The 57,780-nt window shown below is 42.7% G+C and overlaps 1 protein-coding gene across 2 annotated transcripts; it reads left to right on the forward strand.

Annotated features, from left to right (window-relative positions):
- The first annotated feature begins 19,293 nt into the window (after positions 1-19,293).
- Positions 19,294-46,217, forward strand: SLC16A14 (solute carrier family 16 member 14). 2 transcript variants are annotated; one of them, XM_082631057.1, is made up of 5 exons: positions 19,294-19,735; positions 26,462-26,733; positions 31,873-32,016; positions 38,621-39,598; positions 46,029-46,217. In XM_082631057.1, the coding sequence occupies exons 2-5, from the start codon at positions 26,475-26,477 to the stop codon at positions 46,178-46,180; spliced, it is 1,533 nt and encodes a 510-aa protein (XP_082487183.1). In that variant the 5' UTR covers positions 19,294-19,735; positions 26,462-26,474; the 3' UTR covers positions 46,181-46,217. The 2 variants fall into 2 exon arrangements, with proteins under 2 accessions (XP_082487183.1, XP_082487184.1); XM_082631058.1 differs by having other exon boundaries at positions 19,294-19,439.
- The last annotated feature ends 11,563 nt before the right edge of the window (positions 46,218-57,780 follow it).

Below are 57,780 nucleotides of genomic sequence, written 5' to 3' on the forward strand. Positions count from 1 at the left end.
TAAATAAATACCCAGGGACAAAATGTGGATGAGTTGGATAATATGTGGTTCCACAGGCAGGCTATAGGAGAATCATCTCCAGAAGTTTCCAAAGCATCCCAGGATTTAGGAATTTAGTGGGGTTCTTGAGACAAAGGTATATTTGTGGGCTGAAAAGCTTATGAAATTCCTGCCACCTCCTGCAACTACTGAAAGGCAATGATCTGCAAGATGTCTTTGAGCTGTGGGCAAGGGGAGCTGGGGCCACGCACACACGGGTGAGGCTATATAGGGTTCAGCTCTGTCTGACAGCAGGAAGCCAAGGTGCATTTCAGACCATTTCAAAAATTTTAAAAAGGATTCTGGTGGCAACTAGCAATGGATAGTTGTTGGTGGGCAGACTGGTGTGCCTTTAGGCTCTGTCAGGAGATTACTTTGTTAGACCACGTCACAGAGTACATAGAGCTATTCATCAATCTAGTCCATGGGACAGCTCCACGAAGCAATGACCTGATAAGGTGTCAAGGTTATGAGGCTAAAAGAAGTCCTCTCTTCTGTGCTCCCCTGACACTCTTTAAAACTACTGCTAGGGCTTGCCTGGTGGGGCAGTGGTTGAGAGTCGGCCTGCCAATGCAGGGGACATGGGTTCGTGCCCCAGTCCGGGAAGCTCCCACATGCCGGGGAGTGGCTGGGCCCGTGAGCCATGGCCGCTGAGCCTGCGCGTCCGGAGCCTGTGCTCCGCAACGGGAGAGGCCACAACAGTGAGAGGCCCGCATACCGCAAAAAACAAAAACAAAAACAAAAAAAACTATTGCTAGAACACTTATTTCTCCCCTTCATTTCATTCAACAAATATTCACTGAGTGCAAATATGTGCTTATTTTAACCTGTTTCCACCCTTGGCCAGATGCCCTTCAGGCTAAAAAGTCAGGTTTATGCTCAACTACATGAAGGCAGAAGGGTTTATATCTTTGCCCCTCAGGTGTCTCTGTCTGTCTCTGTCTCTCTCAAGCTTTCTTTATTATTTTTTTAATGTTTTTTTTTTTTTATGTCGACCATTTTCAAAGTTTTTACTGAATTTGTTACAATATTGCTTCTGTTTCATGTTTTGGTTTTTTGGCCCTGAGCCATGTGGGATCTTAGCTCCCCAAACAGGGATTGAACCCACACCCCCTGCATTGGAAGGGGACCACCAGGGAAGTTCCTGGACCACCAGGGAAGTTCCCTCAAGCTTTCTTTAAAACACTCAGGACATAACCCAGCAGAAAGTAGAAGCTCACTTGAGGGTCACTGTAGCAGAAGATACAGAAGCTGAAATGGGCAAAATGCTTGGCAAAGTGGGGTTTGCAGTTGATGGTGAGTGATCCCTGCCCCACCACAGACCTACCAAATCAGACTCTTCAGGGATGAGGCTCAGGAAGCTGTGTTTTAACACCTGCAGTGATTTTAATGCAAATAAAGTTTGGGTGCCTTTGTAGCATAAGAAAATGGCTCTAACTCTAGGATGGAAAAATTAGATATTGGGCATGACAGGTCCCCAGTTACATCTTCCACCTGCTGCCCCGATTGTCTGAAGGACAAGGACCGGCCAGGACTAGCACACAGCTGCGAGGGAAGGGGTCCCACCGTATGAAAACCAAATAGAAGTGGACTCGGTGACATAGCAACACACATGATAACTCACAATGAGTTCCTGACAGCAAGGGGGATGGAAATTGTTCAGCATCAATCACACACACACACACACACACACACACACACACACACACACTTGACTAGTACCTTTGTTTAATACTGCAAAAATTTTTTTTGGCCGTGTAGCGTGGCATGCAGGATCACAGTTCCCCGACCAGGGATCGAACCCGTGCCCCCTGCAGTGGAAGCGTGGAGTCTTAACCACTGGACCACCAGGAAGTCCCAATACTGCAAATTTTATTTCTCTTTGATAAGTTCTCCCTTTGATACAGACTTGAATTATGTCAAGTTATAAAATGGTTCAGTCATATACAAATGATAAATAAGACACTTAGTAGATAATCCACTTTTTCTCCCACAAGTTCTTACCTTCTTCTCGTAAACAGCTTGCCGAGCCCTCAGACTGCTGGTACTAGTTAGGAATATTTAAAAGTGATGGTTCCCATGTTTATATATTTCACATAATAAGTTTTTTATTCCCAAAGCAACTACTCAACAACTCTCAGAGCCAATAGGATATTTGTTGGCCAGGGAAAAGCAAGAGAGAGGAGGAAAGGCAGGTGTAGGGCTCATGGCCCGTATCAGGGGCCATGCAGAGCAAGAGGCCACCATGGCTGTGCTCTCCTGATTCCCAGGGACAGACAGCCTTCCTGAAGCAGATGGACAATCTCCTACAGAAGGGTAGTGAGGACAGAGGTGGAAAATGGATCCTCTCACCCTGCTGGAAATTTTCCAAAAGACCTTCCAGAAAAGATCAAATATCCTCTATCGTCATATAACACTGATTCAACATCGGGAAAGCAAAGCTGTTAAGCACCATGCAATAGAGAAAATGACTGTGCAAAGCCATAAATTTAGTGTCAAAGCACAGAGGAACCAAATGACACGGCCATCAATGTCCAAACTGAAATCAATCCAGGGTGTGCCAGATAGTTCACCTGCACCATTGTTGTGCAGAGGCCAGGAAGCAACTGAGAGAGGCGGAGCTACAGAGTCAAAAGTGGAGAAAACTTCTTCTTAAAGCTCCTCCCACATGGATCATCTTTTGGATGTGGCTCCTGGAAAAGCAGGGGATACAATTTCAGGACAATATCCCTGGCAGATTACATTTTCCAAGGATAGTTAGGGCAATATCTTCCACCACCACCACCCCCCGCTCCTCTACAATGTAACTTTGCCACTTCTACCCTTGAGAGGCGGGGTCCCTGTCCCCCCACCTCAAATCAGGGTGGGCTTGTGACTGTGTCAACCGAGAAAGAAACTTCTGAGTGTTCTGGAACACTGGCACTCAGAGCCCTGAGCCACCACGTACATCGTCCAATTAAGCCAAGGCTGCCATGCTGGAGAAGCCACACGCAGGAGCACCAGTCCACGTCCCAGCTGAGTGGCAGCTATCAGCACCGTGACAGCTCAGGTGTCAGAAGGACTGAGCCACAGGGCACGTCCAGCCCGGCCGACATCTGACTGTGTCCACATGAGAAGCCTCAAACCATAACTGCTGGGCTTCCCTGGTGGTGCAGTGGTTGGGAGTCCGCCTGCCGATGCAGGGGACACGGGTTCGTGCCCCGGTACGGGAAGATCCCACATGCCGCGGAGCGGCTGGGCCCGTGAGCCATGGCCGCTGAGCTTGCGCGTCCGGAGCCTGTGCTCCACAGCGGAAGAGGCCACAACAGTGAGAGGCCCGCGTACAGAAAAAAAAAAAAAAAAAAAAAGAACTGCTCAACTGAGCCCTTTCCGAGTTCCTGATCCACCAAATCGTGGGCAAAATTGAAGGACTCTTTTAAGCCGCTAAGTTTGGGGGTGATTTATTACACAGCGATAGTAAAGAGAATATATGTGTATGCAAGTGAAATCCTCAAGTTGCACAATCTCAGACTTTTCATCCTTGGCATAATTATTTCTCTTCTGCTATTTCATACGCCGTGCATGTGGAGGACAGACCACGAGGTCATGAGCTGACCGCCTTCAGGAGGCTGAAAAGGGAGCATTGGTGGGAACTCCATCTCCCAAGGCTGATTTGGCTCAGCCTGCAACACGACTGAATGCCCTGATTTTCGAGGGTGGACCTCATAAGTGAGCAGAAAAGAGGCAAGTACCCAGGTCATGTGGTTTGAAAGGTAATTACCTCTAAAGCCCTTTACCTCCACACCAACTATCTCTTCCACCAAACTATAAAAGTGTGTGGGATTCTACCATCAGAAATTAGGTCCTTGGGGTTATCTGAATTTTTAGTTTTCCGATAAAGTGGTAGACAAAAGAAAACCAAGAAAGCGAATGCAACTTAACATAAAAAGGAACATTCTAGAATTAAAGAGCTGGTGAGTATTAGGAAGCGAGCTCTCTGTCATACAAGATGTTCAAGAACTGGTCACCTACAGGGGACGTAAACAGGGTTAGGTTGGATCAGGAATTGGCAAGCTTCATCTGTAAAGGAGTAAATAGTAAATATTTTTGGTTTTGTGGGTCATATGGTCTCTGTCACAACTGGTCAGCTCTGCCGTTCTTGCTTTTTTGTAGCGCGTGCACACACACACACACACAGACATACACAATGTACAAACGAATGGGTGTTGTAGTCTAACAAAACTTGATTTCCCAAAAATGGGTGTCAAGCTGGATTTTGCCCCGTTTGCTGACCCCTGGGTTTTTTTTTTTTCATTTTTGGGCCATGCCACACAGCATGTTCCCTGACCAGGGATCGAACCCACGCCCCCTGCATTGGAAGCATGGAGTCATAACCACTGGATTGCCAGGGAAGTCCTGACCCCTGGCTTAGATTAATCTCCAACATCTTTTTCAACCCTGAGAGTCTCTGATACATTAACTTTCAAAACGCCAACACCCCCAGTAGTGGTCTCTTAACACTCTGAACTTGACCCTGGAATTAGTTCTCGATCTAGGCCCATGAGAATGGACACGGGTGGGCCCCAGGGATGGTCGGGGAGAGGTCAGTATGCAGAGGAGGGGAAAGGGCAAAGAAAACTCTGGTCCTGCTTGACCTGCAGAGTACAGATGATGTAAAATCAGAGAGGGTCCCTACATGGCCAGCTTCTGTTGGAGCCCGTCTGCCCACAACCTCACCCCCGCCAGCAGACGGAGATCAGGGACAAGCAGGGGGCTACTTGCTTTAATCACTCACATGTTGAAATGAATGACATTGATGTGTGCTCATAGCAGGAGTGGAAAAAAGGCCAATTTCATCACTCCAGTGGGAAGCCAGGTTGAAAGCAGAAGCCCAGTCCCCAGAGTCGGGCCTCCACTCAACCAAGAGAACCTGCTCTCTAAGAGCAACCGAGAGGGAAGAGTAAAACAAGCCCTCAAAGCCTTAACAACAAGGAAAAAAATGAAGAGACTTTCAGAATTTTTTCCTTTGCCTTTTTTTATTCTTTCCATCTACTGCCTGCATTTTATGCCATTCTGAACTGAGTACATTTCATAGAAATTATCCAAGGAGAACTTGTACCTTTTAAGAAAAACAGAGCGTTCAGGATAACTACAAGGGTATTATTCACTTGTTAGAAATTAGAGGCAAAACCCCGTTCCCGGATGCCCAGGTGTCGGGAGGCTCCTCCTGAGCTGTGCTGGCCCCTCTCCTGCTGCCACTTCAGGCGCCATCTGAAGATGCTAACACGCATCGCAAAGGCTTGGCCGCACAGCCACCCACCCACCAAAGGCTCCGTCGTCACTCAGACCCCAAGAAATCAGTCCCAGTGGCCTCTCCCGTGGGTTCCCGCCTTTGACGGTTTTATTCTTCCAACTGCAGTGGCTCCGGACTTCCAGATCTCCACATGGGGGGGACCGCCCGGCGTCTGCTCCCAGCTCCCTGCCTCGTGGCCCTGTGAGACCAGGGCCCTGCGTGGGCCCCCGAGAGGGAGGGGCGCAGAAGAGAGCTTGTCTGGGCTTGGTTAATCATCACATTCACTTTTTTGCCTTCCCCTTTCTTGCTTGTCCTCACTGAGGGATGCAGAAGACTGAGGCATGCAAGCAGCCGGGCTTTTGTGGGGTGCAGGGTGTCCATGTGAGGGTACATGGGCCTCTCCTGCCTTGTCTAGTCCAGCATGCAGATCTCACCAGGACCTTAACACACAGCAGATGCTCAAAACTTGTGGATTTGTAGCAAATGGTCTAACTCAGTACTTTTAAATGTCTAAATGCAGGATAATGAATAATAGCTAATTTGTGTAGCAAGCTTAGGTATCCCAGGAGTGCTCTTCAAAATATGTCATATCTGATAAGACAAGGTTACCTGCCTTGAGGGGGGGTGGGGGGAGGAATGTTGTAGTGAAGGGCCAGGAAGCAGCTGGTTTTCCTATTTGTCAACCATGATAGAAATATGCCAGCATTTTAATTCCCTATATGGCCATAGTGGGATTATTAGCTGAATACTAGCCTTGCTATCCCCAAAATGAACTAGAAGGCAGTCTGGGACAGATGTGCCCTTGAGACTCATAATTTAGTATTATCTTCCCAATGTATGAAGAACTATTTCAGAAGGGCAAACGGTACCAAGTTCTCAGTCTCAGGACCTGGCTCACTCTGGAGCTTCTGATCGCAGGAACCTCAGGCTGAGTGCTTCCGGCACGGCAGCCCCTTTATCTCACCCACTCCCTGCAGCTCAGGCTTTCCTGGCCTTGAGGCTTCCCTAGCTGTGAGTCCTCCATGGCTCCCAGCAGCATTCCATGCTCCTGGTACACTCATCTGATATCAAAACAACTGCCCTGGGCCTCATCCCCTCAGTTCTCTGTTCTGGAGGGGAAAAGGGGGAAGGGAGAGCTGGGCCACTGCACTGAGAACCGGTGGGCTCCAAAGACATTTGCTTGGTAACTTTGCCCTGGACTGTCCCTGTTCACAGGTGTCATTTCAATTCTGAACCTCAGGTCTTGGTGCTGAGACTTCCTTTCCTTTCTTCTTCTCCACAGTTCAGGAAACTTTCCCTGCAAGTCTCATCCCCTCCACGCTTCTCACACCTTTGGGTTCTCTGTTAAATTTAAACAGAACATAGAGAGGACCTTTTGCTGATCTGTGATGCTGTTTAAAATGCCCTGAGGCAAACTTCCTGACAGGAGTACACCCTTCTAATCCCCAAGACAGAGTTTTTCAAAGAAAAGGGGAGCAGAGAAGCCATGATTCTGGACTGAACAAGTAAAAAATGTTTTCCCTCGGCAACTGTTTTGCTGTCGGCAATTAGAGGAAGTTTGACTTCCACAGAAGAAGCAGGACAAGATCAGCAAAGAGAAGAGGACTTCTGACTCATCCAAGCTTTCCTCGTGCCTTAGAAAGGCCCACTCTGTGACTGGGGCCACCTGGAATCCACCACACAGGAGAACCACGGAATCAATCACAGCAAGGCACACGGGCCACGTGTGAGTCAGGATCCTCGAACTTGCAAGGCATGGGTCTCAACTCAAACTGGCTCAAGAGCACAAGTGGTTCATGTAATAGAAAAACACAGAAGATTCTGGAAAGCATGCTGGGCCCAGCTGCTCAAATGAGGGCATCTTTTCTTTGTTTCTCAACTCTTGACTCTGTTCTCTTCATGCAGACTTTAACCTTAAATCATATACACACGCATTCCCCAATAATTCCACGAGGTAGGAAAAGTTTCCCCGAGTAGTGTGAGGCTTGGGTCCTACCAGCTCCGTGAGTCCAGCAGAGACCACCTCTTTCTAAACAAAGTGCTGGGATTGGGGGTGATTGGCTTGGTTTGGGTCACAAGTTCATTCCTAAACCAATTTCTATGGTCAGAGAGAAAGAATGCCCCAATAGGCTGGGCCTGGATCCTGGAAGTGCAGCAGAACTCTCACCGGCAACAGCTCCCCAAGGGAACACCAGGCTGCTGATGGCAGGAGAAGGAAGAACAGACGCTGGGCAGGTGGCAACGGCAGAGGTGCCCTCCAGAGGACCAGAGGTGTACAAACCCGTGGGCACACAGAACAGGTCCTAGTCATTTGGATCTGAAGGAACTAGGTTGAGTGGAGTCAGGAAAAAGAGTAAAGAATTAGGGCTTCCCTGGTGGCGCAGTGGTTGAGAGTCCGCCTGCCGATGCAGGGGACACGCGTTCGTGCCCCGGTCCAGGAAGATCCCACATGCCGCGGAGCGGCTGGGCCAGTGAGCCATGGCCGCTGAGCCTGAGTGTCCAGAGCGTGTGCTCCGTAACGGGAGAGGCCACAACAGTGAGAGGCCCGCGTACCGCAAAAAAATAAATAAATAAAATAAAGAATTAGAAGGGATTCCAGGCTAAGGAAGGAAAAAGCACATGGAAACACGGAGGCATGAACTGAGGAAAATCCACTTTGCCTGGATCACTGATGGCACAGAGATGTAGTAGGAGATGACACCAGAAAAGTGAGCTGGGCTCAGATCAAGGTCTTTAAACAGCCAGTTAGGGAGTTGGAATGCCTGTTCTTCAAGGCAGCTGTAGCCTGCAGGAACCAGGGGGTGCATCCCTGAGTCTTGTTTTGTTTTGTTTTTGTCTAGAAATATATACGCAACCAGAGGCTGCGTGACGTAGTGGTGAAGTGCAGGGACTCTGGAGCCAAACTCCCTTGATCCAAATCCCAAGCTGTGTGTACCTGGCAAGTTCCTTAACTTGTTCGTGCCCCTGTTTACTCACCTATAATTGGGGGAATAAAAGCATCTCCATTATGCAGGTGGTGTGAGGATTGTGTTAACAGAGTACGTAGCGTGGTGATTACCCTCACTACCCAGCACACACCAGGGGTCGACCAGTTGAGTGGCACCACCTACCAGCCACACTGCCGTGTGACCTACTTGATTCATGATGGGACCGTCCCTCCAGTTCCACTGCTGTAACCAACTTCTTCAAACTCAGTTAACTTAGTGTGCGTAGATTTCACTTCCTTCCTATAGCCCTTTGTTGGAAAGCTGATTAGAAGCTCTGCGTTCGTGGGCAGGAAAGGATGTGCCAAAGGGTATGTTTTACCGGTCGTGATTGGGTAGAAAGCCAACTTCTTCATCGGGTACCCCCAAAACATCATTTTTTGCAAATTATTCTTCTTGGGCCCATTCAGTTTCTCCAAAGGAAGTTTCGTCCTGTCTCCTGTTTGAGAAATAAGATCCAGACCGCTGGTGTCTGGGGGGCAGAGCCGGTGAAAGGTGCTGGGGCGTCTCACCGTTCAGTGGGCAGAATGCACCCCTTCCCGCTCTCTGCCGCAGCCCCACTTTCTGTCCTGCCTGCACCCACATCTAGTTCAATTTCTCCAGAAAATAACCTCACTGTGGGTTGGGTGATGGGCAGTTCCCTGGCTAATTGTCTGATCCAATTAGTCTGGAGTGTGGTTTGACCATCTGGAATTTTTTAAAACTCCCAGGTGATTCTAACATTCAGCCAATGCTTGAAACCACTGCCTTAAAGTAACACGTTCCAAATGTCAGTTATTTGCCTACCATCTTGCTGAACGATGATCTACTTACAATTTTCTTTAAATGCATTTGTCTTTTAACTTAAATTTTATTTTCAAAGGAAGTGTCATAGCACTGGTGCAAATGGAAAACGTCTACCCCTTGCCAAGACCAACCTAAACGTATAAAAGAACAATGCAACCCTCTCCTCGCTCCCCTCAGCCGCCTTTGTTTTACTTTATAACACTTGTCACCACCTGAAATATTGCATATTGTATTCTCCCCTAGAATATAGGCTCCATGAGCGCAGAGGCTCCTGTTGACTTTGCCCAGGGTAGCATTCTACATCACCTGAAACTAAACTGGCACCGTGTAAGTTCTCAGTAACTCTTGTTAAATAAGTGCATAAATAAAGGAAGCCATAAATAAATAAATGAAAACAAACAAGGTTATTAATTCCAGCTTGATAGGGCTACTGCAGGATGACTACTAAGCCTGCAGCCTGCTCTCGCCCTTAATAAATTAGAGAGAGGTGTTAAAGACCTTTTTACTCCTAACTGAGACTTTCTCCTTGGCTATTCAAAGGACTAAACAAGAATTGGTCATGCATGTGTTTATTACTGATTTGTCAGCACCTAGAAACAGTGTCAGGCACCTTGTAGGAGCTCAATAATATTTTGTAATGCATGAAAGAGACTCAGTGTTAGCCATTGCTAGTCACTGCACAGCTGAAAATCACCAGCGTTCCCATCTCGATCTCTGGAAGGTATTGCCTCAAGTCATCCTGACAGACAGTCCTGATACCCAGGAAGAACATCCTCCTATTTTTGCAGCCAACACAACCTCTAGGAACAATGTCCCCCTCACTCCTCTCAGATATATCCAAATTGAGGTGGGCCAGACCATTGTTTCATCCTTCACGTTGACAAACCTCTCTCCATGTGTTACCGAAAATGGGGTCTGGCTGCTCACCACTCAAAAACTAATACTCGGGAGCAAGCCTGATGGAAAGGAAAGTTTGCTTTATTTCAGAGTCTGGCAACTAGGGGAGAGGGCGGACTCATGTCCAAAGGCCGACTCCCTCAGTTGTCGGCCTCCGAAATGAAGCAAACTTTCCTTTCCACCAACCTCTTCTCCCGAGTATTGGCTTTTAAGTGGTAAGCAGCCGGACCCCACTTTTGGTAACACATGGAGGTTTGAAACCACGTGAAGCGCGTTTGATGGTGTGGGGTTTTATTTTTCCTTTTTTTTTTTTTTTTAAACCCCATGTATCCTAAAGACCCCACTCTCATTCAAGTGAGTATGACCCCAGGCTAGTTACACATCCAATACGATGCTGACCTCAAATACAGTGAAGCCCAGCTAACCACGTTTCATGTAAGAGCAGCTAAGTAGCCAAGGTAACCCCTGTCATTCAGTCTACTCACCCCAAGGCAAAAGCCATTGAGAGCTGGGTTCGGGATTGAACCAACCATTCATGACAAGAGTTTTGAAAGACAGCTCCCTCGTCTGGCCATCTTTGTACCCATGGAACTATTCACACAATGAATTGGAAACAAGCACATGGCTTAGGTTGACATCTTTATTTAAACAGTCTCCCCCATATTCCACCTGATTATCTCACCCCACAAGGGGAGAGGAGACCACAGTAAAGTACTTAAAGAACAATTCTGGGGGATGCTTTTTTCTGCAAATGTTCACCCCTCTCCGCTGAGCAGGTTGCTCTCCTGCTCTGATTCACCCCATCCTGCTCCAGGGGCACAGGTGGGCTCACCTTCCACAATCTGAATGTACAATGAGGCTCGTAAAAGAGGCATGAGAGAGGTAGAGAGGGCAGGAGGAACCCAGGGGAACTGAGAGATATTACATCTGAGCAAAGGAGACTCCTTGTAGCTTTCCTGTATTTTCCAGGACTGCCTAAGATCTGAAACCAAAGGCTGGGAAACAGGAAAAGAAAAAGCAGTGAGATTAGCCACAGTTTCCTGCAACACTGTTAATGAAGGTCACAAGAGCACTGTTTGATACTACATGGAATTCGGCACCAAAAAAATTCAGTTAGAAAATAACATGCTACGTGCTACGTGCCAGGCATTGTTCTAAGGACTTACATACTTTCTAAATTCTTCTTTACTCCTAAATACTTCAGGGAGCATTTCCTAAAAACAAGGACATTCTCTTACATTACCACAGTAAATTTTTTCAAAATAAAAAGTTTAACAAAGTTATAATACAGTTCCCTAATCTCTGGCCCTGAATCAAATTTGGCCCGCTGTCCCACTCCAATTGGTAAAAGCAATCCAAGCATCACATGCTGCATTAAGTTGTCATGGTCTCTCTCATCTCTTTTACCCTGGACCGTTCCTGAATCTTCATTTATCTTTCATGACGCTGAAGAGTACAGGCCCTGTTATTTTTTAGAATATCCCTTAATTCAGGTTTGTCTGATGCATCCTCACAATTAGATGTAGGTTATGGGTCTTCTTTGTCAAGAGTCTCACAGAAGGGATGCTGTGTGCTTAGTGTATCACACTGGGAGGCATGGTGATTGACTTCATCTAGTCTGTCATTTAATACCTCACCACAATTCAAAAGGTTAATCTCTTCCTCCTCCTCTTTTTCTTCATGTTCCCATTTTACGGAAGGTCACACTGAGATGTAGAGATGCTAAGTAACCTCATTAAAGGTGAAATAAGTGATGAAAGTTGGGATTTGAATCCAGGCAATGAGGCTCCAGGGTGTATGCTCTGAACCACTAATTTATGCTGCCTCTCCAAAGGCCTCTGCTGGAAGGCAGTTTTCTCTCAGAGATGGCATGGGTTTCAATGACACCATTAACACAACGTTAGAAACAAGTCTCCTAATTATATGCCAAGCACTGTGCCAACACGGTGCTTTCCATGCATTGTCTTATTTAATGCTTTCAGTATCCCTTTGATGTAGTTCTGCCAGCATACCCACTCGAGGGTGAACGCACAGGCTCCACAGAACAGAGGGGAGGATCGGGGTTTCCAGCTCGGGTCTGACCTCACCACCTGGTTGCCTAAGCTCTGGATGCTCTCAGCTTCTGCCACACATGCTCTGCTGCTTTGCAACCAGGAAGAGGACATCTCCTGGGTTTTCATAACCACTGGTTACACTGTCCTAAGAGTTTCCTAACGCTGGCCTTTGGCCTTCACAATACAGTGAAATCATCTGATCCTCTCTGGCAGAGGATCCAGGATAGGTCCAGCTGGGGGACTGGTCTGGGGCTGGAAGATCCACCAGTGTCTCCGAAAGAGCCCCGGAAGTTCAATGTGTTCTCAAGGTGAAGAGAAAACTGGAGACTTGAGACCCAAGGCCAGGTCAACATGAGCAAGAGTCAGCAGGAAAGTCCAAGTCAAGGGCAAGATGGAGCAAAGAGGTCCAAGATCATTGCCACAATAGCTGCAGCCCATTCTGATTCATCTCTGGCTAATGGGTTTCCTAGGTTTATCTGTCCAGCTTAAAGGTACAGGGTAGAAGTATAAGAAATCCACCAAAAATTATCATAGAAAAGAGAACCATCTTCCTCCTATGTAAAATAGAAGAACCTGCTTACTGATTCTCCCTTAAACTATCCATACTTTGTTCTTCAATAGCTTGTACTAATTTTACTAGGTAACACATTTGTCCCACAAATGAGACACGGTTCAAGTACTTCTCCCAAACTCCTTTCCTCTTAAATTTAGGGCATTCACATCTCATGTCTTCAACTGCTTTCATCACAACCATTTGCTCCTGCAAATAAAGGTACAGTGAGGTCGTGACTGACAAGAAAAAATGTTAGGTCTTTCTCATCCAGACTCAGTCCTATTTATTGATGACCTTCTCAAAGATTATGATGTGGAGTTGACTTCTGAATGTTAAGCATGCTTGTTTAATGCCAATGATCTATTTTTGAACACTCAAAATATTTAAAAAATAGTATAAGTTGCAAGTGTGCTCTGTTTCATGGCAAATAAAATTTAACTCCTCTTTATATACTGATATATAAACATATCAGTATATGAGGATTCTTCTAGCCTCGGAAGGATTCATTGCATTTCCATTAGTGAATACTCTGACAGCATTTAAAATTAGATTTGATCTACATGACACTTTTCAGGAAAATGGGTACTAAATAAAAGAAGAAAAGCCTATAGGTGCAAGAAAAAGCCATAATCACCTGCTAGTATCACTGATTTCATTTAAAAATTTTTAAATAATTTATAATATTAGCCAACAAAACTATAATACAACCCCCATGAACTAAGCATTACTTCTTTTAGGACATGTGTGAGAAAATGTTTAATTTCCAAGTTAGTGGCAGAACTGGAGTTTTAGACCTTGTACTTTTATGAAAGCATATGCTACTACATGAGGATATTGGTTATTTTTATCAGAAAGAAAAATGTAACAAACTTGGAAGACTAATGTAAGGACAGGAACATGTTGCTAATCTTGCTATGTATCGCTTCACCCTTGACGGGTTCTTTGAATTCGAAGCCAAGGTAAATGTAAGCTTGTAATTACCCCTGCAGGCAGGAGAAGTTTTGTAGGTGCTTTGGGATGAAGTCTGGGGAAGTCCTAGACCAGGAAGAAAATCCTGAAGTGCCTGGGATTTCTCTTACATCCTGCTTGTTATAAACACCCCTTTAGAAAAGCAAATGGGCTCCTCACGCAACCTCATGAACTAGACCTGCAGGAAACACAAGGGCTCTGTTGCAGCATGTCCATCAGACAGGTATGTGCGGGCAGCGAGACCAAGGGTGAGGGTACAGGAACCCGAAGCAGAACATAGGCTGATGAGCTTAAAACTAATACGCTTTTCTATTGATATGCATTAGACAAATGTATAACTGGAACATCACAACCACGATTTTATGGACAATATTGCTTAAGATGAGGCCAAGGAAGGTATTTATTTATTTATTATAAAATATTGGCTATATTCCCTGTGCTCTACAATATATCTTTGTAGCTTATTTTATACATAGTAGTTTGTACCTCTTAATCCCCTGCCCCTATTGTGCCCCTCCACCCCCCACTAGTAATCACTAGTTTGTTCTCTATATCTATGAGTCTGTTTCTGTTTTGCTATGTGCATTCGTTTTATTTTTTAGATTCCACATATAAGTGATAACATACAGTATTTGTCTTTCTCTGTCTGACTTATTTTACTAAGCATAATACTCTCCAGATTCATCCATTTTGTTGCAAATGGCAAAATCTCATTCATTTTTATGCCTGAGTAGTATTCCATTGTATATATATATACCACATCTTCTTTATCCATTCACCTGTTGATAGACACTTAGCTTGTTTCCATATCTTGGTTTTTTTAAATAACGCTGCTATGAACATTGGAGTGCATGTATCTTTTAGAATTGGGGTTTTCATTTTCTTCGGATATATACATGGGAATGGAATTGCTGGATCATATGGTAATTCTATTTTTAGTTTTTTGAGGAGCCTACATGCTGTTTTCCACAGTGGCTTCCCCAATTTGCATTCTCCCCAACAGTGTACAAGGATTCCCCTTTCTCCACATCCTTGCCAACATCTGTTATTTGTGGTCTTTTTGATGATAGCCATTCTTACATGTGTGAAGTGACATCTCATTGGGTTTTGATTTGCATTTCTCTGATGATTAATGATGTTGAGCATCTTTTCATGTGTCTGTTGGCTATCTATATGTCTTCTTTGGAAATATATCTATTCATGTCTTCTGCCCATTTGTTGAGTTGTTCATTTTTTGATATTGAGTTGTATGAGCTGTTTATATATTAATATACTGATATTAGCTGTTAATATACTGATATTAACCCCTTATCAGTCGTATCATTTGCAAATATTTTCTCCCATTCAGTAGGTTGTCTTTTCATTTTGTCCATGGTTTCCTTTGCTGTGCAAAAAGCTTTTAAGTTTAATTAAGTAGAAGGTACTTAAAGAACAGAGTTAATTAATTCATTGTATCTTGGACTTCAGGTACATAGAAGTGGATTCATTATGCTTAGATTATAACCCATTCTCAGTACTGGTTCATATATAGTCCACTCCAGTAATTTTGGTGAAGGTGGGGTAGGGGGACTTTTCATTTTTTATTTTTTGCAATTCAATGATTTTTTATAGATTTGCACAACCATCACCAAAATCACTTCTAGAACATTCCATCACCCCAAACAAGCCCTGTACCCATTAGTAGTCACTGTCTATTTCCTCCCCTACATCCCCAACCTAGGTTCCAGTAACCCACTTTCTGTCTGTTGGTACCTATTCTGGACATTTTGTATAATTGAATCATACAGTATGTGGTATTTTGTGACTGACCTCGTTTACTTAGCATAATGTTTTCAAGACTCATCCATGTTGTAGCATGTATCAGTACTGCATTTATTTTTATTGCTGAATAAAGTTCTATTATATGGATATATCTCATCTTATTTATCCATTCATTAGTTGCCAGACATTTGGGTTGTTTCCATTTTTTGACTATTATGAAGAATGCTGCTGTGAACATTCATGTACAAGATTTTGAGTGGACGTATGTTTTCATTACTCTTGGGCATGTACCTTGGAATGGAAATGCTGTGCCATATGGTAATTCTATATTTAAACTTTTGAGGAATTGCCAAACTGTTTTCCAAAGCAAAGTATATGAGGGTTCCAGTTTCCCCACATCCTCACCAGCACATATTGGTCAAGTTTACACATAAAATTAACCATCACAGTCTACTGCATTAAGTTTGCAGGGGTGGGGGTGGGCTGCCTTCTATACTGAGAGATGGATGGAATGATGGTCTGGGGTAACCATGTGGTTCTAGGTCATGTTTGTATCTGAATTGGCTATAAAAATAGGACAGTCAAGGTGGCCCTTTAGTGTATTACTCTAACACCTTCAATATTCTGTGCTAGAACTTCCTCAAAAGCTGATTTTCTCCCACTCTCTGCTTAATCCACACCATTAAGGCAACAAATTTAAGGCAAAGATTGTCCACATCCTTAGTTGCACCCCAACTCCAGCATGGAGTTATGAAATCAGTTGAATGCATGATAAAAAACTAAGAGGAAAGGATTTTAGAAGCATCACTTGAATCTTTTTATCTTCTTCTTTTTTTTTTTTTTTTTTTTTTTTTTTGCGCGGTACGCGGGCCTCTCACTGTTGTGGCCTCTCCCGTTGCGGAGCACAGGCTCCGGACGCACAGGCTCAGCGGCCATGGCTCATGGGCCCAGCCGCTCTGCGGCATGTGGGATCTTCCCAGACTGGGGCACGAACCCGTGTCCCCTGCATCGGCAGGCGGATTCTCAACCACTGCGCCACCAGGGAAGCCCAATCTTTTTATCTTCTTAAGGGACAAGGTTATTACCTGATACAATTAAGTTAAAAGTGAGATTACTATTGTGGAACAATATGTAATTTGCCTAGAAATCAAGAGATGATGTCAGGGTCTTGTACCTCAGATACCTAAAAAATGTTCAGTGCTTGTCTTTTACATTCTAATGTACAATGGCTTTCTATTCATTTAACCCAGACACACCAACCAGTGACTCACAGACAGGAGGTTCCTTTGCTCCAGGTCTGCTCTCAACCTACCTGTGTCAACAAGAGAGTGCCAGGCAGGTAAGAGCAATGAAACTTGTGAAGACAAAATGATTTCTTAGAAAAGCCTTCTATGGGAAATGAAATCAGTGTCTTGAAGAGACATCTGCACTCCCATGTTCATTGCAGCATTATTTACAAAAGCCAGAATATGGAAACAGCCTAAGTGTCCACTGATGGACGAATGGATAAAAAAAATGTGATACATACACAATAGAATATTATTCAGCTATAAAAAAAGAAAGAAATTCTGCCACTTGTGACGACGCAGATGAACCTGGAGGATCTTATGGTAAGTGAATTAAGCCAGGCAGAGAAAGACAAATACTCTATGATCTCACTCATATGTAGAATCTAAAAAAAAAAAAAAAAAAAAAAGTTGAACTCATTGAAACAGAGTAGAATGGTGGTTGTCAGGGTCTACAGGGTGGGAGAAATGGGGAGATGTTGGTCAAAGGGTACAAACTTTCAGTTATGAGATGAGTAAGTTCTGGAGACCTAATATAAGGCAGCATGGTGACTACAGTTAACAAAACTGTAAGGTATACTTGAAATCTGCTGAGACAGTAGATCTTAAGTGTTCTCACGACCAAAAAGAAAAAAGAAAAGATAAAGAAAAGGTAACTACATGAAGTGATGTGTTCATTAACTTGATTGTGATGTGATAGTCATTTCACAATGTACCTGTGTATCATCACATAGCACACTTTAAATATATACAATTTTATTTGTCGATTATACCTCAGTAAAGCTGGAAGGGAAAAAAAGAAAAGGCTTTTGTGGGCATTCTAGTTGTGAAGTACCCATGGTCCAGAGGAGAAGCTTCACAGAGAGCAGATGAGAGGTTGCCTGGGGTGGTGTGCAGTGGGGTGAGGACTGGCTTTCAAAGGGCGCAGAAAAATTCTGGAGTTATTTGATGGAGGTGATGGTTCCACAGACTTATCTGAAACTCATTAAGTTGTACATTTAAATATATACAGTCCATACTTCATCAATCATACCTCAATAAATCTAAAAGGTTTCAGAGGGGGAAAAATGATTTAGAAATCTTACAGACCTCTTTTCAAACAAGATGGATCATCTGCACTTAAGGTATTTGCCAGGAACCGCCTGGTTGAAATGGGTGATATCTGAGAAGGTCAGGCCATGGGAATACTAACCATCCATTTGCTCATGTTCCCATCAGCAAAAGTAAAACGTTTGGACCACATAAGCCTGGTGCTTCATAGAAATGTCCTCACTTTCTCATAATGTTCTCAATTATTTTTAGTCAAAATTTGATAATGTGAATATGATTTTTGTGCAAAAAAAAAAAAACAGAAACAAGAAAGGAAGGGGAAAAGGAAGAAAGAAGGAAATTTATGATAGCTAGCATAATGGTCCTTCAAAGATGTCCACATCCTAATCTCTGGACCCTGTGAATATGTTACCTTACATGGCAAAGGGGAATTAAGGTTGCAGATGGCATTAAGATTGTTGATCAGCTGACCTTAAAACAGGCAGATTATTTGGATTATCCAATAATCCAATTACCACTGCTAGGCCAAATGTAATCCCAAGAGCCCTTAAAAGTGGAAGCAGGCGGGACTTCCCTGGTGGTGCAGTGGTTAAGTATCCGCCAAAGCAGGGGACACAAGTTCGGGCCCTAGTCTGGGAAGATCCCACATGCCGCGGAGCAACTATGCTGGTGCACCACACTACTGAGCCTGTGCTCTAGGGTCTGCGAGCCACAACTACTGAGCCCATGTGCCACAACTACTGAAGTGTGCACACCTAGAGCCCGTGCTCTGCAACAAGAGAAGCCACTGCAGTGAGAAGCCCGCGCACCGCAATGAAGAGTAGCCCCCGCTCACCGCAACTAGAGAAAGCCCGTGCACAGCAACAAAGACCCAACGCAGCCAAATAAATAAATTTATTTTAAAAAAAAAACAGTGGAAGCAGGAGACAGATGTGAGTATGCAGAAAGGCACAGAATGGTGCAATGTTGCTGGCTTTGAAGACAGAGGACATGGCCAGGAGTCGGGGGATGTGGGCACCCTCTAGAAGCATGAGCGCCCCCCTAGAGCTGCCAGAAGGAACACAACCCTGCCAGCTCCTTGATTTTAACCCAGTAAAATCCATTTCGGACTTCTGGCCCCCAGAACTATGAGATAATAAACCTGTGTTGTTTTCAGTCACTAAGTTTGTGGTACTACATTACAATAGCAATAGAGAACTACTACAGAATCCTTCAAGTGAGGTAAAAATAGCACCGGCTTCATTTATTCACACAGTCATTTAACAAATATTGAAAACTTTCCCTGGGCAAAGCATTGTGTTGGGAACAGAGTAGGTACACGTGGAAATGAAATCTGTACCTGGTACCCACGAATGCAGGAGCCAGTTAGATACCGGGGAAAGAGGAGGGAGAGGTACCACCCAGGGATGGGACAAAGAATAAGGGATTTTCAGTCCCCTTTGGCTGAGAACACTTGCAGGGCCTGCCCGACTCTTCCCTCACAAACTGCCATATTTTGCGGTCCAGCCTTGGGTGACGGTTTTTTTCATCACTTCTCCCCTATCTCAGAGAAATGGAAGATACTTCCATTCCCACCTGCATCTTAGGTTTCGGGCCCTTTCCTCCAGTTATAAACGTGCCGAGAGCATTAGCGAACCTCAGCCAAAGCTGGAAACTACAGCCGGCCACGAGAGTGTGCACGTGAGGTGACTGCAATTTTTTTTTTTTTTCCTGCCAAACCAGAATTAGCCGGTATAGGAATGAACGAGCATGGAGATTTGAAATTGCACGGATTGGAAGGAAGCTCAGGTTAGGTTCGGGCACCTCCAAACGCACCCTTTTTAAAGCCACACGGACTGAGGCCTCGAGCTCCAAGCTCCACAAAACGGAGCTGGCCCGGCAGCGAGCGGCAGAGGCGCCGGGAGCCCGCACAGCGCGCCGAACCGGGCGGAGCGCCGAGCCGCGGGCACCGGCACCTCCAGGATGATAGGCGACGTCGCCACAAATCTCTCCGCCCAGCCGCTCAGGGGGCTCCGAGGGAAACAGCAAGTTCGGGGGTCGGGGCGGGGAGCCCAGTGAGGCCGCCGCCCCGAGGGCTGCGGACAGTGAGTATCCCGGGCCGCGCGGCATCGCGGGCCCGGGGATGGAGCGGCGCCGGGTGCATCTTGGGCTGCGGTGGCCGCTGCGCCCCAGGCGCCCGGGAAGCGGCGGTGCGGGCCCGGGGCCTGGTAGGGGAAGGCGGCCAGAGTGGTCGAGGGCATGGCTGAGCCGGGGCGCGGGGGTCCCGCCCAGGCCGCCCGCCGGGGTGCTCTCGAGCCGCGGGCGAGGCCACCTCGGGGCGGGCGGGCGCGCCGGGGCGGAACGTGGGCACGCGCCGCGCTCCCACGGCGGCCAGGGCCCCGCGCGCGTCGTCCAGGGCGCACGGCGCCCCTCGGAATCCCCGCCCGACCCCAGATGCGCGCTCGTTCCCGCGTCCAGCCTTGCTCCCGCCTCCTCTCCCGGCCCGCGTTAGCCACTCGAACTAGCAGTGCTGGGGGGAGAGGGGGAGACCCGGGCGGGGGCGGGGCGGCTGCGGGACTTCTGGGGGTGCGGGATGCCTCCCCGCGCAGGCCGCCAGCACTGCGATCGGCCTCGCTTCCCCGCGGAGCTGGCGAGTTCCGGGCGCGCGGGGACACGCGGGGTGCCCGGGATGGGGGCCAGGGGTCTCGGGGTGCCGGGGAAGGGGGAGCACACAGCGCCCGGGAGGGGGCCCCGGGGCGGCGGGGGCGGCGCTCGAGGGATGGGGGTTGGTGCCGAGGCCGGATTGCCGTGGGCCAGCCCAGGGCGTGCGGACGCTGGTACCCCAGAGCGGTTCTGATCAAGGCCCCTCGGGGAGGAAAGGAGAGGCTAAAATGGGGCGAGGGACCCGGGGCGGCCATTTCGGGGCTAGACACCGCCAAGGCCACTGACGGTGTTTTAGGAGCTCAATTCTGCTTACCAATTAATTAAGCCGTTTTCTTTCTGCGGAAAAGTTGATCCAGGCTCTCATTAGCAAGGATGAGTAAGGGTTATTATTGGGCATTAGAAAGATTCCTTTTCACCTTGCCTGGCGTGTGTGTGTGTGTGTGTGTGTGTGTGTGTGTGTGTGTGTGTGTGTGTGTGTGTGTGTGTGTGTGTGTGTGTGTGTGTGTGTGTGTGTGTGTGTGTCTGAGAGAGAGAGAGAGAGAAAGATAAAATAGGCTTTGGAATCCCTCAGGCCCGAGTTCAAATTTGGCCTCCACCACCGGGTAGTTTAACCTCTCTAAGCTGCATTGCCCCCATTCTACAAATAGCCTCAATTTCCTCATCTGTAAAATGGAGCATTAATATCAACTGGACAGAATCGTTGTGGAGAAGCCGTTAAGCCCAGTTCCTGACCCATAGAAGGCATTTATATTTTTAGTTCCCTCTGATACAGCGTGAACCTAGATAGGGTTCCCCGTTTCTCTTGCGCTGTGGTCTCTGCATAGCTCAGCTCCCCAGCCTTGGCTACTCCAGCCTCTTCAGCCTGTTGGCCTCAAGTGCGCCCTCTAAAGGCTCAAGATGTCCAGTGCGCGCCCGGTCTAGAGGGCAAATATCGACAGAGCCAAATTACAGATGTGCCCGCCCCACACCCACGTCTAATGAAGAACCTGCTACCAACATACTCTGTCACCTTTGGGGAAGATTGTATTTTTAATTTTAATTGGGCGCCTTCCCCTTTACTACTTATTTACAGTGAGCTCACCACATTCTAACATAATCAACAGTAGCCAAATTAAAAATCAATGACTTGCTTATAAAACTCCCTCCCCTAACAGAGTTGTGGAAAATTTAATTTCGTTTTAATTTCTGAAACACTCCAACAGGCTATATAGTATTTTCACTTCTGCCAGTTACCAGGTAAATATGTAGCTGACCTCCATGTCATAGCCTGCGTGTGTTACTTCATTTCCCCCATGAATGGTTTCTCTTTCACCGGTAATAAACTCACTGTAGGGAAGAATGGGAAGTTGACTGTTGATCCCATAATCTTCCCATTTCCTTCCTTCAGCTTCTTCAGTGCAAGACCCTAAGGTTACGTGCAGAGCTTCCATTCTAGGTGAGCCCAGAATGGGTTACATTTTACACATCAATCCTTAGCAGAAACCCCACGCTCACTGCTCCACTTCCCCCAATGTCCCACAGGTGTTGTCATTTTGCATGTGTGTCAGTGTGTGGAAAAGATGGGGGAGCTTGAAGACCGTATGGTGAAGAAAGACTTGGAGCCTGGCGAGAGGTGGCCCAGAAACCCCTCCTGGTTCTCCCTCTCTCTCCAGGTGCAGAGGAGGGTCCTAATGCTCAGATGATTATTTTGTATCTTATTACATAAATGCTGAAATGCTAAAGCATACTTGGGGGTGAGGGGACAGACGTTTTTTCTTCTGTTGCCTTTTGTTTGTTTTAGTTAATCTGGCTGTACAGTCAGATAACTCTGATTAGTCAAAACAGGAATGACTTTTAGAGAGATTTGGGTGTGAAATGCAGACAACCCCATTGCCTGGAAGATCTTCAGGGACCTCCTGCGGATCTGATGGAATTTTGTTTTACCCACCCATAGGCTCCATCTGATACTATTTTCTACAGGCACAGTTGTGCCTCTTGAAGAAAACTTTTCCATTAAACGCCATTTAATGTTATTTCTTTATGAACAGATAAACTGGAAATGTAAAGAGCAACTCAATGGCAACTGCATCTCTTAACCCATAAGATAAATAATTCAGTGAAAATATAAAGTTCTTAACATTGCTTAGAAAAGTGCTTACTATTTCAACTCTTAAGCTGAAAAAATATGACTTTTGTATTTTTATTATTTCAAAGTCTTTCTTACATGTAGGTGGGCTTTAGGAAAAAGCCAAGTTGTGTGTTTTATCTCATTAAACATATCTCATTAAACACAGATTGTAAAACAATGTTGTTATTATTCATCTAAGCCAGTCACACCCCTTATCAAGCTGCCTGGTTCTCCTCTTTCTGGCTCCTTGGGATTCTGTGTACAACTACCAGGGGCAGAGGGAAGACAACCATCAGACACCCCTTCTGAACCCTTTCTAGCTTCATCCTCCTGGAACTTTTGACAGGGTAGCTCGGTTATGGGCTGTGAGCTTTGGAGAGCAAGGGCTATCCCATCCCTTTCTATCGCCAGGCAGACTGTCCTCTCATGGGGAGAGAGGAGGGTGGTGGGAAACACACACACAAGCCTACAGCCCGATGCAGACTAGACTTCCCAAGGGAAGTGGCTCTGAATTGCCACTAATCTACTGTAGGCAAGTAGCTGAACCAGATGATGTTTAAGAGATAGAGAGAGGGGCCTTGACTTTCTTATAATAAAGTTAATTACGTTTATTTAGATTTTTTTACCAAAGAGATAAAGAAGAGGAAATTACTTGGAAGACGATCGTCCAAAGAATAATCTCCATTAACATTTTTGTTTCAGTCCAGTCTTTTTTTCCTACAGATACATATTTTTAACAACAACAACAACCAAAAAGGAATTATTTCATGTGTCCCGTTTTGTGACCACCGAGTATAATTTAACCTTAGCGTGACCTTCTTTCTCTGTCTTCAAAGAGCCCGTACAGTTTTATTTTTTTTTTTTTTTTTTTTTGATTTTTTTTTTTTTTTTGCTGTACGCGGGCCTCTCACTGCTGTGGCCTCTCCCGTTGCGGAGCACAGGCTCCGGACACACAGGCTCCGCGGCCATGGCTCGCGGGCCCAGCCGCTCCGCGGCATGTGGGATCTTCCGGGATCGGGGCACGAACCCGTGTCCCCTGCATCGGCAGGCGGACTCTCAACCACTGCGCCACCAGGGAAGCCCCAGTTTTATTTTTGATGGTGCACTTGCATTGCACGGCTATACCATGACTGACTGATTTAACATGTACCCTAATGTTGGATATTAGAGATGTTTGCAGGGGGGTTGTTTCCTCATTATTTCAAGGTTTCACTATTAGAATTTAGTTGAATCTTAAAGGATGAGCAGAAGAGGACCAGGAGATTAGAAGGAGAGAAGTATGTTCCCGAAAGAAGAGAAGGTCATGCACAAAAGCTTGAGAGACTGTGCCAGGTTCAGGGAGCTGCAGGTGCTTCCATGGGGCTGGAGAGCAGAGTGCAAAGCTGAGGAACAGGAGAAGGGACCTGGCAGAGTGGCAGATAATGCGAGGGGAGAGCCTGGAAGCAGACAGGGCAGTTTGGACTTAATCCTAAAAATAACTTGACCGGGTGGGGAAGTTACATGGTAAGATAGCATTTTCTCATTCCCAGCATCCTCGGTAATGGAGAGGTGAAGGGAAGAACCCAGCAGAGAGCAGCAACATGGGCAGGAAGTGTGGTGGCTGAGCACTGGGTATCTGTTTAAGAGATAGAATAATTTAAAAGATAAAAATAATGGGTATGAGAGAAATGAAAAGTCAAGATGAGCCCCAGGACAGATCCATTAAATTGCTCTTCCACTGGCATCCTTGGTTCCTTAGCACCCGTTTCTTCCCAACAAACTCTTCATCTGGGGATTAGCGAACTTTTCTTATAAAGGGTCAGAGAATAAGTATATGAAGTTCTGCAGGTCACATAGCCTTTGAAAAGGTAAAAAAAATTCTTAGCTTAGGGGTGTACAGAAAGAGTCTGTGCAGATGGCACAGTGTGCTTCCCTAAAAGAGGCTGGGAGCTGGGCCCTTGGCCACAATTTGCTTCTCTGTCATTTTGTCCACATCACAACACTGCGGAGAAAAGCCCCATGGTTGGAGGTGTTCCGAGGGTATTTGGGACTGTCTTTTACCCCACTTTCCTCCACTGCAACAAAATGGTTTTCAGTGATAATCACATGTCATGGTCAGCAATAATCATTATTTTCTGATTTGCTCCTCTTTTAAAATAATTACTTGAAACAAAGAATAGATTTCCATTTTAAAGTCATAATTCAGATTCATGTATCGACTACAAATTTCACGTTCCAAACCATTGTTTTCACCTTGCAGTCTTGGCACTCTGTTTTGCTCTTTTACGTGTTAAACAAAACTAAAGTCTCCAGGTGCGCACATAGAGTGACAAAAGTCAAGTAGCTGGCGTCCTGGTCTTCGTCGCCGCCATCACGGTGCTATCACAGTCCATCTTGAATGTCCTGCTAACGGCAGGGAGTGATGTGTGACACTGCAGGCACTGCAGACCCAAACTGAGCCAAGGTGTGCATCAGCAGTTCTGAACTCTTAGGAACTTACTCTCAAAACAGATATGTGCATTCAGGTGGCCAAAAGGCACATGAAAAGATGTTCGACATCGCTAATAATTAGAGGAATGCGAATCAAAACTGCAGTGAAGTATCTCACCTCACACTGACCAGAATGGCCATCGTCAAAAATCCCACTACTTACCATCTTTTCTCCATCTACCCCCTGCTTCCTCTAGTCTCAGAGGATGGGTCAGTCTTCCTGATCAAGACCAACCCTGTCCCACCACCTCTGGGATTAGTCATTCTCTCTCTCCTTATCCTCAGTTTTTATGCATACATTCCATTCTCATCCTAAAAAATAAAACAAAACCAGAGACTTCCCCTGACCTGGCATCGTCTCACCTCTAGCTCCATCCAACGCCCTCCTCTTGTTTGAACAACTTGAGAGACAGATCTATGCAAAGCACAGGTCCCATCTTACCTCTTCCTTGTGCAAATGCAGCCACCAGCTATTCATTATATACAGGATAAACTCCAAAATCCTTATCTGGCACATAAGGCTCTTCAAGATCTAGCCCCTGGCTCCCTGGTAACCTGTATGCCATTGTGGTATCCGAATTTCTGTAATCTAATTTCCAATTTTCTAAGCAATTTTCTAGCTTCCCAGGTAAATGCTGGGAATGGGAATGGATGGAGGGGGTGAAAGTATGTTTTGTATATCAGACATAAATATCACCATTATTAGAAGACTCTGTCTCCCATTGTAAGATCATAAATTGGCCTTCTCCTTTACCAATCTCTCCTGAGTTGGGTTCGTATGAGTCGGTCTCCCTGAGGCTAACGCACTGCTGCATTGAACAAATTGAACACCTGGACCCACAAAACTGAGAACCAGAGCCTCTGCCAGGCGCCCACTCACCCCCACCCCCAAGGCCAAGCTACCCTGTCTAAGGCCAGGCATCTTCCTTCTCTAACATCTTTGTTGTCACCTGTCAGTTTCCATCTCAATAAGGGACACAAGGCATGGGCTTTGGAGTCAGGAATAGCTGGGTTCAATTCCTGGCTTCCTGTCTAGCTATTATATATACTATCTCCTGGCCATGAGAATTTGGGAAAGGCACTTCACTTCCCTGAGTCTATTTCCATTTCTTTAAAATAGCCATAATAATACTTAAATATAGGATGACTGTAAATATGAAACAGGTTTCATAAAAGCATTTGGTCCTATGTAAAAGTGAGGAGTGTTCCCAAATCTGCATAATGAAAAGATTAATCTAGGGCTTCCCTGGTGGTGCAGTGATTGAGAGTCCGCCTGCTGATGCAGGGGACACGGGTTCGTTCCCCGGTCCGGGAAGATCCCACATGCCATGGAGCAGCTAAGCCCGTGTGCCATGGCCGCTGAGCCTGCGCATCCGGAGCCTGTGCTCCGCAACAGGAGAGGCCACAGCAGTGAGAGGCCCGTGTACCGCAAAAAAAAAAAAAAAAAAAAAAAAAAAAAAAAAAGATTAATCTAAAGGTCTGATATGATGGTGGGGCCACTTTGGTTCTGATGGGTAGCTAGAGCCTTCCAGAAAGATGGAGATTTTTTTGTTTTGATGTTCAGTGAAATTATTTGTCATATGTATTTCAGAACATCTTGGAAAATGTATACAAGTCATGAAGACATTGGGTATGATTTTGAAGATGACCCCAAAGATAAGAAGACACTTAAACCCCACCCAAACATTGATGGCGGATGGGCTTGGATGATGGTCCTTTCCTCTTTCTTTGTGCACATCCTCATCATGGGCTCCCAGATGGCCCTGGGAGTCCTCAATGTGGAGTGGCTTGAAGAATTCCATCAGAGCCGTGGCCTGACGGCATGGGTCAGCTCCCTCAGCATGGGCGTCACCTTGATTGTGGGTATGTTTGCATGTGGCCTGTTGTAAAACTGAATAATTATAAAATGACAATTCCTCACTGTAAGTAATGTTTTATATTGTTGAAACGTTAGATATTACATTTTAGTGGATGTTGCTGTTGTTTTTACTGTGGTCAAATGTACATAACATACAGTTTACCATTTTAACCAGGTGTAGAGTTCAATGCCATTGAGTACATTCATCACCACCATCCATCTCCAGAACTTTTCCCATCTTCCCAAAGTAAAACTGCACACATTAAACAATGTATTTTGTAGTTTAATCTAACCACCTAGCAATCTATGAAAGCAATTCTTTTCTAGTTGGAGATACTAAACAAAGAAATTATTAAAAATATGATATGTTGCCATGGCTAATGTGTTTCAGTTTGAGAACTAAACAGCTTTTACTGCCAACTGATATTTAATAAGCACCTATTATATACCAGGTGTTTTCCCTTACATCATCTCATTTAACTTTAATTCTCTCAACAGTCGTAAGAGGTAATTACCACTATACCGTAAAGCTGTTCAATTCCTTTACTTGAAAGTAAAAGCCATACTTTTACGTATAATTTTTTTTTAGTTTAAAGGGTTTGTGATATATTTTATACTAGAGACATAATAGGCCTCAAATCTCTTCCTAGTATTGTGAGAGTATGCGGATGACAGGCATATGTGTGTTTGACAAGAGTCTCTGTCTTGTCAGTGATTTCCACATTGGTAATTAATTGCTTGAATTCAATTCAGAGATTTGTTGATCTTGGCTGGTATTCAGCCAATGTTATTTTGGATAATACCAGCGACATTCGTAACAGTGGCAGTGGTAATGATAGAAAACAGGACAGAATGTTACTTCTCAAGGTGTGTACAGGGGGTATGTGTTTATCACAAGGAATTATTACTGATCTGGTTTTTAAATTAAATAAGGGCACCATTCTGTGTGTGAGAGAGAATTGTTGATAAATCACTTTTGCCTATAACTGTAATGAACTGACTCTTCAACCCTGCCTTGGCCTTGTCCAAACCAGGACTGTTTATCATATGAGAAGTGCAGGTAAGTTAACCTCAGTGCAGGGAATTTGCTAGTTTTGTGTTGGATATAATTCTACCTTCGTAATAAGTCGGTAAAGAAAAACTGTGCTTCTAAAATATGGGTTGACCAAAACGTTTGTTTGGGTTTGGCCGTAAAAACCCTAATGAACTTTTTGGCCAGCTCAAATACTAAAAATCCAGTTTTCTTACCTTTTTAAAAATAAATGTTTAGAGGGTAGAACAAGATACTTACAGATTCAATCTAGAAAGTGTGCTCAAACAGCAAAAAAGAAGATTCAGCCAAAGACCAGGATATTTGTCCCAGTATTTTCCAAACCATCTAAGAAGGTTGTCTTCGGTATTACTTTGTGTTTCACAAGTTCTACAGGAATAAGCAATGGAAATCAGTCCTGAAATTATTGGATGTGGTTCTGAAGATGATCCCCCAAATAAGAACACCTAACTCATAGTGGTGTTGAAATGTGATTGTCATCTTTAATTAGGAGGTAACTGTGGATTTTGAATTCTGTTTGAGAGTCCTTGATTTCCAGACAGTGGAACTTTAGATTGTAGACTAACCTTTCTTCAGGAAAGGTGGCTGCCAGATAAACATCGTTTGTCTTGCAGCTCAGAAATTATAGCACAGCAAGGCTCATAGTTATGTAAATGAAATGTCTTTTATTCTGCTTATCATGACCCTAAATTGCTATTCATTATCTAAGCTGCTGGTACAGGTGGTGGCAGATATGTTGTTTGCTTGGAAAAGCAAAAAGGAGCTCTCCTTTATTTAGCACTTACTGCATGCCAAGTGCGTGTAATGTACATGATCTCATTTGATCCTACAGCAGCCCTGGAGGCCAGACCATCATCTTGATCTCACAGAGGAGAACATGCAATGCTCAGAGACATTAAGGAACTTACTGAAGTTAACTTGTAGCCAGTAAGTGTGGGACAGGCTTCAAACCTGGTCCACTGGACTCTGAAATGGTGTCCACTATACTGCACTGCCTGCCATGACATTAAATGAGAACTAAAAATATGTTTGAAGTGAATAAATGTAAATTGTTTTCATTTTCTAATCATTGTTAGGACATTGAGTTACCTCTTTCAAATTTAAAAATTCCATGAATTATGTTACAGAGTTAAAAGCATTCTGTTGGGCAGTGACTTGCACGTGGGAAATTCCATTCATTCTTGTTTCATTCTTTGCTAGCATGAATTTTGCCAGTTCCTGCAGAAGGTCCCAATTGTTAAAAAAATGTAATCACCTTGGTAGTATCTACAGCAGCCTTTGTGATAGCCCTTGGAATAATTCTTGGTAGAAGCCATGTTGTTAGGGGTAACTATAGGCTGCAAAGGTCATTTACTTGCTAAGTAGATTTAGAGCAGTGGGTGTCTATCTTGGCTACACGTTAGATCCACCTGGGAGCTTTTAAAAACCATGCCACTTGGGCTGCACCTGGAGCATTAAATCAGAATCTCTCGGGATGGGACCCTAGCATCAGGATTTTTCTTTAATGATTTTTTTAAAGTTCCTAAGTGACTCCAACAATCAGCCAAGGCAGAGAGCCATTGATTTATTGCAGGGAAGGGTTACACCAAGAGACCAGGTATTCAATGAACTAGCTACTTTCATCCATGATTGTATGCCAAGGCTCACCTCAGATTGTTTCTCTCCTCACCTGAGCTTTTTTTCCAACCTATGAGATGCTGGGATGGGCAAGAAATCATGACTTCCTCAGCGTGTTCCTGCAGCAATGCGAGGCTTTATTATGTGGGAAATGGGCCAAGATTCAGATTCCTTCCGAAGAGGAGAAAGTCTGACAAGGTGTATAATCTCATTCCAAAACAGTGAATTCCTCTACAAAAGTGGGACTCTTAGCCAAAGGACTGCATCTCAATCGTATTTTCCCCTCTCCTTAGACTGGGTGTGGAGTTCTTTTCATTTTGTTGGATGGCAGTTCTATCATGGAGATGCCAACTGACCATCAGTAAACAATGCATAGAAAATGAAACTAAGGATCCGAAAGTTTGGGTCTGACTCCTTTTTTTTTTTTTTTTTTTTTTTTTCTGACTTCCTTTTTTTGATAAATCTATATTATGTAACCGTGGAGGAGTCACAGCATTTCTGGGGCTGACTTTGCCCAGCTGCGCATCATAACTGACTGTAGCTGCGGCACACTTGGTGCCAGAGACAATGAACTAAAAAGCCAGACACCGTTACCATCTTAATGTTCTTTTCAGTAAAGCAAGCAATACTTCCCTTGAGATACATAACATTCCTCCAGATATGAATTTCTGTACTTATTTGGGAATTTTCCCCCCTTTTCCCCCAAATGCTTTCTTAATGCAGTGTTTCATAAACATGCAGTATCACAGAAAAACTTGCTTCTGGGTCCTTCCTGTAATGTGGGAAATATCATTCTACTGAACTGTCAACATGCATTGACCCTTCATATCTTAAAAGACCTATTAACAGCAAACCAATGAATCATGCATTTTTCTCTTTTTTTAACCCACTCATCTGAGATTTGAAGTGGTGAAGTGACTATGGGTTTAGGAAAATAAAAATATTTATAGAGAAATAAAAGACACTCTTCAACTTATGGTTTCTGAATTTCAGTTCCCCCTAGTCATTTCCTCAGATGTTTATATCAATGTGCTTAGCTTATATATTGTTTATATCATGTGCTTATTTTATAATATACATAATACAGTATATTTGTATAAGATGTTTACTGTATTGTCTATTCTAAGAGGTTTATCTACTGAATTATTTTCTGTAATACAGCAGGATTAATTAAATTAGTAAGTCTCTATCTTCTTAGTTTTGAGGATTGGATCCTCTCAAAATCACTAGACGAAAAAAAAAATTTATTAGCAGACTGTACCCAACTATGTGCATGAATATTGTTAGAATTGTAAAGGAAAGTTTTATTTCAGTTTGGACAAGAGGAAGCTCCTTAGACTTCAGCAAGTTTTTAACCTGAAATAGTCCCATCTGAACATAGGGTTTGATAACTATATAAAGTAATAATGATCAAAAAAAAGATGATGTTTAAAGTGCAATGCTGAATACAGCCTTGAACTGTATTACTAAAATATGGATTGCTATTTGGATAAGGAATCACTGACCTGAAGGCAAGCATTAAGCTTCAATGACACCAGAAGCTGCCACAAAATCAGGAAGGAAACAAAGAGGCTGACAAAAACTAGAGCATCATATAAAGGAAGCAATGAGAAAGTATATCATATACTGCATTGCTGTGAGTATTGGCAAATATTGTACAACCAGGGGTAGACCTGAGTCTCCACACAGTGTCATAAATGCATAGCCTGATGGGTCCAGTCAGGGACTAAGAGTCAGTAGAGGCTGAAGTATGTATGAAGCAATGGAGTTCTTTCCGGCTTGGTTTGCATCTGGATATCCTCATGAAAACAGGCTATAGGTTCCTTTCTTGAAGCATGGAGGTCCTGAGAACCCCCCTTTCTGTACTCCCTTTAGATCTACGGTAAAAAATTCAAATGTATACAGAGGCCAAACAAGTAATATAAATGAGGGCAGGATGTCAAATACAAGGCTGCAGGGAAGGGTGGAGACTGCAGCAAACTAGAGAGGGTGGGCCACAGCAAAACAGGATCAGCTGCTGCACAGGTCCAGCTGCTCTGGACTGTGTGGGAAGGTGTTCTGTGTGGCCACTGTATTTTTGTGAATAATCTTAATTTTTAAATGTTGGCAACTGATTCAAAACATTTTTAAACTTTGTTCTGGATAAACAAAATGCATCCACAGGCTGGATGGAGCACCTAGACCACTAATTTAGGACCTCTGCTGTAGACAAGAGAATGAAATCAACTTGTCTTTATTTCAGGTCTGTCTTCCTTGAAAATCTAGAACCTTGTGCTCTCCAGTGAAATTACTGAAACCTATCTTTGCATGCCAAAAGCTTTCTGCACATAAAGCAGGGGTGTGGTTTTGGTTTGTTTTAGTTGAGAGCTCTAGTAATATTGTATTCTTTGTCTTCATATGAGGACTCCCTAAGGAAGTAGGAAAATAAAATGCCATTAGTCATTTTAGTCATTCTTTTTTCAATGTTCTGTGACAGGACCTTTCATTGGCTTGTTCATTAACACCTGTGGGTGCCGCCAGACCGCGATCATCGGAGGGCTGCTGAACTCGCTGGGCTGGGTGTTGAGTGCCTACGCTGCAAACGTGCATTATCTCTTCATTACCTTCGGAGTGGCAGCCGGTAAGTGTAGTGATTTTCTTAAACTTGACTTTATTTATTTATTTACTTTTATTTTTGGCCACTCCACGTGGGATCTTAGTTCCCCGACCAAGGATCGAACCTATGCCCGCTGAAGTGGAAGCGTGGACCCCTAACCACTGGACCACCAGGGAATTCCCTTAAGCTTGACTTTATATGTTTCTGTTGGGCATTTTGGCAATGAATTTCACTGTAGAGAAAAGAGACCCATTAAATATTTTGTCCTTTTGTCTCCTCCACCCCAACCCAACCATATCCTATCCTCCAGGAAATACTTTTTAATATAAGATATTAAATATGCCTTAAAGGGGCTTCCCTGGTGGCCCAGTGGTTGGGAATCCGCCTGCCAATGCAGGGGACGCGGGTTCGTGCCCCGGTCCGGGAAGATCCCACATGCCGCGGAGCGGCTGGGCCTGTGAGCCATGGCCGCTGAGCCTGCGCGTCCGGAGCCTGTGCTCCGCAGCGGGAGAGGCCACAACAGTGAGAGGCCAGCGTACCGAAAAAAAAAAAAAAAAAAAAAGCCTTAAGCGTGAGGAAACGGCCTAACAGCTGTACTTGGCCTTCCTAATAGATTTTAATTAAAATTTCTATACCTGGTTCTAAGTGCTAGTCCCTTCTCTTGTAACAAAACGGGCATATTAATAACATTCATCTCATTTAATAACTGCAGAATCCAGCGTGAATCAGAGAAAAATCATTTTCTCCTTCACCCCTGTTCAAATTAATGGAATAGCAGCAAAACCCACATAGATGTAGAGACTCTAAGAATCAAATCTAGAGCAAAGTGTCAGTCCCCAGGAGATATATAAAAATTGGCTGCCAGGCAGCACAGTTTACATATCTGTTCTGCAAAATGTACTCCCGGCCATAATTTCCTTTATCAACAGGTAGCAGAGTGCACACAGGTAAGTAGTTTCTTACTCATACAGTTGTATTTCTGTGAACCAGAGCCAGCCTGACTTTTTTGAGGACAGAGCTCTAATCCTAATAAGTGGCACACTGATGGCAGTGTTTGCATAAGAGTTCAACGTTAGAGGTTGGAATTCTTGCTTTTTTCTTCCACTTGCTATCTGTGTGACTTTGGGAAAGTTACTTAACTTACTTATGCCTCAGTCTCCTTATCTGCAAAATGGGATAATTGAGTGCTTGGTTTACAGGGTTGTTGAAATGATTACATGAGATCATCTGTATGAAGCACTTAGCACAATGCTTGGCACATAATGAAGTCTTGAGCAAATGTTAGCTAATATTTAATTGTTATTGTATATAACATGTTTATTATATTATAAGCTTAAGTATATGCTTTATGGTAGCAGGAGTGAACATAAAAACTCACTGTCCATATAAGTTGACAAGTTGGTTCTCTGTAATGTACATCTGTCCACATATACACCTAAAGCGCTTCTGTATCCTGTGAAGCTGAGTTTGGAAACCATTGATCTGAAGGACTTGATAACAGCTCTTAAAGAACAACTCAAGATATTTTCCCTGAGGCATTTTAGAAACTTTGCCCCATAACAGTCCAATGAATAGAGCTGGCACGGGGATTTTTATATTATAGGTGAGGAAATAAACTCCTTCCCCTGAGACTAAGGAGCCACACTGGGGTCTCTGGGCAGACATGTGGGAGCCCCTAGGAACTTGGTCCGTGGGGTTCGGTTATATGGACTATGACTTGATCCCCATAACTGGGACTTGAAATTTATTCCCATCATCTAGAGATGTCTATGGTTAGAGACTCTTTGTTTAAATGGAATTTTATTTCTTGCAGTTAGTTGCTTATTGGTTCTCAAATAATATGGTCTCCATATTCATTCATTTGTTTATTCATTCACTTATTTAATCAACAAATATTTATGGATACAAGGAATTCGGAAAAACAATCAGGAGGCCAGTGAAAGGAAAGTGTTTCTTGAGACACCTCATTGCTCCCTCTTTTTTTTTTTTTTTTTTTTTTTTTTTTTTTTGCTGTACGCGGGCCTCTCACCGCTGTGGCCTCTCCCGTTGCGGAGCACAGGCTCCGGACACACAGGCTCCGCGGCCATGGCCCGCGGGCCCAGCCGCTCCGCGGCACGTGGGATCTTCCGGGATCGGGGCACGAACCCGTGTCCCCTGCATCGGCAGGCAGACTCTCAATCACTGCGCCACCAGGGAAGCCCGCTCCCTCTTTTTAATACAGGAAACACTCAAAGAAAGTCTCTGAAAATAAATGTATTCACCTCCTCCACAAATATATATATATAATTATGTTTAAGTGGAAAATCCAGCTAAATCAGTTAGCTTATACACCATTGGGCTGTTGTTAGTGAGGCATGGTGAAGCTGACTGACCCCTATTTAGTAGAAAAGAAAGAAAGTTAGATGCAAAGATCTGCAAAAAGCAAGTGATTGAAACAACAAAAAAATAAATTAAAAAAAATTTTTAAATAAAAACAATTTTTAAAAAGCAACTGGTTGAGATATATATATATGTATATCACTGTACAATAATGTATATTTGAAAGAGACTTTGTTGACATCTTTCTTCATTACAAAAAAGCATTTGAGGCAGATTTGTTTGTATTTGTTTTTTAACATCTAGGCAATTAAAATTGCATGGATGTCCTCCTATTAAGCAGAAAACTAACATGTTTGAGCGATCTTACTTAGCCAGGAGAATCTAGACAAATTTCTTCAGCTTTGCCATTTAAGAGCTCCATTCTCTTAAACTTGGCTTCTGGAGACAGCTTTGCCCCGCTATGCATGCTTTTTACTCAGAACCACAGGATCTTCTCTCTCCCTCTGGGCCTTCTTCTTCTGCCTGGCTTATCTGGGTACAAGCCCGGCCTCTAAACCTGAGTATGGTGAAGAATTGTTCCAGGGCCCTGCTTGACCGCTGGGCTTGAGCCTCAATATCCCCAAGGCCCGTTCTATATGCTCATAGAATAATTGTGCTGATTACGAATCACAATGTCACATTAGGAAGGGGAGATGCTGTTAAGGACATGGAGAGGGCAGTAGATGCTTGTAGCATTAGGCATGGATTTTTTTCCTCACACATGGGAGCATTATTATTAAAACGAAGTTATAATTGGTGCTACTCTTATGCTTTGTCCCTCAATTCAGTTCCTATTAGTTATTTCATTCTGCTGCTGTTTAGAGATCCATAACCACATTAAATTTAGGTTGCTGGTTATTGTCAGTGACAAATCAGATTTTAAAAAGTAAACTTTTGTGCCATCAGCAAAATGCAGAATGGACAAATTGAACAGGACAAATGATCTAGTTTCCTCAGCAAGTAAATTGTGAGAGAAAAAAAAGAGAAATTAAGACTTAAAATATGTATCAACAAATAGCAATGTGTGGGCCTTACTTGGATCCTGATTTAAAACAAAATTTTTAAAAATACGGTCATTTATGAGAGAATTGGCAATTTGAACACCTTTGGATATTTTATATCAAAGAATTATTCATTTTTTCAGATAAGATACTGATATGATTATGCAGTTTAAAGAATTCTTCTATTTAGAGATTTATACTAAAATATTTGCACATGAAATGATATAGTTGGGATTTGTTTCAAAATAATATGGAGGAAGGAGTGTGTGTGTGTGTGTGTTGGGGTAGAGGTGGGATTGAGGCAAGAATTGCCAGGAGTTGATAACTGTTGAAGCTGGGTGATGGGTATGTGGGAGTTCATTAAACCACCTGGTTTTTAAAAGCTTACTCTGAATCTGATTCAAACTGTTTCATTAACCAATAGCCTGTTATAAGAGGTAAGAGGGTAACATTAATTGACAGTGTGCTATCACATAGGTGTATTGCACTTATGTATACATCAGGAACACAACACCAGTGAGCTGCATGTTTAACTGACTTGGTCAAGGTCACATGGTTACTTATGGGGGGCGGTGGAGCCAGGATTTAAACCCAAGGCCAGCTAGGTTCTTTCTACTACACATCTCCCCAGTACAATCATAAGGACAATAATACTGTGCCACAATATTTAATATCAAAGAATTTCTTGGTTCTTTAACAAAGAATTATTTTTTCAAAATAACCACTGATACACTAATTTTTCAGCTAAGTTTTTTGTACCTTAACTGTGGAAGTATCAATTTAACCTGTATGAAAAAGGTGGCTATTATTTCAAAATATGATCACTTTACTTTCCCATAGAACTTTCTTTTATTCATTCCATTCCTTTGTTATGTGCCAGGCACAGTCCTAGGTGCTTGGAAGAGATGTGTCAGTAAACACAATAGAAGAAGATCCCTGCCCTCATGGAGCTTATAGTGGTAGTTGTAGGGGAGAAGGGGTCAGATCATAAACAATACACACAATACAAAGTAAATTATAATACTGTCAAGTACTTACTATAGGAAAAAAGAAAAGTAGGGTAAGAGAGATTGGGAATGGGAGTGGGAGGCAAGAGAGGCTTGCATTTTAAAGTAGGATGGCCAGCTGTATACCTGAAACTAACACAACATTGTAAATCAATTATACCCCCACCCCAATTTTTTTAATAAAAATAAAAAAATAATAAAGTAGGATGGTCGTGTGGGCGATACTGAGAAGTTGAACTGTAAGCAGGAGATGGGGCCCAAGCCCTAGGGCTCTCTGAGGGCAGGACCATTCCAGCAAAGGGAACAACCAGATTTTATAAAGAGATAAGCTCCTCACAATTCATTTTAGCCAAAGAAATCTTCAGAATTCGATTAATTTTCTCAAACAGCATGCAGATAACTGGAAGTCAACCAACTGGTCAGGATATAGGACCAATTTATGGACTATTGAATGTTTTTCTATGTCCCTTTTAAATATTAGGAAATTAGAGATTTCTGCCTTTTGTGGACTTCAAACCCATAAAGGTTAATTCAGAGTTTGGTTCAAAATTAAGGATAGCCGTTTTCTTCATGCTCCTCTCCCCCTGTCACGCAAATGATCGCTATGTTGCCGCCCTCGCTGAGGCTTGGCAGGTGGCTTGGGGACCTGCCCCTGCTTTCACTGGGAATTACTTGGAAGCTGGCTTAATTGTTCTTAAGACAAGGGTATCCATCTAAGGAGCAGTTGGTCGAGGATCACTGGGCCCTGACAGTTGCTGTAGATTATCACTGCTCTAAGGTAAATAAAGGAGGCAGGTTGCGTCTTGGAGCTTATTTTAGAAACTGAAGCAAAATCCTTCTGCAGCAATCTGCTGGCAGCCGGGCAGATGAGCAGTGCAGGATGAGAGGCAGTGCAGGCAGTGGAAAGGGACCAGACTTCTGCAGTTGGGTCTGAATTCCAACCCGGATTCTCCAGTTACCTGCTGCAGGGTCTGGTGAAAATTTCTTAATCTCCATGAGGTTCAGTGCCCCCTTTTATAACATGGGTATAACCACAGGTAGCTTTTGGATTAGTGTGAAAACTAAATCAGATAAAGCCTGAAAAGCAACTGGCACATCCTCACCACTCAATTAGTGGTAATTGTTATTATGTTTGCATGTATGACCACTCTGCTCTCCTTCCAAATTCAAGTAATTCTGAAACTATTAAATGATGCTAAACTAGGGAAGCTTCTCGGCTTTGGGGAGTGCTATTGGTCCAAGTCTCTTTTCTCCTATCAAGCTGCTATCCTAATGTCAGGAGGTTGTGAGCATTAGAACCGTGTGTGGCCCCATGACCACCTGAAGCGGGGCTTATGGTTTCCTTCTGTGTGTACCTAGAAGTTAAGAACACAACCCTCAACCTCTTGGCCAGCATTTTATTTTATTTCATATTTATTTTATTTTTAAATAGGCTTCATTTATAGAGCAGTTTTACGTTCAGCAAAATTGGGCAGAAAGCACAAAGCACTCCCAGTACAGCCTGCCCCCAACAGACACAATCTTCCCCACCAGCATTTTAATTTTGTGCCCGTAAATCACAAACCGTTCCTATTTTCTAAGAAAGATACCATTAAAAACCAGAGATGCAAATGCGTATTAGGTGATTTTGACATCTAGTAGCTACGTATCCTTATAGGTACATTTTAATTCCTTTTATTCTTCTAATTCATTTGGGAACACATTGGCCCATTCCTGAGGCTTCTGTAAATTGCCTGGAGTCACTCTTCATCCCCTTGTACATGAGCACTTTCCTGTGTATTAAGTGCAATGAACGCTGACAGCAGAACCCTCAGAATCCATTCATTCTTTCAACAAATCACGAAGCACACGCTGCATGTTCTGAGCAGTGCCCGGCATACCAGGGGTGGTAATACAGGCACAGTCCTGCCCTGGTGGAGCTTATATTCTGATGTGAGAATGCAGACTTATTTTATTTAATTCTTTTATATATATTTGTTATTTATTTATCTAATATAATAGTTGTTTATTATTATTATCATTGGAGTAACCTATGCTGAAAAGCCTGTTGGGGGAAATGATGGACTAGAAGCGGGCTTCTTTGGGTGAATCTTGGTACTTACCCCTCGAGCTCCTTTTTTACAATCATGATTATTTCTTTGTTTGAAAGAAAAGTTATAGAAACTAACATAATGAAATGCAGATGATCTTTAAAGGCTGCAGATTCGGGCTATGGCCATTTACGCTGTGCCGTGTGCCTTTTCTTCCCTCTCGGGTGCGCAGGCTTTGGCAGCGGGATGGCCTACTTGCCGGCCGTGGTCATGGTGGGCAGGTACTTCCAGAAGAGGCGCGCGCTCGCCCAGGGCCTCAGCACCACCGGGACCGGGTTTGGCACATTCCTCATGACGGTTTTGCTCAAGTACCTGTGCGCAGAGTACGGATGGCGGAATGCCATGTTCATCCAAGGCGCGGTGTCCCTGAACCTGTGTGTTTGCGGGGCGCTCATGAGGCCCCTCTCTCCTGGGACGGATGGAGACGACCCAGAGGGGAAAGAGCCACACGTCCTCCCGGCTCAATCCACCGACTCTGTTCGGTCCAGTGGACAGCTGGGCGGAGCGGAAGAGAAGGGGGGCGGCCCCGGCACCGAGGACTCCCTCGGGGACGTGCCAGCCCAGGCGTGCCACGAGAAGGCTGCACACAGAAAGGACATGTGCGCCTTTCGGGTTCTGAAGACCGTGAGCCGGCTGACCATGAGGGTCAGGAAGGGCTTCCGGGATTGGTACTTGGGCTATTTTGGGACAGCCTCGCTCTTTACTAATCGGATGTTCGTTGCCTTTATTTTCTGGGCTCTGTTTGCATACAGCAGCTTTGTCATCCCTTTCATTCACCTCCCAGAAATAGTCAATTTGTATAATTTATCAGAGCAAAACGATGTTTTCCCTCTGACTTCGATCATAGCAATAGTTCATATCTTCGGAAAAGTGATCCTCGGCGTTGTGGCCGACTTACCTTGCATCAGCGTTTGGAATGTCTTCCTGATGACCAACTTCACCCTAGTCCTCAGCATTTTTATTCTGCCCTTGATGCACACGTACGCTGGCCTGGCAGTCATCTGTGCACTGATAGGGTTTTCCAGCGGTTATTTCTCCCTGATGCCGGTGGTGACTGAAGACTTGGTGGGGATTGAGCACTTAGCCAACGCATACGGCATCATCATCTGTGCTAACGGCATCTCTGCGTTGCTGGGACCACCTTTTGCAGGTAAACCATTCAAGGCTTTAAGAGCTTAGAGTGCATGTAGAAAGTCGTGTTCTCATTTATGTTAAAAGTCCAGGATGAATAAGAAGAAAGTTTCCATTCGTGTACATGGTCCTTTTTTTTTTCCCATTCCTGCCCCCAATTTCTGTTATAAATTTTAGCAAGTTAAAGGTCATTCTTTCATGTAGAATGTAGATGAACTTTTGATCCCTAACCTGTGAGATCAATGGCCAGGCTGGTAAAGCGCACAGTGGAATAGTGCAGAGCCCCTGCCCCGTCCGAAAGAGACAGCCTCTACCCTGCTCCAGCTGATTTCCATCACCAAGAAATACAGAAAATCATTGCTAGCTCTTCTATTGTTAGCTCCCTCCCCTATCGCTGTCCAAGAGAAGCTAGGACTCTGCACTCTTAGGTAACATTTCCAAATTTTCAAAACACTGTGTGTAGGTCCAACAGAGCACTTCTGTGGATCTCGCCCTGTAGTAGTTTCCTACTGGTGCTGTAATAAATTGCTACAAACTTAGTAGCCTAAAACAATACAAATGTATTATCTTACACTTCTAGAGGTCAGAAGGCTTAAATGGATCACAATGGGCCAAAATCAAGGTGTTGGTGGAACTGCATTCCTTCTGGAGGCTCTCAGGGGGAATCCATTTCCTTGCCTTGTGCAGCTTCTGGAGGCTTCCTGCTTTTTGGCTCTCGGCCCCTTCCTCCATCCTCTAAGCCAATATCATAGCATCTTCTCATCTCTCTAATTCTGACTCTCCTGCCTTCTTCTTTCACTTTTAAGATGCCGGTGACATTGGGTCCACCGGATAATCCAGGATAACCCCCATCTCAAGGTCCTTAACTTAATCACATCTGCAAAGTCCCTTTGGCCACATAAGGTAACATTTACAGTTTCCAGGGATTAGGATGTGGGCATCTGGGGAGAGTTGGGACATTCTGCCTACCTCTGGCCCAGAGGCCACCAGTTGGCAACATCTAGGGTGAGATCTCTCACATGTATTCACCTCAGTTCAATGGAGATTTTGCTTCTTGCATCGGGCATACCAGAAGCCGTAGGCACCACCAAGGAGTCCTGTGTCTGGGCCAGGTACCTCTCTGAGCCTGTCATTCTGGTCAGGTTTTAAGCTTTGTGGTAGGCAGACCCAGTCCCCAAGAGGCCAGGTACTGGGCAAAGGTGACAAAGTCTACCCACTGTCCAGGGACTGGAGGCAGGAGCCCGCAAAGTGTGGCAGGGGCTGGGGCCAAATGTCAAAACAAAGGTGCTCTGTGGAGGTGGCTATTAGGGCAGCCAGGCCAGGCAGGACTGGTGACAGTTGTCAGAGCTGCCAGAAGTTCTGTGTAGGGTTTTAAGCTAACCTGGTAGAATCTCACCTATTCAGATGCCCCATCCTCTGCTTATCTGGCTGCTCCAGGCCCTTTATCCTCATATCCTGTGCAGAAATACTTCTTCCCAGTGGATGGGGAACCTCATGGGTGCAGAACAAAGCCCTCCCCACCCCTTTCTTCCCAGTCTCTCTACAGAGCCTACAGTCACCTGTCCTAGAACTACGCTGGCAGAGGGCTTATGCCAACACAACCATTTTTAGGTCCCCCTCAGGACTGAAGCTCAAGAAATCATAGATTTTTACCTATTCAGCTGACAACACTGACAGCTGGCTGACAAAAGGTTTAAGGCCCAAGAACTGCTTTAGGAAACCCAGAGGCTACATAAGGGGCCCCTCCTGGATCAAGCTGCTCCTATTTTCTGCTCGTACACAGAGATGCAGGCCAGCATTTCTAGGTGACAGTGAGTATCTATAGTAGTGCAGCAGACTATTATATTGGCAGCAGAAGAGTCAGTACTGCTCAGTGATCTCATAGTATAGAATTCTCTATCAGTTAGGGATGCATTTGGTTATAAGAGAACACCCTGACAATGGTAGCTTAAACAGAGATTTGTGTCACATAACAAGAAATCTAGAATTCAGAGACTAGATGATATTGGGGCAGTGTCTCAAGATCCTCTTGGCCTTTTCCTCATGCTAGTGGCCTCATGGTCACACAATGCCTGCAGTAGCTCCAGCCACTACATCCTCATTTATAACAAGAAAAAGGAAGGAACAAAAGACTCAGTCCCAGAAGACTTCCACTTATATCTGATTGGCCAGAACAGTGTCACACAGCTAGTCCAAACTTCAAGGGGAACTGAGAATTGGAGGACTTTACTTTCCATCCTCTGTACTAGAGGAAGGAAAGGAGAAAAGGACTGGGATTGGGGGGTTGGATCAGTCAACCAATGGTACCTTCCAAAGGAGTTAAATATCCATTAAGGGGATGGGGACATTATCAGTGGCTCATCCACCCTCTTGTTGGAAGTCCTTCAGATATATTGTATGTGGAAATAGAAGCTGCCATTGATGTTTCTTTGCAGGATCCAAGGGGTACTTCCTGCTTCTAATGGTCAGTCTGCGATTATTTTATACTGATCCATAAGATTGCAATGGCAGTATCACAACACAGCCGTGAGGTGCAGCAGAAGTAATTCATGATCAATGTTAATTAAAGCACCAAGGTTTGCCAGCATGGTTTCCTTATCCCATCCCTATGGTCATTTCCTTTTCACACAGTTGTATTCTAGTGCACTTTCTTGAGTGGAAGAGGAAGGAATCATAACTAGAAGACATGGAGTTATACCCAACCCTCAGTCACCAGTTCTGATCTCTGCTTGCTTCAACGTTCCTCCCTAGAAGTGGAGTCTGTAGCTGAATTTGATCCACCATAGATGGTAGAAATGATTGTATTACAAACCTGACATGAATATATGTCACATGCTGCCATGGGGACTCTAAAATCAATGTTCTGATGTACATCTCCAGGCCAGCAAGCTAAAGGGACCTCTCCTTTTTGTTTGTTTCTTCTCCTTCCACTGAATTCGTGCACTGAGGAATGCTGAACAACATGATTAGCTAACTGTATTGTGTTTAATTCATTGACTTTCCAGGCCAAGGAGCCAATATTGCAAGAGATGCAAGGCCAGCCTTTATGCATGATAGTGCCGAAGTGCCTGGCAATATGAGTGACTAAATAACCACATTAAATTCTTGCTAGAAATTCCAGGTTGGCTAGAAATTGTTACTTAGCTTGATGTGCTAGAAGGAAAATTACTGTTCACATTAGCTTTTTCTTTTTTAATGGGTTTAGAAATGAATGTGTTTTCCATTTTTCAAAGCGGTTCCTACTGGCACTAAAAAGTCTGGTACAATTTAGTAGCATGTTAGACAATCACACATTTCCATTTAGGAGAAGAATGTGCAATCAAAGATATTGAACAGACATTTCAACCATGTCATTCAGCAACCTGAACTTCACGATGTAATTCATTTATAATGTTACTGGGCATTCAGTTCATCACTTTTAAAGATATAATAATAGTACTTTTCTAGATGTTTCCAGGGTAAAGTATAGCAAAACTCAGCCACCAGATTTGACTGACCAAGGACCTACATGTATCTCCAATATTTGCATAAAGTATAACACCCTAACAACAATTGGTACTGTTTTTTCACCAAGAGCTGGGAACACTTATTTAATAAGTAAGAAAAATAGCCGTCACTCCTCATTTGACAGACTCAAATGAAAAAGAAATGCAGTTTAATAGGGAACCAAATTTTACTTTGAAGCTGTTGATTTCAGTGGATGGTTGGATCAGGATTGCCAAGGATCCAAGCTCCAAACCAAGGGACTGATGAGTTCAGACCTACAGGGAGAGATGGTGAAGGATGAATGAGGCGGGCATCTTGTCTGAAACATCTTGTTTCTAAAGAGTTATCGTCCCCATGTGTTGGGCCAAAGCACATGGCAAAGTACTGTCTCCTGACCTGCTTTGCATCTGACTTGGGACTGGGTTGAGTTCAGACTAGTGGAGATAGCAGGATCTGGAATTGTTTCAGATAAAGGTCGATTGGAGGAACCTATGGGATTAATTTAACATAAAATTGAGGACTACTCCAATTTGTACCAAACTTGTTTGGTAAAGTTGAGTGCACTTTTTGAAAAATTGACTTGTGAGTTACTTTAAAAGAATGGGGTGTGTGAAGATGCTTTTACAAAAGTTTATACTTTTAGGGGAAAGATGCAAGATCTTAAAATATAATTAATTCAACGTAAGACTGTAACAATATGTAACATACTTAGCACACATTTTCTATAGTCTGCGGAGACAAGAGGGAGGAGGGAGCGGTGGGAAGGAGATGGTAGGGTGTTCTAAGGGTGACGGGTTTATTACTGTCCCCCCAGAAGGGGGAATAGTACATGTACAGACAAGGTGTCAAGACAAATGTGTTTGAAACTCCAAAATATTCAGAATGGCTTGTGCTTGTGGTTAAGCTCTGGGCAGCAAGAGAGGTGGGCAGGGGCCGTATCACAGAGCCCTGGAGCTTGTACTCAAACGCTTGTAACCAAAAAGTACATAAATAGTATGAACTAAGTACAAATTAATTCTCCAATGAGGATTTTGTCCTGTCTCTGAGTCCGTGTTAGACAGTGATGGGAAATCAACTTGTTTCAGCTGTTGGTTATTTAGAGGCACCATTTCCTACTCTCAGTCACTTGATCATATGAAAAGGGAGGATTTAACTGTTAAACTGACAAGATCAGCTTCTGTATGGGATGAGTGGGGTATGAGAACCTCATTTATATGTATTGATTTTTTAGAAATTGTAGCTGAAGGTAGTGCTGTCATGTACTCTGCTTATAGAGACACACCACTCGGCGTTATCTGCAAGTGAATTATTCACTTCATCATAATTCACAGTGGTCCACAGCTGACAAATGGTGGCACCGAGCAAAAGCTGGGTGTGTTTTTGTTCATATGTCACTGTGTCTTTCTGATGCAATGCTGAAGCTGAATCACCGTTTCTGGATTATATGTTTAATCTTATCTGTCCTTCTTGTCTCAAACTGGAAATTAAGAAAAGATGATAGAACATTTACTCAGCCATATCTAAGGACTCTGGTATTCTCTTCTTTTATATATCAAGTAACAAACTCAAAAACTTGGTTTACTTTTAAAGTATATCCAGGATTCATAGCTTTTGAGGGGTTTTTTAAAAGTATACATTTTTGATGCTATTGTTTGTTTTTCTTTATGACAGCCTTGACTCATCCAGGCTAAGCACTAGATATAATAAACAAGAGATACAGATAAGCCACAGGAAGTCAGAGATACTAGTTTACACATTTAGCAGTTGCTTTTGTGTAGCTGTTTGTTGGTGGGAGAAGGATATAAGTTGTATTTATGCATTCCTTTGCCAATTAGATACTTTTTAAAAAAGATAATTTTCTTAAAGTGACCATGGAATACTGTGTTTGATCATTAAATCATTTATATTTTTCTTATGCCTTTGCTAATTAATGCACTTGTTGAAATGGAAAAAGTGAATGCTTATATTTACATTTTTACCATAAATAAAATTCTGTGTATAGCTCAATCCTCTCAGTTTGCATAGCTGGCTATGTGGGGACCAGGACATGTGACTGATCCTTAGAATTAATAACTGAAATGAATGAAACATTGTGCTTCATAGTTTCTGAGACTTTTTTTTTTCACATTTTAACATCTCTGAAATCAGAATACCTTGTACAAAGTTCTAAGAAAATATCAAGTCATATTTTAATTGATGATATATTTCTTTTTTATTGATACATAAGATAATGATGCATCACATAATTCATGGTGTCTTAGAATCCATGAAATATGGTAGTATCTTACAGGTCCTAGTAAGATCATTATATGAAAGTATCAGACTATAATAGTAAAGTATTTTTTTTAAAGAACTGATAATTTAGTTAGCATTTAAGGCTATATCTTTGGCAATTTAAACTTTCATAAATTTAAATATATAAAAGGTTTATAGCTGTAAATGTGAATTTTATAAAACCTGGAAATTTTGATTCTTTCTAGAACAGATATTTACCCTTATACTTCAGAATGAATGAAAGTTCAAATGTCTTCTGCTCAGCCTCTTTGTATATACATGAGAAACTTCTTCAGAAGAGTTTTGAGGTTTTAGAAAAGATTTGTGTTTATATTTGTGTACAAAGAAAATCATTAGATTCACTTTTTGCTGCTGGCTTTGTGCCGGCCTGAGAGTTACCCCAAGGGCTGTGGGCCAGAAGATTCTCCCTACAGGTCGGCCAGCTACTGTTTCAGTGCCTTTAAAAGTACCCCAGTGACTTCAAAGATAAATGCAGCCATCCCCACGCACCAAGAACTCTGGTTCCAACAGCCCAGACTTAAAAATGGCTAAATGAACTGTTGGGGCATTAAATGACACATAATAAATCCTTAGAGAATTATTTATAGTAGCAATAAATGCTTGCTTTGTGTTCTTGACTTTATTTTCTCAACTTCATTACACTGAATATATTCTTTTTTGTTTTGTAGGGTGGATCTACGACATCACACAAAAATATGATTTTTCCTTCTATATATGTGGTTTACTCTACATGGTAGGAATACTCCTTTTACTCATTCAACCGTGTACTCAAATTATAGAACAATCCAGAAAAAAATACATAGATGGTGCAAATGTGTAGTGTCCTGTTATGTTCCATATAAGATTTCTTTGTCATACTCATGCCTACCTCACATGGTTGCTGTGAGGAGCCTGTGACACATCATGGGAAAGTACGTTGTCCCATAACTGGCACAGTCGTTTGCAAATGCCACTGTCATGGCTTCGTTTGAAAGCAGCACTGCCTTTCTGTGCAGGGAGAGGCATTAAGGACTACATGCATCTAAGAGATGGCCGTGTCCTGCAAAGACAGCCTATTCAATCATTGGTAGAAACGCCCTTCTAAAAAGTATCTCATCATCCACTAAGACTAGGGTTTTAGAAACAGTTTTTAAAACAAAGGCAAAGCTTTTCAACCCAACTACTTCTTTTTAAGGTGAAAATAAGGTATCTAAGTGCTTCTGGAAATCTTACAGATACAGGTCTCCCCTGCTTTTTGAAAGCGCTTTCCACTGGTTTGCTTTTATGCAAGACCTACGTTAGTACCTGTTTTCACTCACCAGAAGAAACCCAAGGAAGATTTTCGCTTTTACAAAAAGAAAAGGGGAACCACGTTCAGCATTTGTTTTGCTGTGAACCTTTATAGAGGCAGCTCGCCAGAGCAGCAAGAGTGGCACCGTCAGGCTCCTTCCGGGGAACCACATTCAGCAACTCAGCCTCAAGTCGCCATAGCTTTGAACTGTGTCTGTGAGCGTCTGTGCTTGATCTCGATTTATTTTGTGCATCCATGAGCAAGATGTGACCTAAGGTCATGGCTTCTTTGCTTTATGCCATTTCAGTTAAGGTTTCATAGATCGCTCTGCTTTCAGATAGTGGGGGAAAACCTGTAAATGGGTTTTAAGCACAAGAATATGCTGGATTTCAGAAATTGTTACGGGGAGCTGTTGATCTACCGGTGTAAAACAAAGGCAGGCTCTAACTTCAAAGGTAATACATTTAGTACAATTAAAGAAACACAGTTTATATTTTTATTAAAGAATTCTGCAGCTAGGGCATGCAATTTCTAAATCTTTCTCTAAGAAAAGCATTTGCCGTTACTCCTAATTCAATATTATCCAGTTATAAACTGAACCTTGAGACAAAACCTTAACAAATAAATAATATTAATAATCTCCTTAGTGAAAGTCATATTCATGCATACAACCACTGAATCAAGGGCTACGATTCAAGCACTTATATTCATTTCATTGGCCTCTTAGTTTATGAGCACGATCTGAGGCCTATAGAAAATTTTTTTTCTGAGTTTCTCCTGCCCAGTAAATAAAATAGAAAACTACTGGTTAACATGTAAAGTTCGTGGTTAAATCATCTGTCAAGCATGTTGCTAATCCCAAATATGAGACTATCAGGTTGTGAGGATAATAAAATGCCCTTGGTCCAAATGTCTGTGCACTTGACATTGCAGTAGTGGTAACAAATAGCCCTTCTCCAGTGTCTTGCTGTTCTATGGACAATTCATCTGCCTGAGCTCAGCACAGTTTTTAAAATAGTTCTCTTGACTGATTTCAAACAGAAGATAACTGTGATCCATGACATCACATAATGGTCTTCCTTTATCAGAGATCTCTATTTTTCTAAGCCAAACATGTTTCAGACTGCAGAATGTTCTTCCCAGAATCATTCTGAAATTTCTGGCTGCCTTACTTGTTTACACATATTTTAGAACTATTTAAATTTCCACTTACAATTTGCTCATCACACACACACAAAAATGCTTTAATATCATGGCCAGTGTCTTGGGTCAAATTTATCTAAAGTGAGTACAGACCATTCTCAGTTATCCTTGGTAATTAGAGGCAGGAATGGTACTAGTAATTGGAGTCACAGAATGTTACCCCAGCCTAATTTTAGCCAGCCATTTCAGTCTTTTACTCCACCAAACCCTTTAGAGCTGTTAACAAGTGATTACATGGACACGTTTCCTTTTTGTTTCATCTCCACTATTTCCTGCTCTAATGTCTAGTGGGAGGGGCTGGGTAATGCAAGGGACCACCAAAATAACAATAGTCATAAAAGGCAGCTAACGGAAAGGAGAAACAAAAGCATGGCTAACATATGCAATATTACCTCCAATGATTCAAGAATTGCCTGTAAATTATTATAGATAATAAATTGCACGTCATACTCCATTTGGTCCAACACAATGACCTGTTTGTTATCGTGACATCTTTGGCTGCTGTGAAAGAACCCAGCTCTCTGTTTTTGATAAAGGTAATCTTAAATGCTGAGGCAACGTTTTTCTCTCTCTATATTTACCATTAAATTAGGATGATAGATTGAAAAATATGTTGTGTGTTTTAAAACTGACTGCATTACTCCCTTACTTTCATTTACTGGCAATACCAAATTAACAAGAGGCGGTGTTAAATATTGGGAATGGTGCTATACAGCCGATGCATTTTGATGCTTGCACTTCTAGTTGTGAATCACAAATACGAACTTTTTACCCAATGACCCAGCTTTAGTTAAATATCCACGTTAGACCTGCTTATGTTCAGTCTGTCCAGTTGTGTGTTGACTTACCATATTTTTAGAAGTGGTGATGTCTACCAACTCAAGTCCCCGTTTTACAAAGACAAAAGTAAAACCTACTTGCAATATTCATGTTGCCAACAGAAAAAAAAAGAGAATGCTTATAAAGAATTACAGCAAATACATTATTTCCTGTTTAAGTATATTCTGATGATATTATATAGGGTTGATTGTATGTTTATGTTATGTGCTTTATAGGTTTCCCCTCACATATCCAAATACTTTTTATTTACATACAACTAAATAAATTTTGTCCTCTTTAAAGATGGTCAGTGAGTTTTTGTACAAAATCTTTATTTTCTTAGCTTTAAGAGGAAAACTCCTAAAAGATAAGTGATAATTATCTGTTTGGTTCTTTCCCCTGGAAGAGTTTTTCTCTAGGTATGGTTATAAAACCACCTAGAGAGAATCACTGAGAGTGATTGTTGGAAGGGCCAACCAAGTTCAGCTACAAAATTTAAAATGCACACACCCTATAATCCGGCAACTGCATTTCAAAAAGTTTTTCCTACATATGAACAAAGACAAATGAACAAGGATTTTTTGATTTATTGTTTGCTATATAAAAGACTGGAAATAATTTAAATGTCCATCAATGGGAACTGTTAAAGTATGGTATTTATGCAACTGTTAAACAAAAAAAAGACCAATTCATATGTAAAATTAGACAACAGTATCCAAGATATATTGCTAAGAGAAAAAAAAGCAAGACATGTTTAATGTACCCCCAATTACGTTTTTGCTAACTACAAAAAAGGTTATTCATATGGCTTGTATATATATATATATATATATACTATATATATATATATACAAATATATATATATATATATATATATATATAGAACATTTCTGGAAGGAAACAGAAGGGAACATTAACCGTGTTCAGCTCTGGGGAGGGAAGTTTGGGCTCTGGGGTGGGCCTGACTTTTTCCCTTATGCACATGATGATTTTTCAATTTAAAACTTGTATCCAAAATTATTTTAAATGAAGATTCCTGGGGCTATTTAAAACCGAATGAATTGGAATCTTGGAGGATGGGACCAAGATATCTGCCTTGTATTGGACTGGCCAAAAAGTTTGTTCGGGTTTTTCATACGATGTCACAGAAACACCCAAAAGAACTTTTTGGCCAACCCAATAAATAAGCTTATCAGTTGATTTTTATGCTCACTAAAACTGGAGACCAGCTCTCAGCATATTTAAGTGTAAAACATTCCAATCGATTTCTTTCTTTTTTTTTGAAAAAGCAAAAGTGAGTTTATTAGCATTGTTTTTTTCTTTTGATAAATGACTACTAGCGTACCACCTTGATAAAGAGAAGCTTGAGAGCTACTATTATATTTTAACAAATTAATTTGTTTTCCTGTTACAAAAGTATTATGTTACATGTTTATTAATACACTGAATTTGGTAAGCAAATAAGTATATATTAGTATATTGAAGTGAGTGTACAAATAATAAGAAAAAATTTAAATGTACTTCCAATACCCAGATATAATCATTGCAATATCTTTTATACCCTTTTACTGTTTGTGCATGTGTTTCTCAAAAACAATTTTATACTTTTAAAGTAAAATTTATAATTAAATTTTATTATAAATTATAATTATAAAGCAAATTATAATTTGTTTTTTGCATGAACACTCTGTCAAGGACATCTTTCCATATCAGTAGATGTGCATCTTCAGTACAGTGGTCTCAACCATTTTTTTCACTCCAGCACAACTGAGGCATTAAACACAGTTTTGATAATGTTATTCTGTCAACTCTTTTTTTAAGGGGTGAGGAGATGAGGCAGAGAGGAGGGAGGAAAAATGGTCAGTTTAAGTCAAAAAAACTCCAGATGACAAATACCTGTCTGCAACGTCATTTTTAATGATTGTATAAACTATAATGTTTTAAAAACAAATTCCCAATTGTTAGCCATTTAGGTTGCTTCTAATTTTTGACCATAATGTATAATATTGTGATAAACACTCCTCCCCACCTCCAATCAATTTCAAATGCTTTTCCTGACTCCCTCACATTGATTATTTCCTTTTATGCATATGACATTCTGATTAATTACTATCCATGGAGCACTCCGAGTGTATAGTATTTTTATTCCACTGTCTGTCTCCCTAGTCTCTTTCCATTCAACAGATGTAAATTGGGCTCCTATTAGAACAAGGCAGGCTGATGCCAAGTGCCTGCCCTCGAGTGGCCTGCGTGCAGAGGAAGCTGCTATTGCTGGAAGTGATGATGCAATAACAAAGCTAAGGGAGATGCGACTTGTAACCTGTTTAAATGAAACTAATTAATAATATAAAAGACACAGAGAGGTTCAATAAAACGAATGCAGAACTATCCTTAGGTATGTCTGTTTGTCAAATGAAAGATGCAGACAACTTTTTTTTTTTTTTTTGCAGTATGTGGGCCTCTCCTATTGCAGAGCACAGGCTCGGGACGCGCAGGCTCAGCGGCCATGGCTCACGGGCCCAGCCGCTCCGCGGCATGTGGGATCTTCCCGGACCGGGGCACGAACCCGTGTCCCCTGCATCGGCAGGCGGACTCTCAACCACTGCGCCACCAGGGAAGCCCCCAAAGATCTTTTGTTTTTGTAGGCTGTATCTTATTGATACTTACCATATTAGAAAGTGAAACTGAGAAATTTAAAAAATTATTTAGTATTGATTCATTTTAAAATAATAATGAGCCTACTATGTTAATATAAATAACATTTTTTTGAAAAGTAACCATATTTTCCAACAAATTTTTTAGTAAGAATAGCAGAATTTTTTTACATTTTTGCCAGTTTCTTTAATATCTGGCACAATAGAAGACAGCTGGATTCTCATGTTTGCTTCTGCATTCAATCTGTTTTGATATATGGTTTTGATTGACATATATGAAGGAAATTCAGCCTCATACCTGTATGTAGTTGGAAAGAGAGGAGTATTTATTTTAATAGTCTTTTCAGATCATTGTAGTTTGGTTTTTTTTTTTTTTTTTGATACCACAACAAAACTCAACAAGTGGCATTTCTTAAAGGTTATTTGCACGGCATAATCTGACACCATATAACTTTTTGTAAAACGTTACATTAAAAGCCTGTTATGCACTGTGAATGGCTCTTTTGCCCATTTATGATTTTGTAACATAATGCTTTAGTAATTTGGAAAATACTAATCTACTGAGTTTTGTAGATCTTCCAAATGTTTTCATATCTCAAACAATATTTTTTAAAATCATGTGATAATTGTGTGGTTCCATTTATATGAAATGTCAAGAATATGCAAATCCATAGACAGAAAGTATATCAGTGGTTGCCAGAGGCTGGGAGGAGAGAGGAATTGGCACATGGTATCTTTTGGGGATGACAAAACTAGATAATGGTGTTAGTTTCACAAATTTTTGAATATATAAAAACCATTGAATTATATACTTTAAAAGGGTGAATTTTATGGTATGTGAATTATATCTCACCTGGGAAGTGGACAAGCTCATGGAGGTTGATATAAGTTTTCCAGAATTCTTATTTCCTTTGGAAAGCTTAAATATTATCATTGGCAACAAATACTGCAGTTATTTTCCTTGAAGTGACAGCCTCATTTTCAATAATGTATCTGCCAAACATAAACATGGTATTTCACGAAAAATCCATAGTTGAGTTTGCAACTCAGTTACACAAGTGCTTTTCCTCAAGACAACCAATGGACTTCGATTTGCAGCTGATGTGCCTTGTGCATATTTTCCATTTCGAAACCAAGCAGGACCCTGCAGGGCCTTCCCAGGGACAAACACACCCCCACCCCACATCCCTCACGTCTTATTTGTAAAAAAGCTCTAGCCTGCGAGGCCTTCCCTGAGTTCCAAAGAGCAAATTTAATCAGAGAACTGAGAAAATGCAGAAAGAAAGGAAAGCAGTCAAGCAAGTCACAAATAATAATGGGTTAGCCATAAAACAAAGTCAAGGACCTTTAGTTCTTCATCAAGGGCTATAGATAATTTCCCAAGCCATATCCTTGAGTTGTTTTGCAGATACTAAAACCCCCACCAGGTGGAAGAAGTTAACTGCATGCTGACCACCAGCATGTAGACCCCAGACGAGTTGGAACCAGAAGGTTGATGACTGAGATTCCCAAAACTTCATCCTATTATGTCACCATCAACCAATCAGAGAACTGTGTGTGAGCTGACCACACACCCTGTGACCCCCTCCCTCACACGGTCTTCAAGAACCCTTCCCCGAAAGCTATCAGAATTGGGGGCTTTTAAGTATGAGCTGCCTGTTCTCCTTGCATGGTACCCTGCAGTAAACACTGCACCTTCCTTCACCACACCCGGGTTGCCAGTAGATTGGCTTTGCTACTCAAATGAACCCACGTTTGGCTCGGTAACAATTTTGTCATGCAGGATATTAAAAAGAGGTGCAGCCAAGAGTAAAGACTTCATAAAAGGTGGTCATTTTTACTGTTTCCTCAAGGATGTCCTTAAGTGAATCTGGCCATCATTTAACGGCAAGCAGAGCAACGAAGCCTACGATGACCTCCGGTGCGTTCTGGTGGCGTGGCTTTGACTTGTGCCGAGACATTGGCAGCACCCACCGCTGCTGCTGCACCATCACTGCAGACCTCAACACAGCTGCTCCAGGATCAACCACGAGAGTGAATCACCTTATTCACTATTCGGAATGGTTCAGCACCCCGTGTGTTTGCTTCCAAGCAGTCACATAAAGGACCTTTGTCTAGTCGGTGTGATACTAGATGAACACAAGCAAAACAGCGAGTCCAGCCACATTTGTTGATCTGTCCATTGGTGAGCCAGAAGGACGATTCTGCAGAGAAGATATTAACTGAGCCTTCCTGTTTGCAGCTAAATCTTTGATCTGACAAGCTACCGTATCATTACAAAGTGGTGCTGCTGGAATTTCTTCTGCGGACTCTCCATCCAGCCAGCATTCAGCAGTGTCAGCTGGAAGGCTTACATGCCTTTCTCTGGGTGCCAGAGGCACTTCCTGTGATGAAGTACCCTGCACAGTCACCTACCCTGCAGGGTACTTCAATGGCTTTTCCCCTCTGGGTTGAAAAGCTGTAACAATCAATTTTGGGCTTTTAATGAACTCATCACATTTACATTTAAAATATTCAATTCCTCTTTCTTTAGACTCTGAATGATGTCTCTTAAAATGATACCACAACTTAGAAGGTACCAAAAAGGTAAAATTTTAACATTATAAAGCCATGGAAGAGATAGCTTTTGAGTCATATTTTGTTTCATATTTACACTTTTTTAGTAGATTTCTGATGCATCTTTTTCTTCATGTTTAGGCTTAGATGGTGCAGCTGTGAGCTAAGAAAGCGAGATTTCTAATCTCCCTTTTTTAAAGCTAATGAGGGCTTCCCTGGTGGCGCAGTGGTTGAGAGTCCGCCTGCCGATGCAGGGGACACGGGTTCGTGCCCCGGTCCGGGAAGATCCCACATGCCGCGGAGTGGCTGGGCCCGTGAGTCATGGCCGCTGAGCCTGCGCGTCCGGAGCCTGTGCTCCGCAACGGGAGAGGCCACAACAGTGAGAGGCCTGCATACCGAAAAATAAATAAATAAATAAATAAATAAAAATAAATAAATAAAGCTAATGAGCCATCAGCATCTAAGAAAGGGAAACTGAGTCAGGGCAGAGAGCAGATCACTGGCAATGCATTAAAGATGCTATAGATGAACTGCGTGGACCTCCAACAATGAAAACAGAGAGAGTCGGGCCAAAGGTCTCAAACTGGCACTGGGTAGCCTCTTCCATTGTCAGGTGAAGTGGAAAGACGTGCGTGTTCCTTGGGAAGGCCTGGTCCCCAGTGGAGGAAAGTATCAAGAAGAAGAGAGGACTGAGTTTGGGAAGGCCCCGGTGAGCCATGTTCCACTCTGTTATTCAGTCCTTTCCCCGGTTGTCCCTAAGAGCATGTAAAGGCCTTGAAGAAGAACATACTTATTAGTATTTAAATAAATTTACAATATTTGTTTATAGAAAAATGGGCAATAATTTAGTTCATCAAAAGCTTGGAACATTCTCTGGCCAACTAAATTAGTATGGTCTCTCATAGTACGCTCAAGGTCCTCCCCTTTATAATTTCAAATATGACCTTGGGCAAAGTCCATCACCTTTTCAAGTTCCACTGGCCAAACGTGGTTTTGGCTCTGAAAGGAGAGGTGGTGTGGCGTTTGTGGTTAAGCACATAGACTCAGTAGGTATAGAGTTGAATCTCAGCTGTACCACTTATTAGTCATAAAACCTTTGGAAAATTAACTTGCCCTCCCTGAGAATAATTTAGGCTTTGCCGGCCGTACAGTCTATATTGTGGCTATCTAGCTCTGTCACTGTGTGTCATAAACCGTGGCACAATAAAACTTCATATACAGAAACAGGTGGCTGGTTAGATTAGACGTATGCCATAGTTTATAGACCCCTGGTCTATAAGACAGAAATATCATCACTTACCTTCAAGGGTTGCCGTAAGAATTAAATTGGTTACTACCTGTTTATTTCGTGGTAACCAGTAGACAATCAATGGAAGTTGCTATTATTATTATTGTTCCTGAGGTTATTCCAACTCAGTCCATGACCATGATCTATGGCTCTCAGACTTTCTGGATGGGCAGAATAGATTTCCCAATGGAAAATAGCTTTTCTGAATGAAGATCTCTGTTTGAGGGAACGTGATAAGCAGGAAACAGCGAGTCCTCCATAGGTCCCATCCCTGAGGGCTCCATGTTGCCAGGGCAAAAGAATGCTATCCCAGTGTGCGGATGATCTCATTTCAAAACAATAAACATGTAAAGCTAAGATGTTAATGTTACTTTGTAAAATGACCTGCTACGTAATAGAATGCTTTTAATTGCAGGTGCACACCTTTCTTTAGTATGGTGGTAGCCTGTCTATTTATCATCCAACCAAAGGCATCCATTTCAAGTTGAAGCCAACTGTTCAGAGTGGAAAAGCTTGGATTCTCTCTCACACTGTATCATATCACAACACAAACTGAAGATAGAGGTCATTACACTAAAGCTCAGAGCAAAAACCTATGCTGCACAGATGTTTTATGTAAGGTCCTTTGATATTATTCTTCAGCAACTGGGCAGTTGGTTTGGGTAATAAATGAAGGCTGATGACCATCGTGTACACAAGCAGCTCAGAAAACAGCAACAAGTGGTAACTAGTGATTTGACTCGACCCCTGCTTCCTGCCCCTCCCCCAAATATAATCACAACCTAAATTCTTGGCCCTACTCAATAAAACAAAACATTGTGGATTCCATATAATCGAGGTTTAATGCATGTACTATGCCAACCTGTACAGGAAAAAAAGCAGCAATAGAAGTTGACATTGAGTATAATGTATTTATTTTTTAGTTTATAAATTAAATATTCACATTTGCTATTGTTAATAAATTGTTCTTGGACTTCCCTGGTGGCACAGTGGTTAAGAATCCACCTGCCAATGCGGATTCAAGCCCTGGTCCAGGAAGATCCCACATGCCACGGAGCAACTAATCCCACGTGCCACAGCTACTGAGCCTGCGCTCTAGAGCCTGCGAGCCACAACTACTGAGCCCGCGTACCACAACTACTGAAGCCCGTGTGCCTACAGCCCATGCTCTGCAACAAGAGAAACCACCGCAATGAGAAGCCCGTGCACCGCAAGGAAGAGTAACCTCTGCTCACCTCAACTAGAGAAAGCCCGCACACAGCAACGAAGACCCAACGCAGCCAAAAATAAATAAATAAATAAATAAATTTTAAAAAATAATAGATTGTTCGTATAACACGAAATATATAAATCATCAGAAAATATCAGTATTTTACTTTTACAATTACAATGGTGAATGAGAGCCGAGTAGAAACGCTTTTGAGTGAAGAGATGAGAAAAGGCAAAAGTATAAAATGCTGTGACATTTTACTCTGAAATATGTCATGAACAAAGCAGATTTATCCGTCCACATGAAAGTTGTCAACAGAGGCAGAGAGGCAAACCATCATCGCCTCCCGATTGAGGCGGGAGAGAGAGGCAAAATGATAGACCACTGAGGGTGCTGGTGCCTTGCAGGATTTTAGGTTGATGATACTGATCCTATTTTAGTAAAAATAATTATAATAAGGTAATAAGGCACTCAAGTTATGAGGACAAATAATTATTGAAATAATCTAATAACCTATGCTATTTAACTATTACTTTAAAGTAGCCAACATATTAACAACTCATTTTTAATTATTTAGCTTTTAGCATCTATATTTATCTTATTATCTTTTATATAGATAGTAAGTTTTCAAATGGCCATGTGTGTTCTTACTGATTCATGTTGAATCTAGATTATTATACATGCCTATAAGCTTTCAGAACTCAGCTGATAAAACATTACACATGAAATTTTTAAGCTGTTGGCATTTTGCATCGATGTTACAAATGGGTTGTCATTTGGTATTTACCCATTTATGCTGTGCACACACACAGCTGCCGTATACACGTGGTATTAACCTGTCACTGAAAACCTGGCCCAGAGTGAAGTCTGTAATTTCCAGGCAAAACGAGGCAGTGGGAGCTGCACAGAAGCATGGGCTCTCCGCCTGCCTACCAGCCACCAGACACAACCTTGACAGGCTCTTCATCTGCCAGGAAGGAGACTGCGTTTGATTTCACAGATGTCCCTGGAAATCCAAGACTGAGTGTTAAGGGTGTGTGGATGGGGGTTAAAGTCTGATCTGATATGAATCCAGGTTTAGTAAAACAGAAAAGAATCTGTCATTAAGCTATGGCTATGGAGCTGTTCCAGAAGGAGTGACGGGGGGAGAACAGCCAGGGTCCCCTTCTTCCCACCATTTGGGAGATTCCAGGGCATCACAGGAAGTTCCTCTAGCGGGAGGTGAGCACGGGGCTGGGGGAGGCATTATTTTTCTCTGTAGCGAAGTGGAGACTGCAGGCAGGAAGAGCTCATAGCGTTGATAGGGTGATGGGAGGTTGAGAGCTGCTTTGCTCTGTAGCCTAAAAGGAGTCACACGAGACTATTTGCTGCTGTGAGCGCCTTGTCCGGGTACTTAATTGCCATGAGAAAGTAGGAAGA

Source organism: Mesoplodon mirus, assembly GCF_964341445.2.
Source record: "Mesoplodon mirus genome assembly, chromosome: 8".
Taxonomy (NCBI): domain Eukaryota; kingdom Metazoa; phylum Chordata; class Mammalia; order Artiodactyla; family Ziphiidae; genus Mesoplodon; species Mesoplodon mirus.

Coding starts and splice junctions, on each gene's coding strand:
- SLC16A14 (XM_082631057.1), top strand. CDS start 26,475: ATGTATACAAGTCATGAAGACATTGGGTATGATTTTGAAGATGACCCC. Junction 26,734..31,872: donor GGGCGTCACCTTGATTGTGG/GTATGTTTGCAT, acceptor GTTCTGTGACAG/GACCTTTCATTGGCTTGTTC. Junction 39,599..46,028: donor GCTGGGACCACCTTTTGCAG/GTAAACCATTCA, acceptor TTTGTTTTGTAG/GGTGGATCTACGACATCACA.